The sequence below is a fragment of the Lygodium microphyllum genome, chromosome 18 (genome assembly GCF_053477565.2).
Source record: "Lygodium microphyllum isolate KBCC chromosome 18, Lygodium_microphyllum_v1.1.10, whole genome shotgun sequence".
In the NCBI taxonomy this organism is placed as follows: Eukaryota; Viridiplantae; Streptophyta; class Polypodiopsida; order Schizaeales; family Lygodiaceae; genus Lygodium; species Lygodium microphyllum.
The window spans coordinates 134,430,656-134,502,744 of NC_141152.1; the positions used below are offsets into that span (position 1 = coordinate 134,430,656).

Sequence of the window (72,089 nt, forward strand, 5' to 3'; positions counted from 1 at the left end):
TAAACGTGATTGCCTTGTCATAAACAAAATTTTAAAATCTATAACATGATTTTCTTCTAACTTTGATAGTGACTACCATAACCATTTAAACTTACTATACTTCTAAATAAGATAATCTCTCATGTGTGTCCTATCATGTTATCTCATATTTAAGACATAGGAGCCTTGTTAGTTTGAAGAGAACCCCCTTCTTGAAAGATGCAAGGTATGCTTTGCTTTCTATGTTTTAATCATCCATAGTTTGTATAATTTTATTTTCTTTGTTTAAAGCTTGTGATTCAAGCTTAGAATTTTTGTTCTTCTTTGTTGCTCTTTGGGGTTTTTGTATTTGTAAATTAGACCATCTTTCATGTTGTTCTATCTTATCATGTTAATCTTGTCGTCAAAAGGCCAAATATCCAAACATAAAAGTATAGGTTGCCACACTTTGGTCTCAGTTGTGATGGATTACTTGGGGCTCTACTCTTTGTTTGATTTTTGTCAACAAAGAGTAGAGTTTCAAGTAGTTAATTCTTCTTTTACTACTCAATGTGTGGAAAGAAGACTTCTAGTTGCAACACTGCTTCTTTACATCAATAGGACCAACATCATTGGAAGCCAAGCTTGTAAGTTTGTAAGATCTAATCATTAGGCATATATTTTTCTACTTTTAATCATTGTAACCTTTTTTAAGTTTGTTGATATGTAGAATATATTATTTGTGTAGGCATAAGGCAATGAGGAGGGAGAAAAGGAATCAAGAATAAGCAAGTCTAAAGGTTACGATGAAGACCATCGGTGAGGCACACTATCTTTAGTTGCACATACTTTGTAATGCAAACCAAATTTTGGCTTTCAAAGTTTTATGTATGCTAATGCTTATTTGCAATGCAAAAAAGATAAGCATTCAAGTTATGAGGTGCTTGAGCTCAGATCTAAGATGTAGGAGCCTTTTTCACACGAAGAGAACCTTGTTCTTAGAAAAGGTATGGTTCACTTCCTCTATCCTCCATGCTTTGCAAGTGTTCTTTTTTATTGTTATTCAGGGTTTCTATGTTTATTTTCTTATTTTGTTAGTGGCTATCTATAGGGTTTTCATGTTTGTTTTATATTATTCTTTTGTTATTTAGATAGTGCATATACATTTGTTTTCTTTTGTTTAAAACTTGTAATTTACTAGGATTAATGTTACTGTTTGTGGCTTTTTAGGATTTTTGTGTTTGTAAATTAGACCATCTTTCATGTGCGTCCTATCTTGCCATGTCAATCTTGCAACCAAACATACAAAGACTTGTGATAGATCCAAACAAAACATCATGGTTTGTCATGTTTTGGTCTGATTGACAGCTCCAAGCTCTACTCTTCATTTGAATTTTCTCAAATGAAGAGTAAAGCCCCTAGTAGCCAAATCTTTTGCTACTCTATGTGTGGAAAGGCAATTTCCATTTGTAGCATTGATCATCGCACTTTGCATCAACATGACAAACATAATTGGAAACTAAACTTGTAAGTTTCTAAGCTCTAATAATTATGCATGTATTTTTTAAATGTTAAGAACTATCATATTATTCTTATTTACTAATATATAGAACGTATTGTTCGTGTAAGCACAACACAATGAAGAGGGAGAAAAAGAAGCAAGACAAGAGAGTCTAAAGGTTACAATGTGGAGCACACTCTATTTAGTTGTAGCTTTTGTAGTTTGTAATGTCTTTAAATATATTTCAAGCCATATTTTGGTTTCAAAGCTTTATGTACACCCTTGCATAATTGGCAATGTGCAACAAGGACTACTATTTGAAATTTCTTGTTCTTATTTTATATTTTGTTCTATCGAGCTATAATTGTAGACAGAAGTGTCTATATTTGCATTTAATTTTGTGCTTAAACTCTTTGATGGAACATGTTCAAAACCACCCTTGTAGTTCAAAAATACACATGAACTTAGAGATGTACTTAAGCTCAAAGATAGACACTCTCATAAGCTTTTTAAAATAAAAAAGTTCATAAAATGTGTTTATGTGGCTATCTATAAAATTATCATTAAAATACACACAAACTTAGACATGCACTTAAGCTCACAGATAGACACGCTCGTAAGCTTTTTGAAATAACAAAGTTCATAAAATGTGTCTATGTGGCTATCTATAAAAAGCTGTGTGATTTATAAAATTATCACTAACTTAAGCTAGGGTAAGGCGAATTCACATGAAGGTGGACGCCTTTTCAACTCTTGTTTTTTCCAAGCAAGAATATTTGCAATAACCACCAGTGAGGCCTTTCATATTTCCCATGGGCAATCCAAAAAAGGTAAGCTTTAAGTTGTCCACCCCAACCTTTCACACTCTTTGTGGACATATTGTCAACCTCTATTGAAAAGTCCCCAATCACAATCTTAGAGAAGAAATCAACATTTAAGTCAATTTTGCCATTGAAGACAAGTAAGGAGCAACATACCAAAACCTTCACTTGCAAAGTCTTCTAGTGAAGTTACATCCCATTACTAAAATTATTGTAAACCTACTAAGAGGGTAGAGGAATTGAGCCTCTTCACTGCTTCAAGATAGACGTGGCTGCTCCAAGTCCCTCTTGGGGGTGGGGGAAAGTGGTTAACTACAATGCATTGCACATATCCCCTCCTCCCTTCTCAATTGCAAATCACATGTTAGTAGAAAGTCTAAATGAATCATCACATGAATATTGCATGCTAACAAAGCACAATGTAGAGAACACAATTTTAATTACAAATAAATGATACATATTAAATAGATCCTATTGAGTTTAAAAATTGCATTGCAAATAATTCAATGATTGACAAACAAAAATTTGAAATAAAAATATGTTGTGACCAACATCACTCGTGTTGTAACCATCATTACATATATATCCAATTCACTCTTTTTTAATAGTGCATCAATCGAGGTCTTCATCATCATGACAATCCTCGTTCAGTTCATCTTGTATGCATTTGAGATCCCTATTGAGGAACTCCTTGTACATGGACTTTGCTACATTGTCTCTTCTCTCTGACTTCTGCAGTCATAGTTTGATTTCGAACAACTTAGTCCATAGGAGCATCTTCTTAGCTTGCCCTCTTCGTACTATGTCACCCACCTCTTGCATTGTCATAGCATGCACTTCATTCAAGGTCAACATAGTTTACATTCAAGTCTCTCTATCTATGCAAGAGTTGTGAAAATCTAATGGTGCTTCTTGTACCCAAGTGGTTATGAATGAATCTCCATGCACCATACACGTATTATGTAGCATCAAATATGTGTCAACCATTTGAAGGGCATTCCTAAGATCCATATCACACCTTTTGAGTAGAATTCTAAACTTGCACTTCAACAAACCAAATAACCTCTCCATTGGCATATGAGAACTAGACTATGTGAAGTTCCAATGATTTTTTAGTCTATTCAATCCATCCTTAGAGCCCTTGTAAGGAGGTGACATGTAGTGTTTGGTAGGGTATGCACAATCACCAAGCCGACAATATCCCCCGAATCCACATGACATGGATGTTTGCCCAAGTTTTCTCTGAGATAACAAAATTGAGTCAAAGCAAATTGGAATGAAATCCCTTTTGATTAAAGTAGTTAGCATGGAAATTTGTCAAGGCAATGATAGGGATGTGTGTGCCATCCACTACCCCCACTACAAGAGGTTTCCCATGGACTGCATTAAAATCTTAAGCGATCCTTGCCATTGCTCACTCATCTGGCCATTTTATGTACAAGTCACGTGAACCAATCTTCTTTATTGTCATGCAAATCTCATTCACTATTGTATAAGCCGTGCTTGTAGCACATCCATACATGTCACCAATCATCTCCAAACTAGCACATGTTGCTAATCTATGCAATGCAATGCACATGCATTTCTCTAGTGGCATTGATGATTGAAAATACATACTTTTGTGAGTCATTATTGTAGGCACTTTCATGCATATGAATTGAAATATCCCTTCATTAACTCACATGCGAGCTTAAATAAATAGTTTGAGAATGAGCCAAAAAGACATCTCTCCATGAAATTTTGAGGTCAACAAGCCTGTGACTCATGCTATTGACTCAAATGTAAATAGCCATATAGTTGTACAACTATTTGTGACTAAAGCTAGTGCAAGACATATGTTGATTACATGTCTTCCTACATGTCACTTCCTTGTACATCCTATTTCATAGGCTTTGAGAACGACTCCAATAAGAATCCAATCAATAGTATACAAATGGATGCACAAACCAAGGCCACATCTCCAATAAGAGTCATTGTGATTGTCGAACCTCCTAAACAAGAGTTCTACAAGGTTCATTTTAATGTAAGACGATCTCATTACTTGAAATGTAGCCACATTATATAAAATGAAGCACACAACCGACAATGAAGCTATGGTGTATAAAAACCCACATTATAGATGGAGTCTTCAACCCCAAAATACATGAATTCAAGCAAATCCACATTAGATGAACTCCATTAAACAACATTGCATAAGACTGTGGTGCAAAAAAGAGAAAGTATTAACTATGTTTCTAAGAGAATTGTACATAAGCATGAGAACGTGAACATGGTCCAACTACTATAAATGACAAATGAGGGAAGGTGCAATGTAACAAGATGTTCATTGTTATTTTGCTTCATCTAAGAAGTGGACCAAAGCAAAGCCTAAAGTCTTCAAATTTGCCAACTTCTTCTCCTCATTTGCCTCCCTTTGTGCACAAGTAGCTTCCCTTTGATCATCCATAGCCTCTCTCCTTTCAACAACATGTGGAAGATGGGTCAAGACTCCACACCTTGTTTCAATTTCTTGTGCAATAAAGCTTTCCAGCAAAGCATCATGCTTGTTAGCATGCAATTGACTTCTAGCAGTATTGGATGATGAATAGTTGCCTTGTGGCATATTTGATCCAATTTATGCTGCTTGCTCATTCCATAAGTACTAGGGTTTGTCTTGTTGCAGATGCATGACTGTACACATGTGCATGCACTTGATCATGCATAGTCATCAACTACATTTATTGTACCATTTGTAGGAGTGTTGAAATCATTGCCAAAAATAGAGTTATGTAGTCTATTAGCTTTGTGGGCATCATAGACACATCCCCACTTCTTGTGACAAAGCTTCACTATCCTTGTAAAAATCCGGGAATGTGGAGGCCAACCTGTTTGTGACCTTGAACCACAAGTTAGTGCTCTGTTTTGTGACTTGTTGAATTCATCATTCAATGCTCCATGCTCATGGCAAAGACTAACAACCCAATAATCCTTACATCGTTGTTTCTTTCTAGTCTCTTCCATAGTTTCTTGCTCTGTTTCTTAGTCCTATGATTTCTTCTTATCCTTCAAATTTTTTTTGGGCAAGTGTAGGTGGTTATGAGTTGCTATCCTCTACTTTTTTGTACCTCTCTTGGATCCTTTCTTAGGTGTAAGTATTACAAGATTTAGCTTGCTTTGTGCAATCTACACTCTACCCTTGCTTGGCATGAGAGGAATCTAATTGCAAGTCAATTGGCATGTGAATGGTCGAAGATTCGATGGTGAGTGTGCTTGTAGGAATAGGGGCTCCTTGAACTCCATAAAATATATATGTCACTCCAGGATAAACATTATTAAAATGTCGAGGTTGATAGGGGTAGATTGACTATAAAATTGTGGAGAAAACTATGAGCATGGGAATTGTGTCATTTGAAGGTCAATTGACTCATCTTCCCTATGAGAGTTAGTCTAGACAAGCGTTGCATGTCCACAATGTTACCTCTTGCCTATGCAAAGAACACAATCGTCAAAGAAATGAGCTAAGGGAAAGAACATGTTAGTGACACGAGAGCAACATTTACTCTTATTTGGATTACGATTAGATTTGAATATCTAATTACTATTGATTGATTTACTCATATATTCCAATCAAAGATAGCATCTAACATAACTAACAATGAGTACTTTGCAATATCCAATAATTATTTGTAATGGCAGCATTGATTTTCTACTAGTACAACGAATAGAGATGCAAAATTTCTCTTCTTACAACTAGTACTACTCTCACGAGGAAAGAGAGGCTGCCATGCAACAAGGTTGCAAAGAATTAGGGCATTAGACACTATAGTAGCCAATCTAAATGAACTATGTATACTATTATGAATACACATGCAGGCTATTACTCCACAGGGTATTCAAAATCATATAATGAAAATGGACTATGCAAACAATAGTATTGAAGAAGCAAATGTTTTTGTTTTTGTAGCCAATATTGCTCTCGTTAGGAAAGAGAGATTGACATGCAACTAGATTACAAAAGAAACATGGCATCAAACAACATAGTACTCAATTTCTAACAATGCAAGATTACAGAGAAGCAAGGCATCATATACAACGAGATTGAATAGTCAGTAGCACTTATGATGCAAGAGAGTTTGATATGGAGCAATATTATTTCTCATAGTGTGATTCAACAAGATTGAGGAGAGGAAGATAAAAACACATTTATGGTTGTTGTTAAAAACACATTTATGGTATGGAAGTTAGAAGGTGATGTGAGGCTTGCTCATTCGAGGATGGAGGGCCCTTTTAACCTTCCCAAAATCCTTAACCACTTGCTAGGCTATATTGGATTGTAGTGGTTGCGGGGGTGAGTTTACAAAACAAAAGAAATTGGCGCGAGGCCGCCTCCCGACTCCCGGGCAGAGCATTCTTTCCTCACACACACACACACACACACACACACACAAAATCATGAATTTCTTCTTCAGGCAGCGGAAATGATCAATCGGCCGATCTAGATACAGTTCGCACAGAGCTTGGCCTGTTTCCGATCTGCTGCCTGCTGCCGTCGCCACCGGCTTCTCTCTCGCAAAGCAAAAACACAATGCCTCGAGAGATCATCACCCTGCAGGTGGGGCAATGCGGAAACCAAATCGGCATGGAGTTCTGGAAGCAGCTCTGCCTCGAGCATGGCATCAGTAAAGAAGGCATGCTAGAAGATTTTGCAACCCAGGTCTTGCTCTCGCTCCACATTTCGATCGTATGCTATCACAAGAGCTTTGGACATTTTTCCTAATATGGGAGGAGGGTCTCTTTCCCCTCGTTCTTCCCTACACATCACGACCTTCTGTTCAAGAGGCACCGCATGCATAGCTAGGTGCGGTCGGGGGCAGGGGCCTGCACCCCGGGCTCACAGCCCGATGCCAATCCCCCAACTACACCTAGGTAGGTATGCCAGTCCCTCCATTGCAGAAGCTGACGATGCTGTCGTAATTCATAAGGTGGGGATTACAGCGGGAATTTGTCCGAAACTTCTCGTGGACAAATTGCCATTCTACGAGATATGTACAGACTGTGAGGAACTCTAGAGAGTCAGAAATTTAGAGAGGGTGGAGGGAAGTACACCCCCAGCTGGACGCTTTGTGGAGAACGCCTTTCGTACAAATAACCTGTGAAGAAAGGTACACTTCATGCTTGTGGCTTGTGGCTCCGTATTGAGAACTCTCCATGGCACATCGACTTTTAGGAGAGCTGATGTGGGGACACAATAGGTGAGGTATTAAAGATGGGCTTAGGTCTCTCTCAGTGCCGAAGGCATGCAGGCATCAATTTCAAAGTGGTGCGCGCTATAATTGCTCAGGAGAATAACAAAACAGCACAATGTCATCAGCATATAGTAAGACTGGGATCAAGGCTCCTGTAAGCGGTGCTCTTGGCCTGCCAATCCTGTCCACGAAATCAGTAAATCTCATGAATTTATACTTGAAAGAGTTGCGAGAGAGGGGGCAGACCTGCCTCACATTAATTGAAAGAGGGGAGGAAGGGAAAGATGGAGAATTGTGTTACCGTCTATGAGAGGCCAAATTTGCTTATGAGACAAAAACGGATACCTCTAAAACTCAGGGAACTATCACGCTTCCCAAGTAGAGGAATGAAAACGTAACTGCTAATAAACATCTAGGTAGGAAACAACGAATAGCTATACTAATATCCTAATATTCAAAAGGTGAAAACTGACCCGAGACCAAATATCACATACATGTATGTGAATGGGGTGCAGAGAGTGAGATGGAGGGAGGGATAATAAGTCAAGTCCAACCTGAACTTCACAGGAAGAGGTTCTTCTAGGGTTTGTAATTACTACACGGTTTAAAACTAGACAGGTTTCCTTCTCATAAATGTTTCTATGGTGATTATGTTGTTTGGTCTGCTGCAGCCTGTACTTCTCTCTTGTGTGCTCATGCCGTCTACAACTTCACACACACACACAATAAGATGTTGAAAATGTCAGTTGACAGCACGATGTTCTGATAGATATGTTTCTGTTTTTTGCAATTCGATTTGTGTGGTCTATAATTCAAGCCTTCATCAAACATACTGCCCACACTTCTCTTATATACATCCATATGGTATGCTACAGGGTGGTGACAGAAAGGATGTGTTCTTTTATCAAGCAGACGATGAACATTACATACCCAGAGCCTTGTTGCTAGATTTGGAGCCCAGGGTCATCAATGGAATACAAAACAGTGAGTATAGGAACTTATACAACCATGAAAATGTGTTTGTTGCTGATCACGGAGGTGGCGCAGGAAATAATTGGGCTAGTGGATACCATCAGGTAACATCTTATGACTATTGATCTTGTAGTAATTCACATGAAGGGTGAAATATGATTTTGTGCGTGGATACGACTTGAAAGAAAGAGCAATGTTTCAGCAAATTAATGCAAGTCAAGGCAGGCTATAATCAGGTTTTATCTCCTGTCAAATGAGCTAAGCTGTGTGTGCATGAGATGGCCATAAGAATCAATGGACACTGAAAAGTTTGGGGCTTAAGCCATTGCTTTCCGAGTACTAAGAAGACATCTATGCGAGCTTGACTTCCTTTTTTGTTTCTCTACTCAAAATATTGGGTTTCAACAGGGGGAGCAGGTTGAAGAGGATATAATGGACATGATTGACAGAGAAGCTGATGGGAGTGATAGCCTTGAAGGTTTTGTGCTTTGCCACTCTATAGCTGGGGGAACAGGCTCTGGTATGTTCTGATTGCCTCAATCAATAGCTGATTGGTCAGCCAATGTTCTTGTTCAGGAGTATCACGTATCCTTTTATGCTGGCAGGAATGGGGTCTTATCTATTGGAAGCTTTGAATGACCGTTACAGCAAAAAGCTTGTGCAGACGTACAGTGTTTTTCCAAATCAGATGGAGACAAGTGATGTGGTGGTTCAACCGTACAATTCTTTGCTGACTTTGAAGCGACTGACATTGAATGCGGATTGTGTGGTGGTTTTGGACAATACTGCATTGAACAGGATCGCTGTAGATCGCCTACACATTCCTAATCCTACCTTTGCTCAAACAAACTCCTTGGTTTCAACTGTCATGTCAGCAAGCACAACCACTCTCCGATATCCAGGATATATGAACAATGATCTAGTTGGACTTGTTGCTTCACTCATACCCACTCCTCGCTGCCATTTTCTGATGACGGGATATACACCACTTACAGTGGAGCGGCAGGTTAGTTAATGTTGACCGTCATGTGAGAGTTGTACTTAGTAATCATGATATATTTAGTGACTATTGAGTTTTTCTGGTTGAGGATTATAATTGGGTGTGCTGGATAAATAATTTGGTGTAGTAGATCAGTATTCATCCAAATGTGTGCACTTGCTCAATGTCATGAGGAGCACATCATATGATTGGCAATAACTTCTTGAATGACCTCTCCAGTAAGAAAACCACGTATTCCACACATGCTCTCTGCTTAACATTTACTTGTTCTTCATTGTAGTTAGTTTAATTCTCAAGCCGAGGCTTACATGTGGAGTGCATTATGGCATCATTGAGGAAGGCATATTTCAAAAGGTGCTCTCTACTATGCCAACTGACAATATTACATTGATTGATCATTCACCTATTTAAAAAACAATCACTACTAACTTTGGTTGTCAAACCATAATAAGTGTGATTAATACTATTGGTTATCATTGGGTCAGCCTATACAAGCATATGTGAAGATGCTTGCAAGGAAAACCTTTCTATACATTGCATGGACTTTCATTTGCATCCCTATCAGTAGTCATAAGATGATATCAAGACCCTTTGGGGATCCTTAATTGGATCCCAAGTCAAATTGCAGTAGTTTATGGATTTGAGGACTTTGCATTTTGTAGACTTTGTGTTGTTGTCCGAGCGTATAGGCACAACGCGCAAGAACGAGCATAATATTGAGTAAGTTAAGTATCAAAGAGTATGACATGACTTTATTGTTAGGAGATTAGTCAGATCAAGTGTGAGTTTGTGCTACAGAGGCTGCGGCTTTTTTGTAGTATTTTTTCTGGCATTTTCTGGTGCCCTTTTTAGGGTTGGGGAGCATTTAATGTTGGCCGACCAGCATTAAATGCTGGCCGATTGCATTTATTTCTCCCCCATTTTATTCCTATATATTGCTAGGTCCCCTCCTCTACGCACTTCAGCCATCATTTGTGGATTCTTCTGAGAAGAGAGGAGTCGGTGCCAGGGTGCCCACACTGCCAGTGACTCATTGTTGTATGCTGCTGTCTTGTGTTCGATATGGATTCTGTTTCTCAAGCATACATCTGAGTTCTCATGTGTATTTGTGTTTATTCATTCATTCTTTCTCTTGTCTTGTGTTTTAGCAGTTTATTTCAGCATGTTGTTTATGCTTCCATTGCTGCACCACTTCTGACATGGTATTATTTCAGGATTTGTGTTTCTGCTGTGTTTTCTTGTTGATTTCAGGACTGTTTTCCCTCTTGCTGATTAGGCAGTTGTTGCTTCTATTAGGCGACCAGTTTTGCCTGCGTTTTTTGTTGACATCAGCATTTGTACAACCTGCGCATCCATTTCAGCCTGTGTTTTGGTGTTTTTGTATCTCCTCTTGGCTGGGTGCTTACATTATCAAGCTGTTTTTGCTGTTTTTGACAGATTTCTTGACTTTTTACAGCAGTTTTGACTGATTCGGATGATGCCCGTGCTTCTTCGGCTTTACTTTGGTGTATTTCCAAAGAAGTCCTACCGGCAGTCACCTCTTGTACGACAGCTTAGGACATATGGTCGAAGTTACAGATGATGTACGAGGCTCCTTCCACCATGAGGGCCGTTACTCTCTATGGCCAGCTCCAGCAAAACTGAAGTTTGAATCCAAAGATATGATTCAATCCTTTCTACTTTGTGTTACCCAACTCCAGGACCAGCTTTGCACTATGTAGTCTGCCCTATTAGAGGCATATCTCGTTGGTACAGTACTCTACAAGCTTCCTTGGGAGTTTGATGGAGTGGCGAATGCTTTACGGGCGCAGATATCTACGACTCCTGTCAGTTTTCTTCACATGTCCTCCATGCTACTTGAGTAATGAGGCTACTTTGTGACTACAGGGGAGGCTTCTGTCACATTATGGAGGTTCAGGTAAGGCTCTTGCAGCTTTAGAGAGGGGTTCAAAGATGAAGAAGTCGAAGCCCCAAGGTTACTACTGTGGCAAGAAATGTCATTTAAGGAAGGATTGTAAAGAGTTAGCGGCATCTAGGAAGAAAAAGGAGCAGAAGACGAAGCGGGATGCAGACTCCTCTGACGAGTCATCATTTGCCTCAAATTCTGATTCCGATTCTCTAGCCAAGGCGAAGTCCAAGGCGCGGAAGGGATCATTTTTTTTAGATCGTGGAAAGGGCTTAGTGGCCCCTTTCTCAGCTGCTTTCTAGTGGTGGTGATGAGGACATCCCTCCCGACTCTCCAATGCGAGAGGGAGTGTGCGAGGGTTGTGAGATGGGGCAGCCGTGCCTCATCTATATGTCTATATAGATGCACAGGATTCAAAGAGGGACATCCTTGACGCATTGACCGAAGTCTGGCAGGTATAAATCCTGGAGCTAAGATTGACATCCAGGTTCTTGATGGGCTGGTTACTTGACAGAGAGTGGGAGGCTTTTGTCTAGAGTCCACATGAGGAGACACTTTGTCGGTTTTGGCCGAAGGTGGGGATTCCATGGTCACATTTTTAGAGACATGTTTGGCAGATTGGTCTTGTATGCCCTGCATGACATAGGTGACATAACAGAGAGCTGCTATGATTCTTCTCTATTTTCCGGTGGTGTTGTTATGATTGACATTGACGTCAGATACTCTCCGAGGCATCTTGGTGGTAGGTTGGCCACTCACTACTTGGATATCCATGGTTCTTTTGGTGGTTCTATGTTGTATAGTTTATGATTTCCTATTATTGTACTATTGTATTGTATCAGATCACCCCTGATCTGAGAGAGAGTGCTAGCAGATTAGTTAACTCAGGTGTGAATCTGTGCTGCAGAGGCTGTGGCTTTTTTGAAGTGGTATTTTTTGGTGTTCTTTTTAGGGTTGGGGAGCATTTAATGCTGGTCGATTGCATTTATTGCTCCCCCCATTTTATGCCTATGTATTGCTAGGGCTCCTTCTCTACGCACTTCAGCCGTCATTTGTGGATTTTTCTGAGGAGAGAGGAGTCGGTGCCAGGATGCCCACACAGCCAGTGATTCACTGTTGTATGTTGTTGTCTCGTGTTTGATATGGATTCCATTTCTCGGGCATGCATTTGAGCTCTCATCTGTTTTTGTGTCTATTCATTCATTCTTTCTCTTGTCTTGTGTTTTAGCAGTTTATTTTAGCATGTTGTTTATGCTTCCATTGCTGCACTATTTCTGACATTTATATACTAGATAAGTCATGAAGTAACTAGGCCAAAAACCACTAGATGAAGTTGTTTTGAAAAAAAAAAGACGTTTTTGAAAAAATATGCCAAAATACATGACGTTTTTGACTCCAGGAGAGGAAGAGAAAGCATTAAAAAATGATCCCTATGCCACTATTCAACAGGTAAGCAATCAAAATGAATATTTAATAAAGCTCAATTGGCTCTTGACAAATAGCCAAATGAATCAATGGACTGGATACTCCCTCTTATGCTTATAAATACACCTCCTCTCCTTCACAAAAAAAGCAAGAAGGAAGACCTCCCGATGATGGAAAAATTTCTCTTTTCCTCTTATCCATTGAAGCTTTGAGCCTTGAAAGAGGAAAATACCACCTCCCTCTCATTCTATCTCATTTTCATTTTCTCTATTCCTTGCTACGCCTTTGTTCTATACGACCATATTGCTAAGCGAAGCATTGGCGAAATTTTTTTGGACGACCACAAATTCTCCTTGAACTACTATGTCAATTTCGCCTAACATCCGATGGCTTTGCGAGGTCGTAGAAATTCAAAAGGCACATTTGAAGTAAGGGAAACAAGGAATGCGGCCGATGGAGAAAATGACACGGTAGAAATTGGCGAGACCCTTGTCACAACAAATCTAAGAGATGTAACATATTATCGGTTTGGGAAAAATTAATATTTTATAAGCTTATCGCTTTATTTAGCTTTAAATGATTATAAACACATTCTAATGAAAATACATATGAACTGTCGCGTAAGATAATAACCTAATATTTAGTAAAAAGACTCTTTCACTTGGAAAAGGATTATATGTCTACCATTAAGATAATATTTTAATTATGGTTTATTTCATGATATTTATTGTTATTTATTTAAAGACGCATGTGATCATAATAGCAAAAAAATGGTAGACGTTGTTAGGGAAGGGAATATTTTATAATTTTCTCTTGAAAGTGACTATCTCTATTTCATTTTGCTAATGATAAATAGACGCATATGGATTTTATAATAATTTATGGAAAATCATTTAGATAATACCATGAAATACTCAATGCATTAAATCAACGAAAAATTGTATAGGAAAATATATACTAGACGTGCATAAATTAGGTGCGTGGAAATATTATTCAATGTTTAAAAGATGAAATAAAAATTGCACTCATGATTTTTGCATTGCATGGAATAAAAATTTCAGGAAAACAATCAGCATTGCACTTAGGACATAGCTAAAAGAAAATCGATCTTTCTAGATAACGTTAAAAGTTCGGCAAATGGTTAGATATCATCGATTAAACCATAGAATATAAGTAGAATAAAATTAAAAATATTTTATTGCTGAAAATACACGTAATGTTAATATTAATGATTATATTAGCGAGAGTGTCAATATCATGAGTTGATCCATGTATGAATCAGCGAGAAAACCTAACTTAAAATATCGAGAATGTGGAAGCAAAAACAATTATGAAATACTCGACAACCTTGAAACTTTTAGTATTAAAAAAAAAATAAAATCGAAAGTTTGTAGGACTTGTTGAACATTGATAAGAATTTTTCGATACAAATTTTAAAGTCTAAACAGACTTGGGAAAGCATTTGAAATCTTGCTAAGCGTGGGTTAGGGCAAAGCAACGCATGAATTAGTTGCTATAGGTATAAATGCCTATATTATCTTTTAGGGCGGAAATATCAAATTTTTCATAAGGATAAAATAGATTTTTTATAATTAATCAAATTCGCGAAATAACTTGCAGATCTTGAAGAAGAGTTGCAAGTAGGAAGCCAAACCCTAAGAATAAGGTGGGACCTTAAAAGAGAAACCCTAGATTTGGGTGGGGTTGCTTCCTATGCTAAAACCACTTGCTGTTGTTTCTTTTTGATTTGTGCACGCATTGATGGTTGCATAGGAAAGATTGATTGTGCTTGCAGCAGTTAGATCTGATTGTAAATATATAATTAGGATAATAAGAGAAAAGATCACGTTATGTCTTCCCCACGGCTAGACGTGGAACTTTGCTCCTAGGGGGATTGTTTTGTACTGCTGTGAGGAGCTTTGGACCGGCTTGATGGCGAGAGGTCGCTCGGTGAGGAATCCGTTAGGCAAGAGGAGGTGGGAGTGCGAGGGGCTTTGGCCATAAATCTCTCGATCACTCCCAAGAACTGCCTGATCCTCGCATGAAGCAAGATGGGATTTTGGAGTCCTTGGTACTAGTGAAGGGACGAAAATCTTGGAAGGTTTTTTTTTCCCCCTTTTGCGCAGATAGAAGGGATTTTTTGGTGAACGGAGGTTTACCTTTTGCGTAGGTAGAAGGGAAAAATCATTGTAAGTAACTTTGCGAAATAATAAATAAATATGTTTTGCCAAAAGACTGTCTTCTTTGTCTTTGTGTTGTGTCATAAAATTACGTGAAGGAATTTGTGATAACGGGTTAATTAACGAAGCTACTTTTATATGCCATAACGTAATGTGATAGGTAATTAGAAAACTAAAGAAAACCATTTGTGGATAGCAGGTGGGTGAGATCCCTGACGGATCCATCCTATGGATGGGTTGTTCTGGTAAGTTGGGAGCTTCTCTTAAGAGATTGAACGAAATGTTAATTAGGAAAAATTAGGCAGAGTTGAGTGTTGATTTACTCAAGTCTTAAAACCTTGATCAGAAATTATCTTAGGGAAAAGGTGCGGCGGCTGCGCCAGAACTCTATTAGGGTTTCTTGAATCCTAACTTGTTATTGGAAAAAAACGTTGCACTCCATGAATCAAGGGTAACTACGATCTCTCTAGTCGGATGAGAAGCCCTTGTGGGACACCTCCAATGGAGCTAGTTAATGTATCGAGATCTCAGTTGTCAAATTAGGACCTTGAGCTGTAGGTTGATTCTCGTGGGGATGGCCGATACCTTTCGTTACGGGGTGGACTCTGGGAAACCTAGACGATAGACCTTGTGCATTCTCATGAGTGCAGAGCGAAGCCGTTTAGGATAGTTTCTCGATGAACCACTAAAACGTGCTACTAGGGAATTGTTAGGCAGGCGTGTGACAACAACTTTCTAGCGTGTTTGAGATAAGTACTATCACGAGGACATGAAATTTTGATGCTTTGCTTAACATTTTAATATGAGGTGCATACGTGATGTGCAAGGTAGTTATTTCACAATGATGGTGCAAGGACCTTGATAAGTCAGTGCGTGTTAAAGGCAAAAGTTGTAACAAGTTATATTAGTTAGGTACTAGGTGGTGCATGGTGATAGAGTTTAGCTTAAAATATTTTATTAACCATTAATATTAGTGTTGGTGATAGTAGGAACTAGGCATTAATTAATAAATTAATACTAGTTCAAGGGCTAATAAATGCTCAAGAATGTTGGGCTACAAATTAGAGTAGCCAATTTAATTGTTGATTGGTAAATTATTTTTTTGAGTAAGAATTAATAACTAAATTGAATTGTGGGCCTCAATATTAGTCAATGTTATTTGGTAACCCATGATAATGGTAGATACATTCAAGGAAAAGTTGGGTGGTGCCTTCGCCAACGATTGTCTTGTAGGTGAAAATAAAGTGTGTAATCTTGGTAAATCTGTCAATCACCATAGCAATGGAATTGAATCTCTTTAAAGAAGGTAGATCAGTGATGCTCATTTACACAGATGACCAAGGGTGATTAGGGAAAGGCAAAGGGTACAATAATCCATGAGTTCATGCATCTATTATATGTGTGTTCAAATTATTTAACTAATTTTCACATTTGAGGCCACCGAAAGTCTTGAGAGATGAGCTCTATTGTTTTATTGACTCCAAAATGTCCCGTAGTTAGAAGGTCATGCCTTGTTTGAAGTGTGTAACCAAAGTGATCCAGGTGGTATATATGATAGTCCTTGATAATAGAGGAAATCTTTGACTTCTTGGAAGTCTCCAACATTTGTACATTGTTCTTGTTGTGGGCAAAGTGATTCTTGAAAAGTTTTTTCTTAACTTGTAGAAGGAAGGTTGGATTTTTTGGAGCTTTGCTTGTTATTACATAAAGTTGAAATTATTTTGGTTTGAAGAGAACAAAATCCCATTGGTCATGAATTGCATCTTCTTTCTCAGGTGCAAGATGTCAAAAGATGACATACCAGCGAGATAGTAGGGTTTTGCGGGGAGGAACACGGAGTGAACTCGGCAAACATGGAGAAGAGAAGAGAAGAGAGAAGAAACTCAGATGAATGAAATGATGAAGTTTTAAATTATGGAGTGAATGTGATACAAGGGAACAAGGGTGCCGTAGTAGAAGGAAGATGATGAAGACAGCCACGAACCACGAACCGCAATGTCTTTTTGAAGGGATGTGAGGGTAGTGGAGAGGTTAGAGAGAAGAGGTGACGGACTGAATGAATTAGCCATGAGGAATGAATGAGAGAGTAGCCTATAAATAGGCATAGTTAGCCTAGGATGGCGCCCCCTTTTTTGGGGCTGCAAACCCTAAACGCAAAACGCAAAAATGCAAAAACGCAATCTGCGGGTAAAGGGTGAAGGGTTTCTCAACACCCCCTCTCAGGCCTAAAAAGGGGAACAAGAGAAGAGTGAGGTAGAGATGTAATGCTAAATGTTGAAGAATGCTCATGTAGCAGGTGCCGCTTGGACAGTGTCCCTTGTGGGGAAGTTGTTCACTTGCCCAAGCGCCCTAGTACATAGATGATGAAATCATGCAATGCATAGGAGGAATGTCGGACTTTGCATGGTGCCGAGAACCATAAGGATATGTCCGTACTCCATCTCGGGAGGTGGTTCCATGCTGACCAAGGGATGAAGGCAAGAAGAAGAGGAGGAAGAAGATGCAGAGGATCTCGAAGATCCAAGATTTCCACCGGAAAGGAAACTTACAGTAAAGAACAGTAGACAGAGTGAACTGGAGAACTCGAAACTCAACCTCGGGAGAGAAGCCATTAGCTCCGTGCATCCATGTTGGAAGGAATATGAAGGCCTCGTCACCAAGTTGCGGCTGAATCTTCGAGGTCTCAACTTGAAGATCTTGGGTATTAGTAGAAGAGATGACTGGTCGAAGACAGCCACCCCAAGAAAGTAGAGGATGGGTGAAGAGCTTCATGCGGAGTAGGTTCTCCCTTTGAGGTGGGAGGTTAAGGGGCCCTCGCTAAAGTCGAAGAAGTAGATGCCCCCTCTAGGGGCAAAGAAATAATATCTCCCTTTGAATCCCCATCTAAAGTAGATAGGGAATCCAAAAACTCATGGATCACGGACTCCGAAATGTGTGATGATGAAGGAAGTGCCGCTGGTCATGCTAAAGAAGGTATCTGGGGTGCTGAAAAGCTCCCAGAGGTAGCCTCTCGAACCTGAGTAGTCGAGGGTGGGGAAGGGTGGGGCTCAGAATGAGCAAGAGGTGGGCAACAGTCGCTGTCTCTCGGTGGAGGGGACTGGGTAGCCGAAGAAGAGGAAGGAGTCGAGCTGCCAATGACTCTCGAAGGAGCAAACTGACGAGGAGATGGTATCAAACAATCACTTTCTCTCGATGGAGCGGATTGCAGATCTGTAGGTCGTGAAAACCACTGTACCTGAAAATAAGTGGGAGAAGATTGCCGTTGACATTGCGACGATCTCCAGGAAGTTGTAGCGCCAATCGATCCTCCATGTGCTCGAAAGGACTTAGTGCATATCGGATGCTTCTTATTGCCTTGAGCATAGTACTTTGATAGCCGATGTAGAATGATCTTTGTGGCCCAGAAAGGAGAGGTGGCACAAGGAGTGCCTGGTGGAAGACGCATATACTCTGGGGGGGTGGGGAGCAAGGGTCGAAGTTGGCAAGCATTGGTGGTGTGTCCGGTGATGCTACAGTAGGAGCGCCCAGTAGTCTGGTCATCTATTGGTAAAGAAGCCATGGATACCAGCGTGTCTTGCTGAAGAAGAAAGAGGTCAGCCACCATGAACCACGAACCGCAATGTCCGCCTCAAGGGGTGTGAGGGCAGTGTGAAGCACGAATCGCAATGTCTGTCTCAAGGGTTGGGAGGGTAGTGGAAGGGTTGGAAGTGAGCTGCCAGTGGGAGGAGGATGTGACCAGCAGTAAGAGATTGAAATTTGCAAAAACGAGATGTTGATGCAACGGAAGAAGAGAAGTGGATGCTGAACATGCCACCGGTCTTTTCCTTCACTGGAGTGGAGGATCTTTGCTGCTAGGTGAGCAGATCCGGCTTGATACCATGTCAAAAGATAATGTATCGGCGAGACAGTAGGGTTTGCGGGGAGGAACACGGAGTGAACTCGGCAAACATGGAGAAGAGAAGAGAAGAGAGAAGAAACTCAGACGAATGGAATGATGAAGTTTTGAATCATGGAGTGAATGTGATACAAGGGAACAAGGGTGTTGTAGCACAAGGAAGATGATGAAGACAACCACGAACCACGAACCGCAATGTCCTCTTGAAGGGGTGTGAGGGTAGTGGAGAGGCTGGAGAGAAGAGGTGACGGACTGAATAAATCAGCCGTGAGGAATGAATGAAAGAGTGGCCTATAAATAGGCATAGTCAGTCTAGGATGGCACCCCTTTTTGGGGCTGCAAACCCTAAACGCAAAATGTAGAAATGCAAACTGCGGGTGAAGGGTTTCTCAACACAAGATAGGCCAAGACAATGCATCCGGTTTTCCTTGGTGGTTGCTAGTTTGATATGATATCATAAATTTGAATTTAGAAAGGAAGATGTTCCATCTTGTTTATTGTCAATTCAAGACCCGAGAATTCATGGAAGTACTCTAGATTTTTGTGGTTTGTAAAGATTGATTTTGTGGGATGTATCTTCTAGAATATGTCTCCATGCTTTTGTGAGAGACTAGAGTGTGCAAGTAATACAAGTTAATAGTTTCAAGAATCAATAAGAGGCAAAAGTTCCTTATTATGAATTTTATAATCTATTTTAGATGTAGAGAATTTTTTAGAATGAAAAGCAATGGATGTACTTGACCATTATCTCTAGCTTGGGAAAGACAAAGTCCACAATGATTCATGGGGATAGGTAGAGCTGCTTGGCCATGGCCCAAGAATCTTGTGTTTCGTGCTTGCACAAAGCACATCGAGATCCAATATCAGTATGTTTGGGAGTGCATCTAGGAGGAGGAGTTGGAGCTGGTTTACTGTCCCACAGTGGCAATGTGGTGGAGATCTATTCATTTTCATCTTCTTGCCTTCATTCTCATCTTGATGTTCTTTTCCTTCTTTTGCTATGACACTCACATATACAATTGATGAAAGTGGACTTCTGTACATTAATGCTAAGGCTCAAGGCTAGATCAAATAGTCCCCAAATGGCCATTGCTGTATTAGGCTTCTTAGACTTAAGAAACATAAATGAATCATTGGCAGGAGATTGTTCAAGAAGCTTAGCCCCACTGGTAATAGCTAGGCCTACAATTTCACCATCAGCCACCAGCTTATCTAAAGAGGGAGCATCGGATTAGTCACCAATGCAAACAACAAATGCTAGGGGCGTATCCCAATGTAGAGATTGAGTGAGAGTAATCTTGTAAAGTAAGACTAAACTACTTGCTGGGTTGCTTTGCAAATTAGGATTTTTTTAGTGGATAGAGAAGAGAAGCGATTCACCTCCCAGCCTTGGCATGACTTGTTTTGTGGTTAATTACATTAATCCTTAGCAAATGTGGTGCATGTGTGTTACAATTCCTTAAAATGTTTTCTCGTAAATATCACATTTATTAATTGACAGTTTAATTCATGTGAAAAACTTATTCAGTTACCCTGCCACTAATTCCTATGTGCACCACTTGATCAGAGCTGATTGCATCAATAAAAGAGGTCATTCGAGGGCAAAAATGCATGCAAGTCTTTATTCTTGAAGAAAAGACAAGCTGACGTGATCAAAGACTTTTTCAATATCCAGCTGAATCATAACAATCTCTTGATGAGAAGCTTTGGCATAGTCAATCCCCAATTGAAGATTCAATATATACACAATGTTGTGTTCCTTAATGAAACGATATTGCCTTAAGTGAATCAACTTTGGAAAAATTTCTTGAAACCTATTAGCGATGATCTTAGAGAAGGTTTTACACAATGATCCCATGATAGAGATGGGTTTCCATTGCTTCAGAGCTAGAGGAAAGGAACCTGTGGTAACAATCGAAGCGGTGCAATCTTTCAATTGGATGGCATCTAGCTTGTTCTCGAAACTTACTGATAGAGCTGAGCAAGTGGATCCTTGAGCTTATTCACATGAACTGAGAACAGGTCACTTGGCGAGCATCCCATCCAGGGCTTTTCTTGTGTGGAAGATGGGACAAGAGTTGAGAATTCCCCCAGCTCCACCTTAGTGATATCAGCATCCATAAAATCTATCCATTCTGGCTTGACCTGGTCCCACATCCAGTCCACAATATAATGATCAGCAGCAAGTACAGCCTCAATAAGAGTTTTCTATGTACCAATAGAGTTTTGTAGTTGTCCAAGCATATCTGGATGCTCTCTCTCCCTCCCTGGCTCTCTTTTTTTTTTCGTGAAGATAATTGAATTAAGTAGTAAATATTTACATCAGACCATCAGGTCAGCATTCTCTCTGTGTATCTCTTACTTTCTGTTACATTGGACCATCAAGTCATCCGAGAAACTCTCTCTCTCTCTCTCAACAACCTATTACATGAACAGTACTATCAGATCACACAGAAGTAGTTGGAGTGGAGCGAACAATTGCCAGCCAGGGAGCAGCAATATCCGGAAGAACCAGGTCCGCTGACATCATAGAGGGGATTTGCCATAAGACTATTCCTCGCACACGGGCCACATGCCTATGGATGCCCGATGCTGAATAAAAAATAAAGGCATTGCGAGTACGCCATATATGCCACAGGGCTGTCCATCTGAGGAAATGAAATAGGCAGGAACAATCTGAACTTAAAGAGGGCATAGAGGACATATCTCCCATAATCCACGAACGAACTGATAGGCGGTGCTGAGTCACTAAAAACCAGACACAAGAAATGAAATTCTAGATCTGTCGCGCAACAGGGCAGGAGACAAAGAGGTGAAGCAATGTCTCATCACACGTAGTGCAGAAAACACAACGCCCAGCAGAGATCTTTCGGGCGCGGAGCACTTCACCCGTTGGACACTCCCCAATGAGCAGCCGCCACTTGGACACTTTTCCCTGATACAGAACCTTAGACTTCCAAAGCTGGATAAATCTTTCTTGCCACTTCTTATTACTGTCCTTACGATGCCATAATCTATTCACTTTTCCCATGACTCATTTCTTGGCTTCCACCATTTGATGATATATCTGATTAGCTGACCTTTTTTCAAAATCATCAGGAAGCACAAACATCTAGTCATGCCAAGGTTCCAATGGCTGTAATACACGCAAAGGAAAAAACCTTTGAAGACTGTCTTGTATAGACGACCAAATGTCCCCGTATCCACGTGGCACTTGAAAGTACTGACGAATATGCCTAAAGGAATAAAGATGGGCCTGCCCAAGAATAACACCATCACTGACTGTCTTCAACCCCAACCTAGCCATCTGATTGAACTTGTTGCACTACAAATCTTTTTGTGGCCAATCCAATAACGTTGAGCAAGCTAGTATTTCTCCTTGTAGCGAATTTTCATCTTTACGAATATCTGGGGGATGCCAAAGTGCAAAATGAAGCATCTCCTGCTAGGAAGCTATCAAATGAGAAAGAAGAAAAGACTGGGAGACCTTTAAAGGCCTCATAGAGTTAAGAAATGCCACCAGGAAGCGTGAATAACCGTGCTACCATGAGAGATGCTCGTTTTTTCTATGAAGAATTTAGCAATGTCTGACCAAGGATAACACTGAGTACATAGACTCTGTAACAAGGAAGGCCTCAAAGTGACCATACGCAAATTGACATCCAACAAAGCTGCACCCCCCATCCTTTTCGGAGTGGTTACATGTTGCCAGGAGATCCATACCTGTCCCAAACAATTGCCTTTCTTTTTCTAGAGCATAAATCTGATAGGCTGAACCATATCCAAAATGGACTTCTTTGTCTAAGGAAGTAGTGGCAAAAAGAATGAGATCGTAGTGATCATTATACATGGAGCCACTTTTAGTCTAACATGTAGTGGCCAACTTTGGGATTTCCAGTACATGAACCTGTCATGAATTCAGGAGGCCATCCAATCTAGCAAGGCTCGAGGAGCAACCTTCACACCAATAGGGTATTCCAAGTGTCTGGTTCCTTGTGATCGTAATTCCATTCCAGCCCAAGGCATGCAGGTCATTCTCCGTACAGGAGAGAATGATAGATTTTTGAGTATTAATGTGAAGACCCGATGCCAAAGCAAAAAGATTCCAGGCCACCATTGCCCGATTAACATTAATACCATCCGCCTTAAGGAACATAAAAGAATCATCTGCCAAAGATTGACCCACAAGCTGGTCACCGCCGGGAAGAGTTAAGCCAACTATCTCACCTTGAGCTGCCAACTTATCTAGTAATGAGAGCATGGGGTGAGTAACCAAAGCAAACAGCAAAGGGCTAAGAGGATAGCCTTGCCGAAGAGACCGGGATAAGGCAATTTCCTCAGTAATCCCTCCATTAAGAGCAATATGGGCCACAACACCCTGACTGATAGTATCAACTAGAGAAATCATACGGGGCCCAAAACCCATTGTAGACATTAATTGCCGCAAGAAAGACTAGCTGACATGATCAAAAGCCTTCTCAATATCCAGCTGAAGCATAACAACCTGCTGGGCTAGATGCTTTGGCATAGTCAATTCCAAGTTGAACATTCAAAATGTTGTGTATAATATTCCGACCTTTAATAAAACCGTATTGCCATGGATGAATGAGGAGCGGAAAAACTTTTTGCAATCTGTTGGCAATAATTTTAGAGAAGATTTTATATAACGATCCCATAACCAAAATGGGTCTCCATTGTTTCAAAGAGGTTCGGAGAGGAAACCTTGGGCAAGAATCTGATGACAACTTTCTTCCAATCCATAGGCATCATACCAGAGTTCCACACTTGCTGACACAAGCGTGTTAATGGGTCCTTAAGCTGTTGCACATGGGCTGAAAACAGTTCATTAGGAAGCCCATCCCAACCTGGACTTTTCCTTCTAGGCAAGTGAGACAACACCTCTTCCACTTCATCTTCAGAAATATCAGCCTCCATTAGATTCACCCATTCCGGTTTGATCTGATTACTAACCAGGTCACAAATATATGTTCAAGCCGAGAGAATAGCATCGTAAAGAATCTCTTGCGGACCCAACAAGACCCTGTAAAAGTCAACAGTCGTCTGAATAATGGAGGCAGGATCAGTCATCACTATATCACCCTGACCATCTTTTAAGCGCACAATATTTTCCTGGGCATATTTCTGATGCAGACGAGCAAAAAATTGATGAGTTTGACATTTGTTGTCATGTAAAGCTTCAGCTTTGGCCAACAGTTTATATTTTGCATATTCCTCTTCTTGAAGAGATTGGACCCTGCCTTTCAGCCATTCAATGCATGTGAGCAAGTCATTGTTAGAGTCCCCAGTCTGACACAGAGACAAGGAATGAGCTAACAAGGATTGAGCATGCTACAATTCAGCTCGAAACAAGGAAGCATGCTGAATACCATATTGTCGGGATAACACTCGCACATTATCCCTAAAAACCGCCCATGCTTCCATCCCTGTGGAGTGGACCTTGGAGCTAAAAGAGGCTATCAGTTGTTGCAGAACACCTTCCAAAGACTGATTGTGCTGCAAAAAAGATTGATTAAACCAAAGAGGGAGGTGGGCAAGGAGAGCCTTAAATGCATGAACAAGTCTGTGGCTCATTTCCAAGACCAAAGGGTAATGATCTGACAAAACATGTTGTTTTTCCACGCGCATATCGATGATTGCAGGAATAAAAGAGTCACTTTGACAGATGTATATCCTATCCAGTCGGGCCCAAGTGTTTGGATGCTGACAAAAACGATAAGTGTATCTAGCTTGTGATGGATACATCGAGGACCACATGTCTTGTTTCAAAGATGCCGCTACAAGAGCGTCCCAAGCCTGTCTCTCAGGACCATCCATAACCGAATGCGGAGAGGTCGACTGCTCTATAGAAACACATGCATTAAAGTCCCCCATAACAAAGGTTGGACGAGCCATGGCAAGGCAGTGCAGGTCTTCCCAAAGCTGACGACGTTCCCTTACATTAGAAGGAGCATACATGCCTACCATCCACAAAACCTCACCCTCAAACATTATTTTGAGAATCAAAAATCGGCCACGTGGGTCTTGAGAGACCAACGATGGTTGTAGGGAGGATTTGACAGCCAACATAACTCTCGATCTGTGCGGAGGATGACCACTAAAGAAAACTGCATAATCCTTATATATATATGAAGATCTAGCCAAAGCATGATGTTTATGCTCCACAACATAGAAAACATCCCATTTTCCAGCTAGCACCACTTTCCACAACTGATACTGTTTTTTGCCTGAAGAAATGCCTTTCACATTCCACACAACAATTTTCATGATGAATCACAATTGAAAAGAACTACTGAATTGCCGCTTTTCCTTTCCCTTTTACGTCAATAACTTTGGCAGCCTGGAATCTCTCCATTTCATCTCGAATAACATCAACAAGATCTGCCTTCTGCAAACCGGCAATGGAAGCATGGGAGGGGAAGTGCTGATGCTGGGAGCAGAAACCATCCCGAGGAGGCACAAGCCTCCCATGCGCATCGAAATGCAAGGCAAAATCAGAAGGTCTTTTATCTTCTACTGCCGAAGTACGCGAAGATTGGGGTTTCATATAAAACCCCTTTTCTCTACGTTGAAAGGTTTGAGTAATAGGGGGCGGCGGAAGATGGGCAGGAATGGGGCGAGAATCCTGTCTTCCATTATGATGAACCACAGTAACCCAAGAATCTTCCTAAAGAGGCAAATTCCGCCCATCCGCATGCAATGCACGCTCCCCACCACTATGGGAAACGACCTTCTGGCCATCATTTCGGCCTTGTTGGGAAAGCTGCTCATGATCAGCCACGGGCTTTTGAAACATCTCCTGAGGGAGATGGTCTTGCATTTCCATATCTGGGTCCACGTGGCATTGCCCTACCTCCATATTTTTGTTGCATTCCGAAATGAAATGGCATAAATGGCCATATCGGAAACAGTGTCCTGCAAAAGTACCCTATTTCAGCTCATACACCAATGTTTGTAACCCTGGAACCTCAAAGCGAATCTTCGTCGGGCGGGGTTTCCCTTTTATTCCAAAGCATACATGCCCTATTCCGATTGCGGGAAGCCAGCTGAGGTTCTACCAAAACCTCCCCAATGGATCTCAAAATCAGAGGGAGGAGTCTCCAGAGATGGGCAGGGAAATCCACCACCTCGACCCAAATAGGACATGCTTGTCTCAGCACCTCTTGAAACTCAGCTATGGGTCTCCAAGGGACCACATGAACTGATTGCCCATCCATAAAGAGAGGAATGCATTGCATAATAAGAGCCCGTACTTCTGCAGAATGAAAAAGAACCTCAAAGAACCCCTTTGGGCCATCATATATCTCTTCCACCAGGGGGACCTGCATACGCCCCGAAACATCTTCGGAGCACTGTTCAAAACAGGCAAGCATAGACTGTAGCCAAGCACGAATTCGGGTGATCAAAGGAGTCCTTCCAGTGAAATAAAATATGGCTGCCCTCTCATGGAAAGCAGCTATCTGTTGTAAAACCAGGTCGGTTCCCATGACTGCAACTACTTGTTCCCTATCCGGTAGTGCATTAGCTTTATCCTCATTACAATGGAAATAATCTGACATAAGATGATTGGCAGTGGCCAGCATAAACTGTAAAGAACCATCGGGCTGTGAACAGGAAACATGAACCTCTGGCTGGGACTAATTCGGGCCCAAGTCCGGTTCTTCAACTGACATCCTACGGCGTTTGCCCATCTCTTCGCTTTCTTGCAACGGCCCGAGTTCATCAGCTGAGGAATCACCATCCGGATCGACGAAGTCTTTGTCATTCCCTTGCCCAATCTGCTGATCGAGAAAGGCCATATCGATGCCATTGGATTCCTGCAGATTCGCCATTATAGAAGTAGATGGTGATCACAAGACGTGTCACTGTACACTAACAGGCTGTGTTCCACCAGATCTGGGCTGGGAGTGACTTCTGCAGGCTCTGTGTGGAAACACTCTGCGCAGGAATAGTAAGTGCAAAAGGAGTTCTCTCTCCTTCAGTCGTTCATGCAGACACCACAGGCAGAAGGGATGCCAAATCTGTAGGTCGAGCAGAAGAGAGTATGTACAAGGAACGCAGGAGCAGGTCGATTTACAGGGCTTTTAACAGGGCGGGTAGGTGTGACCCACTGCGTATCAGAAAAGGGGGGAGGACCAAGAAGACTGCGCGTGACCCTCCTCAGACAGCGACACTGCTGATCCGAGGCGCAAGCCTGTGGAGACACAGAGGATGCAGAGCTGCAGCACGAATAGGGTTTACCCGTTTAACGACAGGCAGAAGACGATGGCGCTGGGGCAGATCCCATTAATCCCGATGAAGCAGCAGTGCGAAAGGTTGCCAAGGTGAGATGTCGAGGCAGGGCTTGATGTTGACGTCAGGGCGGTAGAACAAACCCCACGCTGGTCTGAGGGGAGATCTCCCGCAGCCCACAGGGCAGAAGCTCGTCACTAGGTCGGGGGGGGGGGCCAGATCCGCCATCGCTCTCTCTCTCTCTCTCACACAAGGGCTCTCTCTCTCTCTCTCTCTCTCTCTCTCTCTCTCTCTCTCTCAATTAACCATCTAGGTGTCAGCACCTTATTTAGGTTTCCTGTTCCAATTATTGCATCTTTGTTTAACTTCTTTTTGACTTGCATGCCTGGTACAAGGTCCTGGCATTTGAATTAACTATGGTTATAATTTCAAATACTTATAAAAATGCATGGGTAGTAGGTACATGCATTTGCTATATATGGTGGAATTTGACATGTATGGTGGTTCAGAGTTGTCACCAGAGCTGTTCTTTATTTCTAAATATGAGATGTGCTGCAGAGGGATGCTGCTTTACATGTGGTTTTGTTTTTTTGTAATATGCAAAGTGTAGAGAGATGTTGGCTAAGCAAAACAAAATATACTTGAAGAATTTTCCAGGACATTTGTTCAAGCATGTGGATTGTGATTTATGTACACTTTGTGAAGCTGATTGCTTATGCAGAATCTAGTTCTGCTTGCCAAAAATTGGTACTATATATGGCCAGTTAATCTTTGTATGTTATGCTTCATTGCAGGGTCATGTATATTTGTATCTTATACCTGATTGAATTATCTGTATACTGCCAACTAGTTAATCTTTGTATTTTACACCTCGTTGGACTGTTTTGTATATTTGTGTGCCAATGCATGTTGCAACTGTCAGTTCTCATTGCTTTAAACTTTGTTATTGAGTAGGCTAATGCAATACGGAAGACAACAGTCCTTGATGTAATGAGGAGGCTTTTACAGGTATGTACCATTATTTATGAAGCTGATTTCTGTTGCCTTCTTTAATTTTCCATGTGCATTCCTAATTTTTAATCTTCTGTTGCAAAATGTATTGCTCGTAGGCAAAGAACATCATGGTTTCATCTTATGCTCGAACAAAGGAGGCAAGTCAAGCAAAGTATATATCAATCCTGAACATAATTCAAGGGGAGGTTGATCCAACTCAGGTTTGCAAGAAGATTCTCAGCTTAAATCTACCTTATGCAATGTTTCATTGGGGTTGGAGTTCAAAATTGTCATGATTCCGTGCGGGCTTTGTCAAACAGGTTCACAAAAGCTTGCAGCGGATACGTGAAAGAAAGCTAGCAAATTTTATAGAATGGGGACCAGCTAGCATACAGGTCAGTCTTTCTATTTAAGCAGAGCTATTCCTGGTTTTTAAATTTACGAGAGCATGTGGCACGAGCTGAATGCAATGCCAGACTTCTATTACTGTAGTATTACCACTGTTAGTTCTTGGATGTGATCAATATGCTTTTAACTTCTATTATTCTTGTCGGGTTTCACATTGGACCTACCTTGATCTGGTGTTTGTCATGGGCACACATTTTATTTTCTGAAACCAATGATTTAATTTAGTTACCACCATTAAAATTAAATTAGAAACACATAGCATGTACTTATCAACATCACTATAGTGAAGCTGAATCCTTTGTGATTGTCGTAAAGCACAACCCATCATTTGTTGCTTCCAGTGTTGGAGATCACTTCAGCTGATTGTCTCTCTCTTCATGAGTTGTGTGCCAATCAAGCAGTGGCACTGGCTCTAAAGGTGTTTTTAGGTCCATGATCTTTCTTTGAATAGCCGCCCAACACTTCCACATTCTTGTGGAAAGTAAGAGCATGCTCATTAGTGTCGATTGCATCATTGACTGTCTTAATATGTTATGATGCCATGCCAAGTAATAAGCCCTGCAAGGTTCAGTTTCAGCTAGAGGAAACAACCCGCTCCAGTTGATGTACTCTTTGGGTCTTACCTACCAATTGATGTGATATCAACTGATGCTATCTGTCAATCTTGAACGGGCCTCATAGCATATGGATATCCCCCAATGGTCTACCAAGAAGACGTTTTGAATATCCCACAGACCATCTACCAAAAGCATCAGTATGGACTGCAGTCTTAGTATACAAATGAGCTAACATGATAACTCAATGTTACATTTGTTCAAAATATACTCTAATAATAGTTGTTTTTCTTGCCAATGGATGCTCATGACGACCTTTATGCAGCTTTAGAGAGGATACTTGCTATCGTAAGTCTGTCTTATTGCGCGCGCGCGCGCGCGCGCGTGTGTGTGTGGGTTTGTGTTGACTAGAAGATTATATAGTGGCTGACACAAGGAATCAATTTCAGTTTAGTCCACATTGACATGGGTAAGTAGAATTACACCTGAGCCGTTGGTATGGATTGAACTGCAACTACCAGATGGGGCATTCTCGAAACTGAATTCATGTTCTCAGTATTTATATAGTCCAATAAATCTGTTGCAACATATAATGTTATGTAGATTTGTTATCCGTCCATAATAATTCATGCCATCTTTCTCGGTCAGTGGAAGCAACTTTAGTTTTTGGCTGAATTAATTTCCAATGTAGCCATAGCAACTAAATTCAAAGCTGTCATGAGATTGTGTGTTTGGCTCTTCACCTCTGGGCATGAAAATAAGTTATCAGCATACGCTTGGGCAAAGAAATTTGAAATACAATAGAACTCTTGACCTTCTATTTGGGGAAACAGTGATTTGGCCAAGTTCTTCACACATGTATGCATGTGGTTGTCAATCCATCCATCCATCCACCCATTCTGCATGCACATCCATCCATTTATCCACCCATTATGCATGCATGCACACTGCATACATACATGTACACATGTATGTGTGTGTGCATGTGCATGTTACATGCATAGGGACATACATCAATTTTGCAAACATGTTAGTTTAGTTTTTTATTTTGCTTGTGGGGAACACCGAAGGGTTGAAAACCCATGTAAAATTGCAGAAAGAATATAGAAAATACAAACTGTAATAAATACTCATCTATCCTCAATGTGAATCCATCTTTAAATTGTATTTTGATGTATGTAAAGTCCACTTTGCAAGGCTGGGTGGGTTAGTGAACATATTTTTCACAAATCATAACTCATGATGGTGGAGAATTGTGCTCCAGTACTGCAGTAACATTCTGTTTATAGAAGTGCCACTAGCATCGCAGGATCACCTGTTGGCTAAGTTACATCAATATATCTTTCTCCAGATCCACCTATGGCCGTTCTTATGTTTTGTGAGGGCAATGAAAGGATTTGAGACTGTAGGTCTATTGCCTATTCTATTTACCATGTTGTAATTAATTCCTGAGAGGTGCTTTTTAGACCTTTTTAAGCTTACTACACTTACCATAGGAGGCAAAATGGTGGAGTTCTTCTGTGCTGCACCTCTTTCAAAGTTTGTTTCTTTCAGCACGCTCCTTTGCATTGCTGAGTGTAGAAACCTATTTGTTTGCATTTTTTAACACGCATGGAGACAATGCAATAGGAATCAATATGTGGTAGGGTCATGAAATGTGACAATGTCCAATTGGCCATCAAGTGGAAAGCAAGGATGGGGATCATCTCCTACAGGAGACAACTGTTGATCTCTCTGCTGAAGGTAGGATGTGCTTTTTTGGAACATGTAGTACTCTCATGACAAGTGCTGCATTGTAGTGCATGTGGGATGAAATGAATTGGGTGGGCCCATGTATCTGCTTCACTAATCAATTGAATAAACTGTAGTGTGCTTGACATGGCAACATTGTCCTTGATAGGATCAAAAGACAGGCAATTTCAGGCGATGGAATGAGCTAAACCCTTGCTATAGAGAGCTTTCTAGACCCTTGTTAGTGTGCTTGTGACGTGGCAACATTCTCCTTGCTAGGATCAAAAGACAGGCAATTTCAGGCCGTAGAATGAGCTAGATCATTGTTAGAGAGGGCTTTCTAGGCCATGGATACATAATTGGCCAATGTTTTGGAAATCAAAAATGGCTTTGGATGGTCATTGCAATGGCCAAAAAGTGGAATTGATGATTTACCTGACTTTAGATTTACTTTAAAGTTTTTGGACCACCTTGGAACTTGACTGTTTGTTCTTAGTTGATCAGTCCCCAATCCTCAGTTTTAAAGGCTCTTTATTCGTGTCCAGTATTTAGTAGATGGGGCGCCAGCCCTTTTCTCCCTTCCTAATATTTCCTGCTTATGTGTTTGTGCATTTGAGTTTTGGTTAGCATCTGGTGTGTCATGCTGTTATCTCCTGTTTATGCATCTGAGTTTTTGTTAGCATTTAGTGTGTCATGCTGTCATCTCCAGTTTGTAACCTCCATTAGAGTCTAATGGAGACAAGGGAGCTCTGACATGCTCAAGGCATCTGCATGCATTCAATGTAGTCATTTGCAGCCATTCTCAGCCTGTTTTACTCTGGTTCATAGCCTTTTTGAGGTGCATTTGCTGGATAGAAATTTTTGTGTAGAAGTTACACGGCACAACGGACAGAATTTGAGCAAGGAGTAGAGAACACACAACAAATATGAGTATAATAGAAACTGCTTTAATTTCAAATGAATTGATACAAAGATGGCTCTGTCCACTTGTGTGCTTCCAGTGTGAAGCTTAGATGGCGATTAAGACAAATGATAAGCGAATAGCTTAAGGGTAGTTAGAAGAACTCTGATTGGGCGAAAGATAGATTGACAATGGCTTTGGAGGGGTCTTTCTTTTATAGCCTGGGAAGGCACTATGGTTAGCGTGTCCGATCATATTATGAACCTTCCCTATTCGGCTAGGGAATATTCCCTTTACTGTTGGGCCGGGGGCGTTGCCCCCGTACCTCTATCAAGGGGGTTGTTGGCCCACTTGAGACCCCCCAGCCAAGGGTCGCTTCTGCAGTCCCCGGACCCCAAAATAGGGATCCATGATAACTCCCATACCCTGCAACTCAATGCATTGTGCGTCGAGTTGCTACTAGTATAACTACAGTGTCTAACCCAAAGGCTAGATCCATAAAGGTCACCTTTTTGCCATCGAGTCACATAAACCTCATCTGACATACAAGTTAGGATCCAACCAATGTGCGTGCTCACAGATGGCTTCTCCTTATAATGGGGTTGTTTACAAGTTAGAGCACCATGGATCATTGGTGGCATCTTACGAGGGTGGGGCATTAAGTATTTCTAACAATGTGCGTGCTCACAAGCTAATTTTGGGTGAATTGAATCCCCAAATAATAGTATAGGTAGTCCATATTTGACATATCAAATGCATGTTTTAATTCAGCCTTAAAATCTGAAATTTTTTCTTTTGTAGGTCCAATGAGCAGCATGTTATCTACATAAAGAATGATAATCAGCAAGCCCCCCCCTCATTCTTAATGTATAGAGTGGGAGCAGTTGGACTATTTTTGAACCCTTTGCTAGCCAAATAAGCATCAATTTTGGAGTACCATGCATGAGAAGCCTGTTTGAGACCATAAAGAGCTTTATGCAGCTTGCATACCATGTGCTTTTTTCCTTTAACCACAAACCTTGGAGGTTGTGACACATAAGCATCCTCATGCAAATCCCCATTCAAGAATGTTGCCTTAAGGTCCAACTGATGTACTTTCCAGCCATAGCAATCACACATCTCACTGTACTCATACGGGATGTAGGAGCAAAAGTTTCTTCATAATCTATGTTCTTCTTCTGTGCATAGCCTTTTGCTACTAACCGTGCTTTGTACATGTCAATTTTACCATCAGCCTTGCGTTTGAGTCTAAAAAACCATTTTGGCCAATGGCCCTCTTGCCAGGTGGTAAATCCACAAGATCCCATGTAGAGTTAGTGGCAATAGAGCCTAACTCATCTTGCATGGCCTGCATCCAATGTACATCTTGCTGAGCTTCGTCCAAGGAAGTAGGCTCATCATCATCCAATAGTGAGCTCATAAACACATGCTTATCACAATCATCTACTTTCGTAAAATCAATCAAATGTGTCCCCGCCCCGCCCGCCCCCCCCCCCCCATCATTTGCTGCATTTATGGCAGCCCTTCTAGTGCATTGAGGTATAGGAGCATCCATTTTACTCTCTTGGAGAGTCTGTAACAGCCATCGTGGGACTGTTTTGGCTGCATTCATCGATACCCTGCTGTTCGGGAGCATATGGTGCAGCAACAGCTTGCTTTATTAAGTCTGTCCTGCCATTTACAACAGGCACAGACTCCAAAGTAAGTGGCAAAAGACCCTCAAAGATATCACCAATGTCATGGGTGGCTGGCATTTGAAACTGATCATGTGAAAATGCAGCATTTTCAGCAAATAGGACATCCCTACTGACAAAGACTTTCTTCGTGCGTGGGTCATACAAGCGATAGCCCTTGCTCTCCAATTTGTAGCCAATAAATATGCATTTTACAGCCTTTTCATCAAGCTTGCCACAAAGCTCTTTCGAAACATGTGCATAGGCTATGCAACCAAACACCCGACAGTAGTCTACTTTGGGTTTCTTGCCATGCCAAGCTTCGAACGGTGTGATCGTCTTCAATGCCTTAGTGGGTGCACGATTCAACACATGATTTGCACACTGAAGGCCTTCTAGCCAAAATTTATGAGGTAGCCCCTTGCTTTTTAGCATACAATGAGTCATCTCCATAAGAGTCCGATTCTTCCTTTCACCAGCGCCATTTTGCTTGGAGTCATTCTAACAGTGGCTTGATGCGTAATGCTATGATCAAGCAAATGTAAACACGAGACATGTATCCCCCCCCCTTCTATCTGTCCGAACTGTCTGCATTTTTAAGTCAGTTTCAGCTTCAAGCTTTAAAACAAGATGTTTGAAATGCATGAACGCATTGGATTTTGCCTTCAGCCCATACACCTATGTTTACCGAGAGTAGTCATCAATAATGTAACAAAGTACTGATGACCTCCAAGTGCACATGTCCTTATGGGACCACAAACATCAGAGTGAATAAGCTGCATTTTTCAGACAACACACACTGCACCATCCTTTTTGAAGGCAAACCTATGCATCTTGCCCAAGTGCATGAGGAGGTGGAGTCTCCACTGGAGGCAATGCATCTACCATATGACACCTTTGAAGGGTCATAAAACTCCCAAAGTTCATGTGTCCATAGCGGGCATGCCATAGCTCCACATTTTGCATAGCGGACGAAAGAGTAATGACTGCTAAGCATTATGAGACTGTCTGTCATACGTATCCAACAAAAAGACCCTTATGCAGGGTGTCGGACAGCCTAAGTGCATAATCCATCTCTCTGTCTCTAACAATGCATTTGTCATCCTCAAAGATGACTTGAAAGCCATGGTTATTAAAAGCAGAGATAGACAACAAGTTCTTTGTAATGCTAGGTACAAACAAGACATCTAGAAGCATGAAATCACAACCAATTACGGTAGTTGTTGAGAAATCCTTCACCCTTCACCCGCAGTTTGCGTTTTTGTGTTTTTGCGTTTTGCGTTTAGGGTTTGCATTTAGGGTTTGCAGCCCCAAAAAGAGGCGCCATCCTAGACTGATTGTGCCTATTTATAGGCCACTCTCTTATTAATTTCTCACGGCTGATTCATTCAGTCCGTTACCTCTTCTCTCCAGCCTCTCTACTACCCTCACACCCCTTCAGGAGGACATTGTGGTTCGTCGTTCGTGGCTATCTTCATCATTCTCCTTGTGCTACAGTACCCTTGTTCCCTTATATCACATTCACTCCATGATTCGGATCTTCATCATTCCATTCATTAGAGCTTCTTCTCTCTTCTCTTCTCTTCTCCATGCTCATCGAGTTCACTCCGTGTTTCTCCTCGCAAACCCTACTGTCTTGTCGGTATGTCATCTTTTGACATGGTATCAGAGTTGGATTTGCTCAAACAACAGCAAAGATCCTTCACTCCAGTGAAGGCAAAGACCGGTGGCGGGTTCGGCATTCACTTCTTTACTTCTTTCGTTGCATCAAAATCTCGTTTTTGCAGATTTCAAGTGTTTCAGCTTGCTGCCGATACCCCGTTCGTGGAGGACATCTCAGTCGAAGCTGTCCATTGTTGTCTCTATCAGGTGGCGCTTGATTTCCAGCCCTCTTCACGCAATTTGGAGCTGATTCCAGCCAGGCGACTGCTATTCTTGTGCAATCTTGCTGCTGTATAGCTTGCCACGTCATCCCATACCTGCTGTCTACGTTTTTAGTTATTCTCTCTCTTGCAGGCTGTCATGCTTGCGTTTTTAGTCTTTCTCTCTCTTGTTGTCTGCGTTTTTAGTATTTCTCTCTCCTGTAGGCTGTCTTGCTTGCGTTTTTAGTCGTTCTCTCTCTTGCAAGCTATCCTACCTGCGTTTTTAGTCTCTCTCACCTACTGCCTACGTTTTTAGTCTTTCTCTTTCCTGCAGGTTGTCTTGCTTGCGTTTTTAGTCTTTCTTTTTCCTCACTTGCGTTTTTCTATTGGTTGCAACCTCTTACTGCTGGTCGCATCCTCCTCCCACTGGCAGCTCACTTCTAGCCCTTCCACTACCCTCCCATCCCTTGAGATGGATATTGCGGTTCGTGCTTCATGCTGTCCTCACACCCCTTTAGACGGACATTGCGGTTCATGGTTCACGGTGATTGACCTCTTCCTTCTTCAACAAGGCACACTGGTATCCATGGCTTCTTTACCAATAGATGTCCAGACTACTGGGTGTTCCTACTGTGGCATCACCGGACACACCACCGATGCTTGCTGACTTTGACCTTTGCTCCCCACCCCCTGGCGTATATGCATCTTCCACCAGGCACTTCTTGTGCCACCTCTCCTTTTTGGGCCACAGAGGTCGTTCTACATCAGCTATTAGAGTACTATGCTCAAGGCAATAAGACACATCCAATACACACTAAGTCCTTTCGAGCACATGGAGGATCGATTGGCGCTACGACTTCCTGGAGATCATCGCAATGCCAGCGCCAGTCTTCTCCCACCTATTTTCGGGTACAGTGGCTATCATGGCCCACGGTCCTGTAGTCCGCTCCATCGAGAGACAACGATTGTTTGATACTGTCTCCTCGTCGGTCTGCTCCTTTGAGAGCCAGTGGCTACTCGACTCCTTTTTCTTTTTCGGCTACCCAGTCTGCTCCACTGAGAGATAGCGACTGTTGTCTACCTCTTGCTCATTCTGAGCCCCGCCCTTCCCTACCCTCGACTACTCAGGTTCAAGAGGCTACCTCTGGGAGCTCTTCGGCACCCCAGATACCTTTTTCGGCACGATCAGCGGCACTTCCTTCATCATCAAACATTTCGAAGTCCGTGATTCATGAGTTTTTGGATTTTCTCTCTACTTCAGAGGGGGATTCAGAGGGGGATGTTATTTCTTTGCCCTTAGAGGGGGCATCTACCTCTTCTTTGACTTAAGTGGGGGCCCCTTTACCTCCCACCTCAGAGAGGGAACCTACTCCACATGAAGTTCTTCACCCATCCTCTACTTTCTTGGGGTGGTTGTCTTCAATCAGTCATCTCTTTTATTGATACCCAGGATATAGAGAGTCTACGTAGATCAGGGCCCTTGGGTCTTTAGCAGCGACTTGGTGGCTAGGCCTTTCGTATTCCTTTCAGCATGGAGTCACGGAGCTAGTGACTTCTCTCTCGAGGTTGAATTTCGAGTTCTATAGCTCATCTAGTCTCGTGACTATCTTTAAAGGTTTCCTTTCAGGTGGTATTCTCATATTACAGGATGGATCTACTTCGTCACTTGGTCAGCATGGAGCCACCTCCGGAGATTGAGTATGAGCATGGAGCCACCTCCCGAGATCGAGTATGGAGCCACCATGTTTGCTGCGTTTCAGCAGTATTAAATGCTGAATCAGCCATTGAAGAATATAACTGCATATGAGAAATGCATAGTCCTCCTCTACAAAGTTGGCTGAAGTATCATCATCAGTAGATTTGTTGGCTGATGTTTCTTGGACAGCCAAACTGGAGTTGTTTTTCTTCTCTTTGGTCAATCTCTTTATGCATTCATTGATGTAGTGATCAGGCTTCTTGCAATAACAAAAAGGTGTGGAAACTAAGATATGACTCTGGAAGAGAGTTCAGTGTGATGTTCACCAATTTAGCATCCTGAATGACCTCATCAACTTTGAGTAGCTGCTCACGCAAATCTTGTATGTGAGTATGGTACTCTATCATGCTATCACCTTCATCCATGGTCACATTGGCCAACTCTCTGTGGAGATAGGATATCCTGGCCTCATTGCATGCTGCAAACATATGCTCAAGTATATCCCATGCTGATTTTGAGGTCTTACAAGACCGAATGTGTGGAATAATTGCTCTTTTTACTGACAAGGCAATCAAAGAAAGTGCATGTGCATCTTTTGAGTCCCATTTCCTCTGATCCTTGGTAGGAGGGAGTGGAGGGGCAGCAGCAGTAGCAACACCAATACCACCAACAACAGCACGAACAACCTGTCCTCGAGTGTTATGCTGAGGTGTCTGAGGTGCAAGACCTCCTGGTCACTGCAAATCACCTGTAACATAGTCCCACAAGTCCTTCGCCACAAGAAGGTTACGGACCATAAAACTCCACAGCGGGTAGTTTGAGCCATCAAGTTTGTCCTCCTGAGTGAGGACACCAAGGATGTTGCTCTAATCATTATTCCCTTGACGTGCCATGCTGTCAATGGTAGACAAAAATTTGCAGCCAAATACTTCAATGCTGTAGTATAGAGTATACTCCTCAAAGTACCAAAATTCCCCACGGGATTAAGAAACACGTACCAAATTGTCACACAAATGCCAAAGTGTGCTCAATGCCACTCAAATCAGCACTCAGTCAGTAAATTACAGCACTATATTGTTGTACCACACCCGCCACGAAATGTGTGTCCACAAAAGTACAAAATATAGCAATTTGATGCTGATTCTTATCAAAATTTATTGAATTCTCTCAAAATTCTCTGCCCAATTTGAATGTAATTGCAATTAAATGCTGTTGTATTGCTTGTTGCTTGCCTTGGAGTGTGTGTTGGGCAAAAGCCCCAAATAATTTGTACCTTACAATCAGAATTTTTGCAAAAATGTCGCCTTGGGATATGTGTCAGTAGTGAACAATAGCTGAAATTTGCCTCTGATGCGTGCCGGATCCAAAAAACTGAAAAGTCCCAAATTTTCTTGAGCCAATGTGGAAGAAATTGCACAATGTCTATGCACAAATGCAAAGGGTCTCCAATCGTGCAAAAGCCCCAAATTTTTGGTGGGAATGGCCAAGAAATTGAAAAATTTCTTTGAATTGATTGTCAATTCGAACTCTTGGAGCAAAAATTAGCAAAAGCCACAATTTTTTGGGCAGCATGAGCTGAGATTTGAGAAGAGATAGGTGAAATAGACTGGAATTTCCAAAAATTTCGAGAAAACCCCAAATTTGAAAATTAGGGTTTTTTCACTTTTTAGGGTTTGCAGAAATTGGCGGGCATGACTGAGAAAATGGCGGGTTGAGCTGTGAAAATGGCGGGCAGAGCTGAAAACATTAGCTCAGAAGTGCCAATCCAATGGATTTTGGACACCTAGACGTGCATGCTATGATGGGATAGCTAGGATATTTTGGTAGAAGCACGATTTTTCATGCTATGGTTGGACAAGGACTGTATACGGGAATGTATGGCACAAATCCGTATGGTATGCAACAACCAATGCATGGAGTGCAAGGCCCAATGTATTCGCGTACCCTATGTATGGTAGCATTGGCTTGATGCTTGGGGCACAGAGTAGCATGTTTGGTACCGCATTTGCACCTCCGAATGCTTATGGGGCTCAAGGAATGAATGTGGGTCATGCAAATGCTCCGTTTGGCGTTGGTTTTGATGTAAATTCAACAAATGCACCCTTTTTGCAGCAGCCAATGTATGACAATTTGACACGCAAAGGGACAATAAAAGACTATGATGAGGGTGGAAAAGGAGTGAAGTTTGAGTCCTTCAGCAGTGTACAAGATAGGCTGAAAGCTTTGACTTTCATTCAACAGTTTGATGCAGCCTATTCAGGGGGAAACTTCACGGAGTCCTCAAAGATTCGAAAGGCAACCACTTTCTTGAAAAGGAATGCATTAAAGTGGTGCTCCACTCTTTTGATGCAAGGTAGAGCACTATCAATGTGGGCACAATTCAAGCAAATGTTTGCATCGAATTGGTTAACAAGTATCTTTGAGGTGGATATCATGACAGCTTGGAATAAGCTGGATGCTAAGGAATGTAAGAATTTGGAGCAATATAATAAGAAGTTTTGGGACGCATTGCTGCCTATTACTTCTTATTGCCTTGTACCCCTTCATAAGTAAGTGGAAAAATATGTTTGTGGGTTGCCCAAAGGAATTAGCGTTTTTTGCATTAAATCCACCGTGTCTAGCATGTCTCAGCTTATAGAGACTGTTGCTACAGCCGATGCTTTGTTGCATGGGAAGGATTTGGGCTTCTTGGAGAGTGGGGAGAAGCCGAATAAAAAGTTGTTTAAGGCTGAGAAAAGAGGCATATCTGAAAATGAGCTTGAGTAGAGGCCAAAACAACAAAGAAAGGGCTTAAAAACATTGGCACAACGTAGAGAATTGATGGCTGCAAATAAATGTTTTATTTGTGAACAGGAGGGTCACATTGCAAGGGACTGTTCCAATAGGCAGCAAGCTGAAAAATAAAAAAATCAGGGAGATTCTAAAGGAAAGAAGCCTAAAACATCAGTGGGATTGGTGTCTGATGTTGTTAGTGATTAGCCCAATGATGATGCTACTGAGTTGTGCAAAGCATGGGGCAAAATTAGGGATCAGCATGTATTGATTTTCTTTGATAATGCCTCAATTTTGAGAAAAAAATTTGATCAGTTTCAGCTCACTTTTTGATCAGCTTGAGAACCGTTTATGGTCACTTTTTGGATCAGTTGTGCATCAGTTTTTGCATTGATTGCTGCTCAGTTTTTGCAATGAGTTTGTGATCAATTTGGGGTCACATTTGCAACAGTTGTGATTAGTTCTCATTTCAGCAGAGGTGATTAGTCTATGATCAGATTATGCTCAGTTTTCAATGGTTTACATCTAGTTCCATGGACAACAACATATGTTATGATGCCATTGATGTTTTAGCCATGGTTTATGCTTGGTTTTTGCTATACTATGGTTTGGTTTTGCCAGATGAGTTGAGCTCATGAGAAATGGACATGTCACATTTTAAGCTGGCAATGTTTTTGAGATTCTTTGTGAGTCTTATGCTATATTATGTTGATTGGTAATTTTTAGCATATGTTGGGCATATGGAATGGTTGAACAACAGTGCGTAATGTTGTGTTGACTATGATGCCCTATGGAAATTCTAGTGTAGTACTTTGCTTTTGATGCATTTGGCAGTGCAATCGAGGACGATTGCAAGGATTTCAAGGGAAAGGGTTATCATGAGGACATGTAATTTTGAAACCTCACTTGACATGTGGATTAATTTTTAATCACAAGATTAAGTAAATGTTGCATACGTGAGATGCAACTGGGGTTAAAGTAAATTTACGAGCTTGGGACCCGAAGAAATCACGGGATGTCAAGGGCAAAAGTTACTATAAGTTATGATGCACAGGTACTTGATGGTATCTGGTGTCAGTTATTGGTCTAGGTCATCCATTTGGCCATAAGTGTCAGTTGGTGACACTAGAGAAGTGGCGTTTAATGGTACCTAACACCAATCTGATGGTCAAAGATGGCGCAGAGATATTGGGGAATGGAAGTTGCCTAGCCAATTTAATTATTGGTCAATGAGATTATTTTTCAGGGTACCAAAATAATTATTAGATTAATTTTTAGTATTTAAAGATTAAAAATTAATATTTAATTATGAAAAATACAGGAAAAACCATTTGGGAAGGTTGCCACTTGTCAAAAATGCCATTGTAAGACTGAAAAACGTCTTTAAAGGGTGGAGATGTATTTTTATAAATTCAGCCTGCAAGAGAGAGGGAGGAGAGACTGCTGGTCTGATTTGCAGCCATTGGAGGACCTTTTGAGGCTGCCAAGGGTAGGAGAAGATCAATCAACAGCAAGAGACAACATCTACAGGATGTTGAGACAGGGCATCAACAGTAAATAACTGATTTTCTTCAGTTCTTTGTATCTACATGTTGTTGTGGTAGGGCAGCAGCTGCATTTGACTGATTTTCAGTCATCCTTCGCGACAAAACTCTCTGTTGTAAACCCTAATTTGCAGCAAAAATTAGGGTTTAGCAACAGCCTCGGGAAGCGTGCCAGAAATTGAAAGCTCCAAGACTTGGATTCAACAAGGCTGAAGCGTTTTTAGCGTATTCAAGCGGAGGGACTATATAATTGAATTTGGGGCATTTTCCATCTCCATCAAAGCAGGTAAAGGCTAATTGAATGCCTGAATTAAGGGGCAAATCAGATTAAAGGCTTGCTGGTGATTCATCACAAGGGGAGTTGGAATATTGAAAGGGACTGGGAGAATCCCATCGTAAATCAACTTCTTCTTCAATAAAGCTAAAGAAATACTGAAAGGGGCGCCAATTTTGGGGCCAATCGGGTGTGCATTGTCTAAGATCAGTAGGTAAATTTGTATTTTCAGATTTGCACTAATTGTTTGCTGCTGCAATTAAGTTGTAATCAGGGATTTACCACCCATCCATGGAAGGAAGGCTTGTTATAGTCACCATCGACACTTATTGGTCAAATAATTGTTCCACGTTCAAAATTGATACCAATTGAACCCCAAAGCCCAGTTGGCATAACTTATCACAACTTTTGCCTTTGACACCCGCTGCATTCTCGAGATCCTTGGCCTGTTACCATGAAATAATTGCCATGTATATCACATGTGCTAAACAAGCTTGCACATTTGATTGATAACTTAATGAAATGTTATTAGTAAGATTAAAGCATATTAAAATTTCTCATCCTTGTGACAAACCCCCTTGAAATCCTTGCAATCATCCTTGATTGCACTACATTGTGCCAAAGGAAAAGCATACTATATTGGAATTTCCATAAGGCATCACAGTCATAACATTGCGCATTGTTGATCAACCATGCTATATGTCCTGAACCTGTAGAAAATTTCCAGCCAACATATACATAACATAAAACTGAAAATTAGTCTAGAACTGTTGCTAGAAACTCATTGAATGCATCCATAACCCATGTTTCTCAACTGTTCTAACTATCAATCATAGTAAAGCATATTTTGTAAACCATGGCTGAAACTGTCAATGACATTTGCTAACATGCTATTGTCCATGGAATGAGTTGTAAACCATTGAAAACCGAGTATCAATTGATCATATACTGATTACTATCTAATCAAAGAATTGATAACAAACTGATTGCAAAAACGGATCAACAACTAATGCAAAAATTGATCCCAAAGGTGACCATAAACGGTTCTTAAATTGATCAAAAATTGAGCTGAAATTGATCAACATTTTTTCTCTAATTGAGGTAAAAACTCATGTCAAATTGATTATAAATTGATGCAAAAGTATAGTTTTGGTATCAGGGTGAAACTCATACTCATTTGCATACATCTCATAGTGACTAGTACATTGACTAGTGACCCCATGGCATACATACTGTTAGCACAATATCTGACATTCACTACATACGAGAGTTGTCCACAACTGGCGAAGTGGAAGGGCTACCTTTCCTTTGAGCATCATGCAAATACTTCGGACCCCTACTCAAAAACAACAGAATAGAAAAGATTATTCATATATACATCTTGGCTATATTGCTATAGGCATTATACCTTTATTCCGTAAAGGTTTAAATGCATCCTGTATGGCAACAGTGCTAGACACCCGCCATCTGAATCTTCATGATATGATTGTAGGAGCAGCAGTATCTCCCCTATCCAATGGTCCTATCTTTTTCGAGTTATGACCAAACTATGTAATCGCCATAGATGATCCCTATTTACCTGAACTGCTCATGTTACACATTAGGACAATGGGTTTGCAGATGAAGGCGTCATCCGCCCATCTAGCAATACAATACAGAATGGTATTTAGATGTATGTCCTTAGCAATCCCAAGAGTAGTAGAAGAAGTGAATTCGTCCCATGATAAAGGTCAAACCATTATCATGAAATCAGACGAGATTACACAAATGTTTTTACCTAATTGTGTAAACTGGTCCGAAATTGAATTGCCTAATGAGTGGCAATTAGACATCACCTCCATTAGAAAGGAGGAATTACTTCCTCCCAAAGTTATAAAAGTACAAAATATAAAAGGAAAAACTTTCTTGCTTACACAGAAACAGATGATGGGCAATTTTCCTCCTCAAGAACAGTCATCTTCATCCTCCTCAAAGGCTTTGGTTCAACCCCAGTTAAGAATTTCACCTTCACAAAGAGCCAATACACTGAAGTTTCACAATCAGCCGTGTTCTCATGATCAAGTCATTCATGGTGTTTGCCAACACTGCAAGAAGCTAATTGAAAGAGCTGCATCTTCTATGCTTAACGTTATTCAAGAGTTAGAATACGAAAGCAACCAGTACAAGGCAGCCCCTACCTGCGTCCTCAAGACAACAACTCCTGGATAACAGAGATACATGCTATGAACTAAACACACCTTGCATTAACAGGTCTCATAGAAAAGATAGACTCTTTACAGCAGATTTCAGATCAATTACTTATCCTATGTCAGCAAATGCGAAAAAATGTGACTGCAAAATCAGCTACAATAGTACCAGCTCATGTTTCTTCATGATTGGTGCTTGCAACAAGTAATGTGACAAATTGGTTCAATTTTTCTAACAAAAGATTACAAAAAGGTTGGACATCACATTTCTCTTCTCTTGCGACTGGAACACTGAATATGCATACTTCTGTAAAAGGCAAAGAAAAAGAAATCATACTCACTGGAAAAGGTATTTCTAGGCCTCCAAATGATCCTACTCCACCAACTTTTCCCGACAAAGATTTATTTTGTTATGAAGACCTAGAAAAGGAACTCTGAGATAATCTTCCAGATGATCTACTTCAAGACATTCAGAATATCTACTGCCCCATGATAGAAGACGTCTAGAACCAAGCTACTGGTTCCTGGCTGCATCAGTCCACACCTCCAGGACTTTTCCAAAAGCCCCTTCAACCAGGTAATACAACTGCTGATTTAGCTGAGTACTTAGAACTTATGTTTCCTGACTGGTCAAAAGGAGATTACAAAAGTGCTTTTGACGAGATCGATGATTTCGATCTTGATCTCATAAAAAGACAAAGAGAAGAAAATAGAGTTTTGGATCAGATGACTTTGTGCATCGACCCAGAAGAAAAAAACAATGATGAGCTCACTTGTCATCTCCACAAACAATTGGATTCAAGGATTCTAGGTGAAAGTATAAAATAGAACTCACCTTATCTTCCTCCCATGAAGCTACTTGTATGGTATTTCCATGACCATTCTTATTTCCAGCAAAATCAAGCATATGCCATAACCTCATTAGATGAGGATGAAGAAAGTATAATTGAAGAAGAGTTTATCCCCATCAATCTTGACAGGACAAAAACATCCCCTACATCAATACTCAAAGCTCACACGAATGCGCATCAACATCATCAGCATGATAAATTCAGTCTGGCTACAACAACTATACCACTCAATGCTACAAATACTGCTTCGACATCAAAGACTTCTTATAGTAGCTTCTATAAGAAAATAGAAGTACCAGAAAAGGTTGGATCCTTTTCCATATGGTCTATTGATGGCAAGACATCAGAAGAGATCAAGTTATTGATCTACATGATGTATGCATATGTCGGCCAGAGGATGATTGAAAAACCACAAACAAATAGGATTGACATCCTCAATGCCATGACTCATGGTTTTGTACGAAGTCTCAAACATTGGCGGGCATCAATTCATCCACAGGTAAAACTAGCCATAGTACAACATCTTGATCCTGTACAGATTTTTCTTTGAATTACTTCTAGGAGAATTAGTGGGAAATAAACTAGATGATGTGTTGAAAGCTAGAGAAGCTTTCTTTAAAACAAAACTTTGTGACCCTAGAATATACAAAGAGTACTAAATATATATGAGAGATCTCATATATGAAGGCCTTGGTGCTCACGACAATTCAATGAAGGAACACTTAGTTTGTTCTTTCCCTAAGCTCATATCATATTACTACAAAAAGAAAATAAAGAATGAGAATAAAGATTTTACAGATATCGTTGGTCAGATTGTCGAGATCATTGAACAAACCATAAAGAAAGTTTGTCAATCACCAAAAGATGACACAGTTAAATAAGAAGTTCCCCTAGTCTGTTTGCAAGCAAGCTTACAAATTTGATGTAGATTTTGGATACGACAAATGCAGTTGTGACAACAACTACAACTATAAATATGGCCATTCCAATTACAAGCATCGACACTCATCCAGGTACCATAGAAATTCAAAATATTATTTCAACAGACAAGACAATAGTAATAGTCACAGGTCATCAAGATATCCCAAGAAGTCATAGAGACACAATAAAGGCAAATCTCAATATAAATCTGACAAATACAAGGATAATACAAAAGAATCAAAAAGAAAAGACCTCAAATGCTTTATATGTGGCAGTCCTTCACATTTAGCAAACAAGTACCCAAAGAAGAGAAAAGAGCAGAACAGTTCTGCTAAGATAAACATGCACTATTATGATACTGACTCATCAGAAGACTTGTCAGGATACTCTGCTAACATTGAAAGTTGTTACTCATATGATAATACAACTGACAGTCTGGAACAATCAACTTTTACATCAACAACTGAGTCATAAGCAGAATCAGAATCATATTTCTCTAATCATTCTTGGCATACAGCAGAGGAATCCTCAGGCTCTACAGAAGAAGACATTGCATCCGATGCTACTAAAGTGACGGATGATGATACTATCAGTCCCACAAATTTTCATCCTGTCAATGCTCATGAAACATACTTTCCAAGAAGAAAAGACAAACTCATGTCATCAGCTTCTACTTCATACTTCAAAAATGACTTTTCAAAGAAAGCAAAAGGAAAACAAGTCAAGATCATTTTGACTGAATCACTGATACATCGGATACTTCTTCGTCCAAGCATAAAAAGCATAAAAATAAGATCACGCAAGAATTCTTTGCCAATCCTCATGATCTACCCAGACCAAGAACTCTTGGTTCAGAAACCAAAAGTCAAGCTAACTTGTTCCTGCTCCACAAGCTGGAGAATATTCATCGGCCCAAAATTGCCTCTCAACTTCTCCAATCTCTTTCTTCAACAACTTTCGATACACAACAAAGAGGTAATGAAATGGTGAATGCTTTTTTTCAAATGCAACAAGAACTCCATACGTTGTGTAAGGTACATACAAGAATCCTTCCAAGCGAGAAAGAAATTGCCCAAGGTACTACAGTAATACTTTGGGAGCTTAATGTTACACCCTCAACCTCTGCAATGTCAACAACGCCTATCAAGCAGATAAGAATATCTAGATACAAAACATTCAAGGTTAATGCACTGGATATAGGCGGATCCATTTCAATGGTATGCCACATGTGTCCAATTAAAAAACATGCCCCAGGTTTCATTATATGTAGATGCTCTGCTTGACATAGGATGCAGCCTGACTATAGCTCCGTTTGAACTCTTCCCAAAGAGTTGCATCAAAGCTACTACTACAATTATAGTGCAGCTATCAAATAACAAAAAAATTACCCTTATACATGTTACCCAGGCCTACTTGCATTTTGGGAAAGGCAAAGTGCCCATTGAAATTCAATTGATGAGGCAAATGAGGTATGACCTCGACATAGGTACGGATATACTACAACACCTTGTACCATATACTTTCTGGTCAAATCGTTTCAGTATCCCATATAAAAGGAAAAAGACAAAACTGCCCTTGTTACCCAAGATTGGTAGAACAGTCTATTCCATAGCTGAAACTACTAATCCTGCCAAGGAAAATGCAAAGGAACAATGGGTAAGAGTGGAAATGAAAAAATATAATGAAGAGATACAGAAAATGCAGGAAAAACTCAAGCAGTTTATGCATTAAGACCCGATGGTCTACGAAGAAAAAATAAACAAGTTTGCTATCTCACTTCCAATCCAGGGAAATACCATTTCAACTAAAGCCGTTCATCCTGGCATGAAAGATGAAGACTTGGTGCTTTGCAATGAAGAGATACAATCTCTTCTAGAAAAAAGCTTAATTGAGCAAACTAATTTCCCATGGCCATCTTTTTCTTACCTCTCTTTTGTTTTGAGTGCTTGTTGATGTAGAAAGCTTGACAAGCCCTAGCCATCCTTTTCTTACCTCTCTTTTGTTTGGAGTGCTTCTTGACGTAGAAAGCTTGACAAGCCTAGGGGGAATTCGTTTGCTCAATTAAGCCTTTTTCTAGAAGAGATTGTATCTCTTCATTGCAAAGCACCAAGTCTTTATCTTTCATGCCAGGATGAACTGCTTTAGTTGATAGCAAACTTGTTTATTTTTTCTTTGTAGATCTGCGTAAACTAATTCCCCCTGGGCTCATCAAGCTAATTAGTTTGTTCAATTAGTTTTCAATTGATGAGGCAAACTAATTCCCCCCAAGCTCATCAATTGAATTTCAATGGGCACTTTGACTTTCCCAAGATGCAAGTAGACCTGGGAAATATGTATAAAGGTAATTTTTTTGTTATTTGATAGCTCCACTATAATTGGAGTAGTAGCTTTGATGCAACTCTTTGGGAAGAGTTCGAACGGGGCTAAAGTCAAGCTCGATCTTGTGTCAAGTAGGACATCTACATATAATGAAACCTGGGGCATGTTTTTTAATTGGACACATACCATTGGAATGGGTCCGCGTATATCCAGTGCATTAACCTTGAATGTTTTGGATCTAGATATTCTTATCTGATTGATAGGCGCTGTTGGCATTGCGGAGGTTGAGAGTGTAGCATTAAGCTCCCGAAGTATTGCTATAGTACCTTGGGCAATTTCTTTCTCGCTTGGAAGGATTCTTGTATGTACCTTACACAACGTATGGAGTTCTTGTTGCATTTGAAAAAAAGCATTCACCATTTCGTTACCTCTTTGTTGTGTATCGAAAGTTGTTGAAGAAAGAGATTGGAGAAGTTGAGAGGCAGTTTTGGGCCGATGAATATTCTTCAGCTTGTGGAGCAGGAACAGGTTAGCTTGACTTTTGGTTTCTGAACCAAGAGTTCTTGGTTTGGGTAGATCATGAGGATTGGCAAAGAATTCTTGCATGATCTTATTTTTATGCTTTTTATGCTTGGACGAAGAAGTATCCGATGTATCAGTGATTCAGTCAAAATGATCTTGACTTGTTTTTCTTTTGCTTTCTTTGAAAAGTCATTTCTGAAGTATGAAGTAGAAGCTGATGACATGAGTTTGTCTTTTCTTCTTGGAAAGTATGTTTTCGTTAGCATTGACAGGATGAAAATTTGTGGGACTGATAGCATCATCATCCGTCACTTTAGTAGCATCGGATGCAATGTCTTCTTCTGTAGAGCCTGAGGATTCCTCTGCTGTATGCCAAGAATTAGAGAAATATGATTCTGATTTTGCTTATGACTCAGTTGTTGATGTAAAAGTTGATTGTTCCAGACTGTCAGTTGTATTATCATATGAGTAACAACTTTCAATGTTAGCAGAGTATCCTGACAAGTCTTCTGATGAGTCAGTATCATAATAGTGCGTGTTTATCTTAGCAGAACTGTTCTGCTCTTTTCCCTTCTTTGGACACTTTTTTGCTAAATGTGAAGGACTGCCACATATAAAGCATTTGAGGTCTTTTCTTTTTGATTCTTTTGTATTATCCTTGTATTTGTCAGATTTATACTGAGATTTGTCTTTCTTGTGTCTCTATGACTTCTTGGGATATCTTGATGACCTGTGACTATTACTATTGTCTTGTCTGTTGAAATAATATTTTGAATTTCTGTGGTACCTGGATGAGTGTCGATGCTTGTAATTGGAATGGCCATATTTGTAGTTGTAGTTGTTGTCACAACTGCATTTGTCGTATCCAAAATCTACATCAAATTCGTAAGCTTGCTTGCAGATAGACTGGGGGAACTTCTTATTTAACTTTGTCATCTTTTGGTGATTGACAGACTTTCTTTATGGGTTTGTTCAATGATCTGAACAATCTGACCAACGATATTTGTAAAATCTTTGTTCTCATCCTTCATTTTCTTTTTGCAGTAATATGATATGAGCTTAGGGAAAGAACAAACTAAGTGTTCCTTCATTGAATTGTCGTGAGCACCAAGGCCTTCATATATGAGATCTCTCATATATATTTAGTACTCTTTGTACATTCTAGGGTCACAAAGTTTTGATTTAAAGAAAGCTTCTCTAGCTTCCAGTACATCGTCTAGTTTATTTCACACTGATTCTCTTAGAAGTAATTCAAAGAAAATTTGTGCAGGATCAGGATGTTGTACTATGGCTAGTTTTACTTGTGGATGAATTGATGTCCGCCAATGTTTGAGACCTCGTACAAAACCATGAGTCATGGCATTGAGGATGTCAATCCTATTTGTTTGTGGTTTCTCAACCATCCTTTGGCCGACATATGCATATATCATGTAGATCAATAGCTTGATCGCTTTTGATGTCTTGCCATCCATATGGAAAAGGATCCAACCTTTTCTGGTACTTCTATTTTCTTATAGAAGCTACTATAAGAAGTCTTTGATGTCGAAGCAGTATTTGTAGCATTGAGTGGTACAGTTGCTGTAGCCAGACTGGATTTATCATGATGATGATGATGATGATGATGATGCTGATACTGATGTGCATTCATGTGAGCTCTGAGTATTGATGTGGGGGATGTTTTTGTCATGTGAGGATTGATGGGGGTAAACTCTTCTTCAATTATACTTTCTCCATCCTCATCTGATGAGGTTATGGCATATGCTTGATTTTGCGCGTACGAGCTCAGAATACAGATCTGTGCAAATCTGCTCCTGGAAATTTGGGACTTTTTCCAGATTTGGTGCTGGGGACACATGTTTCAGTGATTCTTGATCCATAAATTGTAGACATTGAGTGCACGGGTCTCGGAAAATTTGGAGATTTTCAGATGCAAGTGAAATTTTTGCTTGGTTGAGCCACTTTCTTGAAATTTGTGCACATCAGACCCGAGAAATTCGGGGCTTTTCCAGAATTTCATCAAATTGTGCAAGAATTCCTTGGTATATGCATTTTGGTATGTGTGTTGATGCAATCTGAATGGATTATCCTGAAAAATTTTTGGGGCTTTTGATCAAAATTGTCAAATTTGTGCTCGGGAATGGCTTTGGAGCAAAAATTGCAGAGAAATTTTGGGGATTTCACATGTAACTGGTGGCTTAGTCTCTAAATGTGTCAGTAATTGCTCGAGGAGTGCAGCAAAAGACACCTTTTAATTCTGAAAATCTATTTGCAGATCTGAAATTTCTGCAATCCTGGGATTTTCATTATTGGTTGGTACTCTTGTGTACTGTGGTTACTTGTGCCACATTTGGCTTGCCTTTGGTGGCTGGTTAGTCAAATTGGGATTGCGAATTATGTCTGGAAACAGTGACCGCAGTAATGTTTTGCACATTAAGAAGCTTGAGGGTGCACATAATTTTGCAATTTGGCAAAAACAATGTTACAACGTCTTCGTGCAGAAGAAACATGTAAAGCCCATCAAAACAAAGGAAATCAAACCAGTAGACATGGAACAAGATGAGTGGGATGACTTGGACGAGCTTGCTCGCTCTACCATTGAGCTCTCAGTGTTAGACAACTTGCTCTTCAACATTGAGAAGCTGAGTTCAGCATATGCAATTTGGCAAAAAACCAGCTATACAGCATGCCAAACCTACAGAATAGCAATCTGTTAATGTAGATTTGTAGGTTGAACAACCAACAAATTTTGACCATTGGGTCCGTAGGTTGACCAGAGTGCAAAAACAACCAAATAGAATTGTTCGTGGAGTAAACTATGTGGCTGATTATGTCATGTTAACAGATTGTGGTGAACCATCATACTTCCAGGAAGCAATGGATAGACAAGATAGTAAGAAATGGCAAAAAGCAATGCTATCAGAAGTGGAATCTCTCGTGAAGAATGGCACTTGGAATTTGGTACATTTACCAAAAGGACAAAAAGTGTTACCTTGCAAATGGATTTACAAAATGAAAGTTACTTTTAGTTCTTTGCTTCGTATAACGCACACTTGGTTGCTAAAGGGTACAAGCAAGAACATGGAATTGATTTTGATGAAATTTTTTCTCGTGTAGTCAAAATGACTACTTTGTGAACCATCTTGGGCTTGGTTGTATGTGAGGACATGGAATTTATACAGATGGAACTGTCTTTTTACATGTGATCTGCATGAGGAGATCTATATGGAGCAACTTGATGGTTTTGTTTCAAAGGGAAAAGAGCACATGGTATGTAAACTCAACAAGAGTCCGTATGGGTGAGGTAGGCACCATGAGAATGGTATCACAAATTTGATACATTCATGCAATCTTAGGAACTTCATCATTCTCAAGTTGATCACTGCTTATACACCAAGAAGGTAGCAAATGGTAGCCTTATTCTCTTGGTTCTGTATGTGGATGACATGCTAATTGCAGGTAAGGATGTTCATGCCTTGGACTCCCTGAAGCAAAGTCCACACAATAGCTTTGATATGAAAGATCTTGGTGAGCCAAATCACATTCTTGGCATGCGTATACTCAGAGATAAATCAAAGGGTCTTTTTTATTTGTCATAGCAGGAGTATATTACGAAAGTTTTGCAGCGTTTCAATATGGAGGGGGGGAAAGCTTTTAGTGTACCATTGCCTCTATATGTGAAACTTAGTGTAGATGACAACCCTACATTAGATGATGCAAAGGTTGAAATGGCCAAGATACCCTATGCTTCAATTGTTGGTAGCTTGATGTATGCTATGGTTGCTATACGTCTTGACATTGCATTTGCGGTGGGAGTGGTTAGCAAATACATGACATATCTTGGCAAAAGCACTGGGAAGCGGTGAAGGGTATCGTGAGATACCTGAAGGGCACAAAGGATTTGTGTATCTGCTTTGGTAAGTAGAAGTCATTTGTTGTTGGTTTCACGGATGCAGACTATGTTGGCCATCGTGACTGCAGGAAGTCTACTTCAGGATATGTGTTCATGTTCACAAGAGGAGCAGTCTCTTGGATATCTAGGCTGCAAAAGTGTGTTGCATTGCCTTCTACAGAGGTAGAACATGTGGCTGCCACAGAGGTATGTAAAGAGACTTTATGGATTTCACGTGTGGTGAGAGAGCATGGGATTAGCATGGGATTACAGAGGTTCCTATCCTCCACTGTGACAGTCAGAGTGCCATCATGCTAGCACGGAATCCGGTCTTTCACGCAAAGACAAAGCACATACAGGTGAAGTATTACTTTATCAGGGATGCAGTTGATAGCAAAGGCATTGAGCTTGTCAAGGTACATACAGACGATAACCGTGCAAACCTTTTTATGAAGGGTCTTCCAGTTGAGCGGTTTGCTCATTGCCGCCAGATGATGGGGATTGGATAGTATATGTGTCTTTCAGCTTTGTACATACATAGACTTAGCTGATTCTTTCCTCTACCTTCAAGCATGTTGCCTTTAGGTGGGAGGTTGTTGGGAGTAAAGGCTCACTGTGCCTTTTTACCTAGTTCGGGTATGTGGGTGTGAATGCACCTTTCACTTGTTGTACTTCATATATATATTCAAAACCTAGAAGTGGTACACTAGTCTTTTGTACCGAACATCAAGTGTCGTGCTCACTCTCTCACTCTATTGCTCTCAACTCTCTGCACATTCACTTTCAGTTGAGAAAACTGCATATCACAAGCTGAGATTCACAATCTTCTTTGCTGTTCCAAAAAGCCTCCTTGCCGTAGCAACAATCAACAATCAATTCGGGTGAATTGCTCCTTGATTTTTCACCCATGACTTGGACAAATGGAACTTCCAAGTGGTCAAATGTTACCCCAAATTACAAAGAATGGGCTTGCATTTGAATTCCTTGATACTTACAAATTTCAGGTGCTGAATTCAATGTACAATGCCTTTACCAATTGGCACAGGTCCCGAGGTGACTGTCAAACCCTACTTTTTGCAGAAATTTAGGGTTTACAGCAGAGATCTCTTTGTTGTTCACCAAATTTGACTGAAATTTGATCCAAAAGGTTGAGAAATGTTGAGATCTCTTGAGAATGGGTTGGAGAAGGTGAGAGAAAGTTACAATCACCTACTGCTAGACACCTTCAAAATGCTGTCACCTAATCAACAATGTTGTTGCCAGCCCTTGGAAGGTGACTCCTTACTGTCCCTTGCTTTTTGAGGCTCCTAGATGGCTGTCTTTTGGAGCAAATTGCTGTTCTTTGATCAAAAGATGGACGAGCAGCTCTCGTTCTCCCTCTCCCAAGCTGTAAATTGATTGAATGACTGAGACCTAGCCCCAAAAACGTTTTCTTAGTTTGCATGTGCATTTTTGCCAAGTGGCAGCCTTCTAATCCAAAATTTCAGCATTATCTAGCCATTTAATTAATTTCAAAATTAAATAGTCTTGAAGTCATTTGCAACTTGGAGTGGTCACAATTTTTGTTGACCCTTAGACTAGCATTAATTAATTAATCAATGCTAGTCCCTAGTGTCAACACCAACACTTATTGGCCAAATAATTGTCCCAGGGTCAAAATTGACACCAATTGAACCCCAAAGCCCAGCGCGTATAACTTATCACAACTTTTGCCTGTGACACCCATTGTATCCTCGAGGTCCTTGGCTTGTTACCATGAAACAATTGCCACGTGTATCACATGTAATAAACAACCTTGCACATTTGATTAATAACTTAATGAAATGTTATTAGCAAGATTAAAGCATCTTAAAATTTCATGTCCATGTGATAGTGGATGTGGATCCTTGTGCTTTGCTTGATTGGATGTCTTGACTCTTAACACATATACAATAAGTTCATGTAGGTTGGCCTTTGAATGTGTGATTGAAAGTGGCCCAAACAATCACAATTAGTATGATTTCATATTTTTTGCCATTGCTTCCATGGATGCAAAAGTCATTGCATGAGCTGGTGCAGCCTATCTATTTCATGCTTTGGAAAAAACAAGGAAATTGAATGGGCCAAGTGTGGGTATATTGGCAACATGTTACTATGTTAGAACAGTTGGGTGTGCTTCCTTGTTGGGTTAAAATTCACATGACGCCTTTATGGTTTGCTCGTTTATAGGCTTTGTGTGTTCAACATTACCTTTGCACCGATATTGCTAGGTTTTATAGAAAATATTCACAATTTTCCATGAGTGCACTACTTTCTCGGCCTCGTGGTGGAATTTTTCGAATTCCACCTAGCCATTTAAAACTTCCAAGTCTTTTCTTCTCACCCACTTGATTGCATCTTGACAAGAGACTCTTCGCCTAACTACATGGCGTCCTCTAGATTTCAGAAAGAAAGTGAATTCTTTGCAAGCAGATTTTTTGGCTATAGCGAGGTTGCTTGATTGGCTTGACAAGCAACTACAAAGGGCTAAATTCAACATGATGGTGAGATTAGGCTTGAAGACTATCCAAGATGTTGTTATCTTGTGTCGGTTGAGGGTTTATTCTTTCCACCGCATTTGCTAGTGCTTTCGAATTCCAAGAGGTTATAGGTTGCTTTGGTCAGCTTTGGGAGGATTGGCTTTGTAGGCACTCTCCCTTGCTTGCTTCTCTACACTTATCACTGTGGTTGGATTAGTCCTTCGTAAAACCCTAGTATTTTCTGAAGTGGTCAGCTAATTAGATCTACCATAAAATAGTAGAGGATAAGAGATGGATCACCGAGAAAGCTAACAAATTTTGGCTAGTTCGTGATAGTCTAGCTTAGTGGCAAGATTGCTTGCTTCACCTATGGAAGTCTAAGCTTCCCTATCAAGGGAAAGTTTTTCTTTGGAGGCTTCTCATTGGGGGTTTACCCGCTTGCAATGTGTTGCGGGCCCAGAAGATATCCAGTGGCAAATGTATATTTTGTACTTGTGGTGAGGTCCTAGTTCATCTTTTCATTTCTTGCGCAATTGCCAGACAGGTTTGGGACTTCATTTCTAGAGTGTGGACCTCACTAATAGGTTAGAGAATGCTTGTCCGTACTTGGGATGTGGGCAAGATGCCTTCTATGGCCAGGTTGCAGTCTCATCATCCTTTCCTCTTTCACTTCATGTGATGGACTGATCTTTGGCACATTTGGCAGACTCGAAATGCTTTTATTTTCGATTCAGCCTTGGGCATCTGTGGCCATGTGGGACATGTGCGAGGCTGGCTTTTATGACAGACTTCTTCTATGATTTCAGCTGGCCTTATAATTGGAGAGGTGGCCGCTTCATGCATGGATATTGTTTGCTCCACTCCTGATGTGCCCTCTTGATGATCCTCTTCCGTTCGTGTGGATTGTTGCTTGATAGTCTTTTAGAGAGTTTGTGTTCCTATGGTTTGTTGTTCTGATAGCCTCTTGGCTTCATGTGAGTTGTTGCTATTCAGCTTGGTTGGCCTGAAGGCCTGATGCATATATTTCCATACATTAATTTACACTCTTTTATGAAAAGAAGTAGAGATGAATATATGGGCTAATGTATACTAAATACAGCAGTATAGATGCGAATATTCTATCTGCTATAGAGTGAATACGACAGTAAACTAACTGTATACTCCAAATTCTAATGCAATAAACTCTTTTGCCATGTTTTTGGGATGACAAATTTTTGGATGATAAGAAACACCTTTAATTTGTAAGAAACGTTTCTTACAAGTTTCATATTTTTAGGAATGAGTTTCCATGCAACTATGCCATTCACCCTCTTTTATCTTCATCCAGGTCCAAGGACAGGGACAGCTGCATTTTGGCTCTCCTTACCTGCCCAGTCCTGTAGAAACAGTTGCATTTTGGCCTTTACAGAAGCACATTTTTGACCTCTACAGGAGCACACTTAGCCTTACTCTGGAACTGCCTTGTATGTGTGTTTCTGCAATACCTTCACTCATGTCCCCAACCCTGTCTCCACCCCCTGTTTTCTAACAAATGCATCTTGTGCGGACTGGTGGTTCTGCATGCTGACCGACCCCCTTGGTGTATATTTGAACATGGTCAGCACAACATTCGGTGCCCTTGACACTTCCAACACCTTAGGGCTTGAAATCCTTCACAGATGGATTGAAAGGATTGACATGCATAGTGAAATGTCTTGTGGTGACCTAATTTCTGGAGTATTGCTCAGATTGATGCTTCATTAAAAAACAGGAGCTTCTCATCATGATTATTTGATGGAGATTTTCAAGTACGCAATATCTGATGATTGATAGTGGCCCCGAGGGTCTATAACCCAGTCAACTTTTTTTGCTACATCATGGAGCATGATTATCTGTGTTCCAGTTTGTGTGTTTGTTATTTCCCATGCTAAATGACAACTTTCTAAAATATTAATTAACGCTTTCTTCAAGTATGCCATGTCAGCTTATTGATGGTGGCCTTTGGGGTCAGTAACCCACTCAACTCATCTACACACATCATAGAGCAATGGTCAGGTGCAGCTTGTCTGTGTTCTGGCCTTGTGTTTGCAATTTCCGTTCTAGTTGATTAATTTTTTGTAAATTTTGCCATGCTAAGTGATGCTTCTTTTGTATGTCGGTGATACTAGCCTACTTAGTGATTAATTATATTCATGGCATAAAAAATTGGTTTAAACGATCACTTTAAAGCTATGGTTGTCACTGTACCAAACTGCTGCATACCGAACCTGGAATGCGAGTTTGATTCTCCAGTTAACTGTACTTGGATCCAGGTACCTGGGGGTAGAAAATTAACAAGGCTCCCTACTGATACTTTTTTGTTGGTTTGGTCTTTCAGGTTGCTCTATCAAGGAAGTCGCCATATGTCCAAACAGCTCATAGAGTGAGCAACTACTCTTTCTTTATGTTTCTCTCGAATGTTTTCCCAAGAATTGCGATACAAATTTGACATTCTACTTTGATTTGCAGGTTAGTGGTCTTATGTTAGCTAGCCATACAAGTATTCGCCATCTGTTCAGCAAATGCATCAATCAGTATGAAAAATTGAGGAAGAAGCAAGCCTTTCTTGATAACTATCGGAAGTTCCCCATGTTTGCAGTGAGTTGCTTTATACCTTGGGTTATACAGTTTTGTGTCTCACTAGTTCCTATATTTTCTTGGCTGTTGGTTGTGTTTAAAATCTTTCTGATGTTCCACTTTTGGTAAGTTTTACGTTGATTTGTGATAATGGTAATTGTAGGATAATGACTTGACTGAGTTTGATGAATCGCGAGAAATCGTACAAAGTTTAGTGGATGAGTACAAAGCCTGTGAGTCTGCAGACTACATAAAGTGGGGGATGGAGGTATGGTTTAGCACATGGATTTTCTGCCAGGTGTCTTCTACAGTGTATGCAGTGTACTTATGAGATGTTCTTGTTTCAACATACACAGGACCGAAGCAAATCTTTATCTGGAGATGGGACCATGGAGTTGAGTGTGGCTTCATAGACAAGCTATGACTTGTTTTCTGTATTGTTTCAAGCAGGTGTGGCATTTTATGCTGGAATAGCTTGTACGAAAAGATCACTTGGAGAACATTGAATCTATGGTGAAAGGGTATCCATTTTCATTAATGAGGAAACGTTTTCTCTCCCTTTATTAAATTCTTCACTCTAGTTGTATACAAACTAGGCCCATGAAGTTTGCAAGGATTGATGTAAATATGGTGGCTACAATCTCTGTGGTTTACTTGTAGCACTTGCTTGGGGGCTTGTGAAATTTGAACTCTCAAAAATTGACATGTAATTTGTTGAATGTTGGGTGAAAACAAGTCTCAAGATCCAAGCATCATTGAGGCATTTAGTACCAATACAAGCACTACAAATACACACAGCATGTCTTACATTATGAATACGTTTAGAAACAAAAGATGACTTAGTTGTGCACAATCAGATACTACGTAGCACGCTGAGTGGTCATTATATGTTCCTACATGCTGAATGTAAAGAAAGGGTAATGCACTAACAGGCCTTTTGTCTCCTTATAAGCTTGTTAGTACTGATCAATCCACTCAAGTCAGCAAGAAGCTTGTTAACAGCCAAACGAGGAAGGGCCAATAATAAATTGGTAATAACCTACATCTTTCATGAAATCTTTGCATCTAATGTCCAATAATTTTCTTTCCCACTCGAAATTGGGAACTGAGGGGGTTAATATATTGCTGAGATCTTTTAAAGGATTGCAACATGCACTTTTTAAGTGTTCTTTCAATAGAGTGTGTAGATATGAATGAAAGTAGCTTCTATTTTCAAAAATGTGCTTCTCTTGCAAGATCTTTTGGGATTTTGTGAAGAGAAGATGACGTCCAACTATATTTTCACAACCATGAATAGGTTAAAAGTCTAGTGAGATTACCATTAGGCATTTCTACCTTGAGCTCTCTAGAGTTTATAAACATCAAAGTGCTTATGGCTCATACAGTTTTTGTTCAGGTTTTTTGGTTGGGGCTTTGTTGAGGTTGGATATCTATAAGCAGGTTGTCAACGCTTTCTCCTTTAGGTGCCCTCACATGCCCCATATTAGAGTTTTGGCACTTGTTGATACCTTTATGAGTCCTACATTTCATGTTAGTAGATTGCTTCTTGGTGCTCAATGCTGTTTCTCCCTTCTCCCACTTCCTCTCAGTCCTTGCACTTGTCTTGATTGTTTTCATGATGACAAAGAGCTGAAGGTGGTGTTGTCATCCTCTACATTGCCTTAAACGCTCTCTGTTTTCCTATTACTTGTGAAGGCTCGAAACTGTTTTAGTTGTGCATGCTTGTCGCTTGAGGTTGCTTTGGTTGTGGAGGCGTCCAAATAATTCTTGATAATTAAGGCTTTTGTATGTTTTGACTTCTCAGGAGGCCCATGTTCTAATTTCTTTTCATAGCTTTGGGGGTGTGACTATCCTTCCTCGCTTTGAGTGCATTGTTGGTAGAAGATGAGCCTTTGATCAATATGTCTTTTTCTCTTAGCTTTTTGAGTTCCCTAGTCTTTAACTTTTCCAAGAGTACTCTCATAGTCAATTAGTTCCATGATTTTCGTAGTTAGTCTCAACCTTGATCTTGTTTAGATAATGAAGGAGCTAGTCAATTAGGGGACCTAACTTTGTCTGACAAGAGAAGTGCCATTGACATAAAGGCAATCTACCATGTTATTGATGAGGGGGGAGAAAATCAACATCCAAGTGTGGAATTTGTTCTACTTGGAAGGTATGCCCAATGTCTTGTAAAGTAGAGTTTGATTGGGTTCTAATCCGACTCTTGGGTTGCTATTCAAATGCAAAGTGGAAAGTTACCCAACTACTTGGGTCCACCCAATCGATAGGATGGGGTTGCTAAGGCAACTATCCATGGGCTTTTCACTCAACTCATTTGAGCAATGTCTTATAAACATTTTATGCGATTGTATGTGAATGATATACAATGAAACTCCATTTGAAAATTCCTTGCCTATGGTTCTTTCACCATCCATTTCCTCAATGTGAGAAAATTTCCCATTTCTTGTAAGAATTCAAGATTCAAACCCACTCACAAAGTCCCTTTTGAGGCTCCTTATTTCCACTAATATTTTACTGTTGACCTAACCAAAACAATTGGTTAGGATGTGTGTGGTTGTCACCGTATCCTAGATATAGAGGTGTTTATTTGATCATGACTCCCTCCAAGCTCCTATTGGTCAATATTGAAGTACTTAGATATAGTGGGCATATGTTGTATCACACACACACACACACACACACACACACACACACACACACACACACACACACGTATGCAAGTACACACATGTATATATACGTGTGCATGTATAATCTGCTTCCACTAGATTGTAATCTTGAGAGACATTAGGAAGCATGGGAGGTCACAATAATCATTTTGTTGAGGTAGCCCTCTCATTCGAGGCTAAACATTAAGGAACCAAATTAAAGCCCATACCTTTCAATGGGGTCAACCACAAACAACCATAACAAAAAAGAAGCAAATCTCATTATTAATTTATTCAATGACAAAATAAAACTATGGAAGGCAAAGTCATTGTTTATTTTAAATCTATAATAAAGATTGCTTAGAAACCAACTAAATCTGTTATGCTCATGGTACTAGACTCACATTTTGTGTGAACTTACTAAGAATGGATATTTCTTTGCAATAAAACATAATATCTTAATTATAACTTTTGATATATCTAATTGTTTTTGGGTTTGTTATGAGGCTTGTCACGATCTATATGTTTGCACCTTTTTCGTGCTCCTATCCATATAGTGACACCTTTTTTGTCACTTTAATTGGATTGGTAGTTTTTGAATTTGTTATTTTTATTTTTATTTTCTTTTGACCTTGAATTTAGCTTCCTTTATGTACTCTATGCCTTTTTTTAAAATTCCCTTTGAATTGAGCTTTCTTAAAATCACTCTTTCTTTAATGGAGTTTCTTAGCTACTCTTTCTACTCAAGTTCCAACAAATGGCTCATTGATAGCTCCTCGAAATCTTGTTTTTGTGTGGGCCCTTGCAATCCTAAGAGTTTTCTTAAGTTCTATTGATTTTATTGTTTTGGAACTTATAATCAAATTTGAGCCTACATTAGTAGTTGAAAACATTAATTGATTATCAACTACTATAGTAATATATTTGCAAATGGATATTTATTGGTTTTGTTGGCAAGTGTGCATATGATATCCTTCCCCTTGGAAAAATTGAGATGTCGTCATCTAGAATGAGATTGGGGATACTTTATTAAAGTAGATTAATTTGATGTTGCATCATCTCTTTCTAGATAGTCCTTTCATTGGATTACATGTTCATGGATGCCATGACTTATAGGGCTCATGGAGCTCTTTGGGAAAGAGTCATAACTTCATCATTCAAAAGATGTTTAGGGTTCGGTACATGAGGCTTTAACAAGCTTATTTGGAATACATAATAGAGTTTACCTTATATGGAGTACATAATGGATTTTAACATAGCTATGGAGCTTCAATTGATAGGCTTGTTTGCTTAAGAATTTGACTAAGCAAGTTCACAGTATGTAGATTAAGATTTCTAAACCTACCCAAGAATAGAGAAGTTTTATCAGGCTTTGCTCGAAGAAAGATCACATCTCCTTTCTCAAATGATGCCATCATAAATTTTCCCCTATCCTAAGTAGGATCTTGTTCACTCTTTCATATCTTGAAGCATTTGTTTGGAAGCTTCTATCCTCGAGGTATGGTTAAAAGTTGACGGTGTCGACTATCTCATGGGCTATGTGTTGATACCCTTAGATCCATGATTCGAGCTCCCTAGGCTTTTAAATTGTCATTAAATGCAATTGTTGCCCCTAGTGTCCTTGGCACTAAGTGACATTGCCTAAGATACTAGGGTTAGGGTTTCTTTTTATTATAAATAAAAAATAAAAGGACTCTTTGTGCATTACTAGTACATTTCACAACCGCTTCGTCTCGTCTTTGTTAAGGCGATAGCAACAGGCCCTTTAATCCTCAGGCTCTTCTTATAATTGAGAACAAGATTCATCATTGCCACAACACGGCAGTATCTTGCCATTTGTCAATCGGCAGAAGTGACGCCGGCGTATCGTATTACTATTGACATCCCACTGCCATGTCATGTCCTTGTCTTATCACCCGACACCTTGACCTTTAAGTTTTATGTTTCAATAAGAAAAAGGTTTAATATCTCTTATAATTCCAAAAAGGCTACTCAATTCGTCTATAGTTGTGACAATTGACATCATCTAGGTAAACACTTCGAAAAGCTCTTCGAATTTCTCTTCAATTTCTTGATAGAATTTAGTGATTTTCATTATTCAAGCTTTGATTTCACCTAAATTTCTTTGGAAAATTTGGGGCTTTTATGAAATTCGTGAAATTTCATCAAAATCGAGGTCCAATTCAACTTTGAGGTGTGGGATTCGAGATCAATTGGGTGATAACATCTCTTCTATTGGTGGTTCATCATTATTCAAGCAATTATTTTCTCTCTCTCTCTCTTCACTTAGAAATTATTATTTTCTTGTTGGTTTTCACTCATGGCTAGCAATAATAATGATTTGTTGGGTATGCTTAGCATTGACAACAAGGTCAATGGCACCAATAATCCAATGTGGGTTTTCATAATGCAACATATTCTTGTTGTGAAGAATTTATGGCATATTGTCAATGGTACTGAGCAAAGGCAGCCTTCTCCAACATTGCCACCACCTCCTGCCTCCACATCAAGGGGTGGCTCTCACGGTGCCGAATCATCTTCCTCTTCCATATTGCCTCCCACTTAAGAGTAGATTCAATGGGATGGCTATGATGCCCAAGCGTATACCCTAATTGCCTATCTTATCTCACCAACATCAAATATCTTATTGAACAATTATTAAATATTGGTGAAGTTTTTCAGATAATCAGCTTGTTTCCATCACTCTTAAATGGAATATTGAAAATCATAGCAAGGTTTTGCTACCACTTTGCGGTTGGTAACTATGGGGGCAACCAAGTTAACTACATTTTCCACCACGATGTCTCTCTCTTATTGTAGAAAGAACAAAGCCATCTCAATCGTAGTGCTATCATGGCAATCAAACAATTCTTTTCTACCCATAATTGTGAAAAAGGTAAAAATCGAGTGAAGAACAAGCATCGTGGCAAAAAACTAGCAAATATCCATGTCGGCCATTCATGTTCTTTATTAAATAATTCCTCCAAGACATCTTTCCATGTTGGTCCATTATCTTTCAACCTTTCCGATGGTACATCCAACAAACCAAAGAGGTGCAATTACTTTCAAAAGATGTGGAATGACATTACAAAATGTCGTAAGCACATTAAATTAGAGAAGAAAAAAGAATCTAGTCTTATCGTCACCAACAAGACGGTTAATCTCACCAAGCACATGGAATAGACTTTCTTTATCGAGTGCCAGTATAAACCTTCTATACACCATGCTTGTTGTTTTATCATCACTGATGCGGCTTCTACTTGGTATTTTGATAGTGGTGCTTCTAAGCACATCACTTCTTATCGAGATTTATTCTCATCCATTTCTCATGTACCTAAGAGGAGGCATAGCCATGTGTCCAAAAAATGTCTCTTATGTAGTAATCGAAGGCATTAGTATATTGTTCAAGTTAGTACTATTTTTGGCACTTTCATAACGTTACATGATGTCGTCTATGTGCTCGGGCATTAAGAAGAACCTTCTTTCCATCTCAACCATTGCTACTATGGGCATTCATGTTCTCTTTGATGGCCATTGGTGTGCAATTTATGATGATCAAGTACCTTCTTCCATTGTATTGATTGCACTCTCACATAAAGACTTTCTTGTCTTAATACTTATGATCAATGGCATGCTGAGATCTCTCTTGATCATTCTCCTTTAGTGAGCGATCTTTTTATGGCCCATGTTCCTTTAGTGCCATATATTTCAGATATATTGATTGCTATTGCATATATTGACAAGTTGCTTATTGTTGGGATCAATGCTATCCAAATTGTAGCATTATAAAATCATTTCCAATGACCACCTGTTGTCATTTATGTTGGTGTTCTTCTATAGAGAGCTCTCTCGCTCAACCCCCAAGACCTACGGACCGCATATTGGCCAAGCGAGCGGCCGTGGCTATCTCTCACATAGCTGACGCGCTCTCCCTACCTTGGGGTGTAGTGACCTTACCTTGGTGCTTGATCGATTACCCTCCTCTTTCTTGCACTCAGGTAGCTCCACGATCCTTGAAGCAAGCTCAAGCAAACTTAATCCCTCTCCTTGTCAAGGTCCATCCTCCAAGAGAGGAGAAGAGAAGAGAAGAGAAGAGAAGAGAAGAGAAGAGAAGAGAAGAGAAGAGAAGAGAAGAGAAGAAGAGAGGAGAAGAAGGTGGTTGGTGGCACTTTGTTGGCATGATTGGTTGGTGATAAGGTTGTTGAAGTTGGTGATAGGGCTGGTTTTTGTTGGGAGTTGCAGTTATGGGTTGGCATAGGTGTTGATGTTCTGGGGATTCTGCGGGCGATGATTCTTTGGTGGGTTTGCAGGATGATAAAGGATAAGAATTCAGACTTGAGTGTTGATGAAGAGCTGATACTTTCGATGGAGTCTTCAATAACTACAATTGAAAACCTCTCATATGTGATCTCTTCCTGGGGATAGTGCTAGTCTTCTTATTGTGCACACGACGTAGCTTGATTAGTTTGGGAGACAGGTCGAAGAACTCTAGGTGAGCCGAGAGTAATGTCTTGCACCTGAGGACCCAAACTGTGTATAGATTGTGGTGCAGATATTATGTGAGTGCACATGCATACTTAGATATTACATAGTTAAAAGACAGCTGGTCTAGTTCCTCGTAACAATGTGTGGATGAAGCAAGGTATTGGGAGTAAAGGCGTCCACCTAGCCGCCCGTGTATTACTACATTGACAGTACCGGCCACTACACATTGCGAGCTCCTGTCACTCCCCGGCTTCTCGAGCACCTACCCGGCCCCTTTGGGCACCCTCAAGGCATTCTAACAAAGTTATTCATTCATCTTCTTCAAGGTTTCATGCTGGTTACAAGTCTATAGGTCTGAGAAGAAGAAGGGGGCAACACCATTGTATATTGCTGGCTCCATATCTTGACATAGGCCTTTGTGGGCCACCTTAGGCTTGTTGTGTGCCTTCTTTGGCACCCCCTTGAGCTTCCTACCACCCTGACCATCACAAAAACATGAGCAGCAACTCCATACAGTCAGCATGAATTTGCACCATTTTATGGTAGCCCCTGGACAGCTCATCCCAGTCATTGGCAGCCTCATTTGGGCATTATACACTTGGTTTATGCTTGGCATTTGATTCCAAGCCTTGGCATTGAGCATTGATGTGATTTACTTTAGGTTTGGGACTATTATACATAGTTTATAGGCAGCCCACAATAGTGCTACATTAGCATTTTATGTTCGGACCACTTTGGCATTGACATTGGTTGCCTGGTTTGTCCCGAATGCTCCCCGAATTCTAGGGAAATGTATGCCTATGATGTGAGATGCTTTTGGGACTGAATTTTCTCAGTCATTGACTATTTAACATAGTCCACAGGTAGCCCAAAATAGGGCAGCCCCCTGTCATTACATTTATGCTTATGCTATGTGGTAATTTAATGCCCGATTATGCCAGGTTGATGCCTATATATATGGGAAAGTATGCCTATGGTTTGTCAATGTTTTTGAACTTGGATTGAGCTATTGTTTGCTCAATTTTGGAAATTTATTTGTTGTTGGAATATTCAGGGCTGAAGCTAATTTGCTTATGTTTGGATATGCCTATTGGATTTGGGCGATGTCTTGGTTGTATACATTGATGTAGTGACTCTCGGGAATCAACATAGAGCTTGCATTTGCTCTCGGATCATTGGTTGAGCTTGAGCTTGCAATAGCATTTGGATCTCCATCTTTGATGTACTTATGGCATGTACTTGGCTTATGTTTGAGACCGGTCTTGACATGCTTGGCCTATGCCACTACTACATGCTAATTACATTGTTTGGAGTTGGATTCTTCTAGAGCCTTGCCTTGGCTTGACATTTGATCATATGGAGATTATCTTGGTGATTCATTGGCTTGCCCAAGTTACACTTTGGATGTATGTGATGTCTATGGATACTATGTATGGATGCTACAGAGCCTATATGCTCGGGATGTCTCATTGATACTTGATCTTGGACACTTGTCCTTGGTGCACTCTTACATGCTTTGTTCAAGCTTTCTTGCTTGACATTTACAACCTTTGTGCCAGTGGGAGCATCTTGATATGCCTGATAGACATAGATTAGGTGGGTTATGCTACTTGAGCATTCAGACACTTGGGACTGGGATCTTCACTTGGATGTTGCATGATTGATATGCTGTGGTCCTCACAAATGTACTTGGATTGATTTGGGCTTTGCACTCCCTGAGCATACACCTATTTGTGTCAGGTCTTGCCAGTGTTGTGTACACTTTGCCCTATTACATAGGGGGTGTGCCAGCTTAGTCAGGATTCATTTTACATGCTTGGATGTTTGCTCGGTGTCCGTATGACTGTCACTTGCTGATTTATGTCCACTTGATATTGGTTATGCTTTGATAGTCATTGGTTGACTTGGTGCATTCATTTTGCCTACAGTTTGCTCTCATTGTTTCTGGCTGTAATTTATTATAGCAAGAATGTATGTATGGACTAACGTGGAATTTTCATGCTGAATCATCACAATTTTATGTATTTTTGATGGTACTTGGTGGGCAGCATCATTAGCTATTAGCTTGTGGTCATTTTGCCTTGGTTTTGGTGATATTTTTACTGTTTAGAGTAGAAAATAGCAAGCAATTTTGTAGTGTCTGCACTGTTTTGGACTGTAGTATGGCTTCTTCTTCCATTGATAGCGCTATCTTCAACATCACTAAGCTTGATGGTATGAATTATGCCTATTGGAAGAGCCAAGTTTGGCAGGTATTAGTGTGGAAATTGTAGATAAAACCACTAAGGTTGCATGAAGAGCAACGTGAAACTATGATTGATGACGAATGGATGGAGCTTGATGAGTTATGCAAGTCCACCCTCATCTTGTCTCTCACTGAACATGTACATTATGATGTGGTTGAGGAAGCATAGAGTGTTTGGCAGCTTTGGGATAAGTGCAGGTACATGATGTATTCCACACTGCCTTATGTGCTCCTGCTACTACTTTGAACTTGCTTGATGTAGAGAGTGCTCTTTTGCAAGAAGAGATCAATTGAAAGAACTTGGATGCCTCTCGTGTATCGCATGCTTTGACTGTTAGAGGTAGAGATGGTAATGGAAAGAATGATCATGGGAATGGCTGTGGCGGCAGAGACTCGCAGAAGTCTAGGTCTAAGTCACGTGGTAAGTCACGCAGCAAGTCTCATAGGAGAAATGCTAATGTGACATGTCATTATTGCGGCAAGAAGGATAATATACCCCACAATGTCATGAGTTGCGCAATGAGAAGCACAAAGAGAAGGGAAAAGACAAAGCACAAGAAAAGTCCTTTGATCTCACAGCGTGGTACCTGCGAAATCCAGTGTGAAAATCGAGGAAATAAATGTCATGCAGATTGATGATTCCGATGGGGAGTACATACTAGCAGCTAGTTCCTATGACATTACATTGTTGACTGAGGTTCACTCTATGTATGCGCAGTGTTGCTTTTGGATTATGGTGCTTCATTTCATGTTACACCAGCCGTGAGTGGTTTCACTCCTACCACACTATCTCTGGTTCAGTTTGCTTGGGTGATGACAGGTCACTTTCTATTGTTGGCATTGGGAATGTAAGGCTGTAGTTCTCTACTGGCAGTACTTTTCTGTTACAGGATGTACGTCATGTACCTGCACTTACACGCAGTCTTATGTCTGCAGGGCAGCTTGATGATGTTGGGTTTCATGTCTGTTTTGGGGATTCTACCTGGAAGATCACATGTGGCAGACTTGTGCTTGCCAGAGGTGCCAAGGCTGGCAATATCTATCCTCTTATAGTTGATGGATCCTTTGTTGATCATATTTTGTCACTGGGTTCCATCCCACATGTATCTCTTTGGCATGCCCATTTGGGCCATATGTCCTTGAAGGAAATGAAAATGATTTTTGGTTTGTAGTACTTACTGCCCCTTGACGATGCATTTTTTAATTCATGTGAGCATTGTCTTTATGGTAGACAGACTAGGAATACATATAAGAAGTCTAGTAAGACACGCATGAGTGAGCCCCTGGCATTGGTACATTCGGATGTCTGTGGGCCCATGCCCTGTCAGTCTATAGGTGGTGCAAAGTATTTTGTGACGTTTATTGACAATTTTTCGAGTAAAGTATGGGCTTATCCCATTAAGCTTAAGTTAGATGTCTTGGTTGTGTTTCAGAGATGGCTTGCATTGGTTGAAAACCAGATTGGGCATAGGCTGAAATGACTTAGATTGACAATGGGGGAGACTGTGTCACGTGCCTTTTGACTAGTTATGTGACGAGAGGGGTATTAAGCGTCACTTGACCGCCCCCTATACCCCACCCTAGAATGGTTTGGTTGAGCAGATGAATAGAACCATCCAGGAGCGTGTATGCAGTATGCATAGCCATGCAGGCCTACCACAAAGCTTTTGGGATGAGGTAGTCGATACAACTATGCATATCATAAATAGATCACCTTCTAGTGGTTTGGCTTTCTAGGTTGCAAAGGAGGTATGGATTGGAAAAACTCCATCTTATGCGCATCTACGCGTCTTTGGATGTGAGGCATACTGCCATGTGCCTAAGGAAAAGCGTAGTAAGTTGAATCCCAAGAGTGTCAAATGCATTTTCCTTGGCTATAGTGATGCAGGTGAGATGGGTTATCGCCTTTTGGGATCCATAGGCACGGAAAATCATGTGCAGCCATGATGTAGTCTTCCAAGAGGACAAGATGCATAGATAGCCTGAGAAGGTGGTAGAGATACGCATGGTTATATTCTAGGAGGAGCCACGTGCTCCTACACAACTAGTTGGACAGTCTATAGCAGCAATTGGTACACATGGCCAGGGTGTAGGCAGGATTTTGGACAAGATATTGGACATGCAACAGAGCGTACAGTGAGACGGTCTACTAGAGATACACGTCCACTTGATAGATTTTAGCCCTTGATGCATTGTCTTGGTTATAGATGCAGGAGAGCCTCTCACCTATGATGAGGCTATGCGCAAGGGTGACAGTTACTCTTGGGAGAGGGCTATGTAGTCTGAGATGAACTCCCTGTATAAGAATATGAATTGGGATTTGGTGTCATTGCCTAAGGGCAATAAGGCTTTTTCGTGCAAATGGGTGTACAAGCAGAAAAGTACCCCTGGAAACCCCAAGCTGACTTATAAGGCAAGACTTGTTGCTAAGGGTTTTAAACAGGAGCATGTAGTTGACTTTGATGAAGTCTTTTTTCCTGTGGTCAGGATGACCACCCTACGCTTGGTTTTGGACTTAGTCGTGCAGCTTGACTTGGACATGTATCAGATGGATGTCAAGATTGCATTCTTGCATGGAGATTTGCATGATGAGATTTACATGGAGCAGCCTAAGAGCTTGTTAAACCTGGCAAGGAGCACTTAGTGTGCAAGTTGAATAAAAGTTTTTATGGCTTGAAGCAAGCACCTAGAGAGTGGTATCATAAGTTTGATGCCTTTATGCAGTCATAGGGCTATAGCAGGAGTACTATGGATCTGTGTCTTCATACGAAGAAAGCTTGTGATGGCTCATTACTTAAGAAAGCTCATGATGAGCTGGATGCTCTTAAATCTCAGCTGAAGAAGAGCTTTGAGATGAAGGATTTGGGACATGCCTCTCACATTCTTGGCATGTGCATTAAGCACGACAGGCATCAGGGACTCCTCTACCTCTCACAGAGGGAGTACATTCATAAAGACCTTGAGCGTTTCTACATGTAGGACATGAAGCCTATTCGCTATCCATTACCTTCTTATGTGAAGGTCTTACATGCCAATTGTTCATAGACAGATGAGTAGAGGGCCAAGATGGCCAAGATCCCTTATGCATTAGCTGTGGGCAGTTTGATGTATGCCATGATAGCCACTCGTCTAGATATTGTCTTTGCAGTTGGTGTTGTGGTGCATGCTATATGGCTACACCTGGCAGGAAACATGGGGATGTCGTGAAGGGTAGGATCCGACGAAAGAATTGAAAAGACGATTTCACGATATGATTTACTCGGAACGGGACCTATCACAATTATATTTGTTTTCTCGGGATGGTAGATCTGAAATGAGAGTTTTTCCAATTTCTCTTTCAGCTCAGTTGGGATACGTTCAGGAGGGGCTAATTGGAATCCCTCGGGTAAAATAAGGACATCACCAACATTCAAGCCTCCTTTTTTACCATTTGCAAGAACTTATTTTATCTACGTATCATAGGGGATATGAACAATTGCTTCAAATATAGTATTGGGAAGAACATATTGTGGCACCTCAATATCAATGGGTTTTTTGGCTAAGTGGCAATTGACACATACAATATGTCCAGTAGCTTCGCGAGGATCCTCATAATTATGTTGTGTAAAAATTGGATACGCATTTGTTACGAATGGATAATTTACTTCTTTACTAATTATTGCTAGTAAAAGTGAAATCAACCATTTATTTATCCAAATGTTAGGAATATCTTTGTGCATAATTTGATGATTAGTACTTAATCAGGTTAAGTCTTTTCCCTTTCAGACGGCGGACGGTTTCCAAACAATTCCTACCTACTATTACATAGTCGCCTATTGCGTATGGCTGTGAAAATTCAAAGATAGCCTATTATTACAAAAAGGAACCTATGTTTCAATGAGCGGGGGAATGAAAACAAAATAGTTAGAACAAAAAAAAAGTACTTTCTCAGAAGCATCAGAGTAATCCATGGTTGGGAGATAAGTAAAAAATGTACTTTCTCGGAAGCATCAGGGTAATCCATGGTTGGGAGATAAGTAAAAAATGTAGCATAATGAAAATCATTCGTTCATTGTGTGATAAGTCATTACGATTGAAGGGAAACACGATTCAAGTGATGGAAGATCCAATATTTAAAAATTGTATTTGAAATAACTAGAAAGGTTGATATGAAGCAAGAAATCACATATTTGTTATGAGCAAGCCCAAACGCTTTAGGAAATAACCCGTGAGAATTTCCCAGCCATGGGGGGAGTGAAAACCAACACACGAATCAGTTAATGAAGGGATAAAGAATGCTTTCATTGTGTCATTCAAACTACAAAATAACTCTTGAATCCACGAATTTGGAACATTAATTCTTCTTTGACCCGTTTTAAATAAAAAGATTAAGGTGATAATACTAGTAATATTGGTTGATAAACATAAGATTGTTTGAATATTGGCTTCATTATATATCACCATGGATTGAATTGTTTTGTTTCAAGCATCTGTATCGCAATTCCACAATTGAATACAGTTAGAATCTCCCATCATTTCATTCGACCACAATAATCCCTCGATTTTCTGAAGCCGACTTATGAGGTACCTGATGGACACAACAGATATGTATATTTGCTATGGCATCCAGGATATAGGAGTTGTGGGGTACATAGATTCCGATTATGCAAGACATGCAAATATTAGGAAGTCCACTTCTGGCTATGTATTCACCTGTGCTGGAGGTGGTGTCTCTTGGATGTCCAGGGTTTAGAAGTGTACGACTCTATCTTTCATTGAGGCCGAGTATGTTGTAGCCACTGAGGCCTGCAAGAAGGACATATGGTTAGGACATTTGGTTCATGACCTTGGGATTGATGCTTTACCTATGTTGCATTCAAATTCTATGAGTGCTATTTAGCTAGCCAAGAATCCGGTCTTCCATGTGAAGATGAAACACATTGAGGTGAGGTATCACTTCATAAGTGGGGTCATGGGGAGGATAGATCTGTTGACCTTGTCAAGATCTCCACTGACAAAAATCCTATAGATCTGCTCACGAAAAGCCTCACTATTGAGCGCTATGCCTTTCTTAGGAGATTGATGGGCGTTGGATGAGATGACATTTTTCCTCATCCTGATTGTCCATGTGTACATTGTACTGTCTTTTATTTTTGCCCCATGTTTAGCCCCGCATCCAATTGCATTGGCAATTGCTCCTAGTCAGGCATTTGCTCTAGACTTTTGTCCTTACCCATTGGAACATACCTCCATTGCTTTTTATCAGAGAGGGTGTTGTGTTTAGAGTTATTGTTCTCTTGCTCAGGAGGCTCAAGTGACTTTAGTGTAGAACCAAGAGATGGTTTTAGGGTTCCTGTCATGTAGGCTTGGATGAAACCAGTTGAAGAAGTCAGGGTTGTATTGATGG

The 72,089-nt window shown here is 40.5% G+C and overlaps 1 protein-coding gene across 1 annotated transcript; it reads left to right on the top strand.

Annotated features, from left to right (window-relative positions):
* The first annotated feature begins 6,622 nt into the window (after positions 1-6,622).
* Positions 6,623-58,032, top strand: LOC148021406 (tubulin gamma chain). The gene is made up of 11 exons (XM_087699266.1): positions 6,623-6,973; positions 8,381-8,581; positions 8,886-8,997; positions 9,083-9,483; positions 28,088-28,141; positions 28,243-28,347; positions 28,447-28,521; positions 57,084-57,128; positions 57,215-57,343; positions 57,486-57,590; positions 57,679-58,032. Exons 1-11 carry the CDS (start codon positions 6,845-6,847, stop codon positions 57,733-57,735), a joined length of 1,413 nt encoding a protein of 470 aa, XP_087555392.1. The 5' UTR covers positions 6,623-6,844; the 3' UTR covers positions 57,736-58,032.
* The last annotated feature ends 14,057 nt before the right edge of the window (positions 58,033-72,089 follow it).

Excerpts from the sequence above, each read along its gene's own strand:
- LOC148021406 (XM_087699266.1), top strand. The coding sequence starts at position 6,845 with ATGCCTCGAGAGATCATCACCCTGCAGGTGGGGCAATGCGGAAACCAA. Across the intron at positions 6,974-8,380 it reads TAGAAGATTTTGCAACCCAG|GGTGGTGACAGAAAGGATGT; the intron begins GTCTTGCTCTCG and ends GGTATGCTACAG. Across the intron at positions 8,582-8,885 it reads GGGCTAGTGGATACCATCAG|GGGGAGCAGGTTGAAGAGGA; the intron begins GTAACATCTTAT and ends GGGTTTCAACAG.